This window comes from Eschscholzia californica, unplaced genomic scaffold (assembly GCF_041429995.1).
Source record: "Eschscholzia californica isolate CP2 unplaced genomic scaffold, dmEscCali1.0.p SCAF_5, whole genome shotgun sequence".
Classification (NCBI taxonomy): domain Eukaryota; kingdom Viridiplantae; phylum Streptophyta; class Magnoliopsida; order Ranunculales; family Papaveraceae; genus Eschscholzia; species Eschscholzia californica.
In genome coordinates, this window is record NW_028238472.1 from 42,984,262 (window position 1) to 43,054,587 (window position 70,326).

Consider the following 70,326-nt stretch of genomic DNA (forward strand, 5'->3'; position numbering starts at 1 on the left):
ACTTATGAGGACTAAAACGATAAGTTAGTCACAAATTGGGGGCCCAAAATGAATTACCCCTAATAATAATAATGATAATAATAATATCCACTGCACATTTTGTCTATGTACTTAATATCTTGAAATATCCACAAGACATTTTGTCTATGGACCAAATGTCTTGAAATATCTACAAAAATTTTTGTTTATAAATCAAATGTCTTGAAATGTCTCTAAATGTCTACACATTCGATGTCTTTGAATGTATATAAGGACATTTTGTCTAATGAATAAATGTTCAAAATAGTCTTGAAATCTAAAAGATAATTTTTTTGTGAAAGTCATTCCTATTCCCTATCAACCATCACCCCCTTGATTGGAACTTAGTAACCTTCATATTTGAAGTCTTAATATGTGCATACAAATCTTATTTTGTTAACAGAGAGAAAATGAAAGAGTTAGACAATAGCCAAAATTTCTCTCAAAGCTGGCCTGTGGTTATTTCTCATTGCATTAAAACGAAAATAATTGAGGAACAATAATAATAATAATGATAATAATAATAATAATAATAAAAGAGCCGATTCTGGAAATATAATGATATTCATAAATTTTCCTTTATTGACGGACTTTGTGAGAAAATTAGTTGGCTAATAATTCGTTCCAATGGATTTTATTTTTCTTTCTTCGTTGTTTACCAAATCTTTAATGAAATGATGACGCACCTCAATGTGCATCTTTCTTGCATGAAAAATTAGATTTGTTGTCATGACAATTACTGACATTTTATCACAATAAATGAGTGTTGGTTGTTCTTGAGTTTGATGTAAATCAGTGAGAATTCTTCTCAACTAAACTCCTTTACATGTTGTTTCAGTAGTAACAAGATATTCAGCTTCAACAGAAGATAATGTCACGGTCTTACTCCAATAATATTTGTTCCAAGACAAAATATGTAACCTCATGTGCTCTTTCGATCCTCCAAAGATGCATCCCAATCGTTACCAGTGTAGCCAACTAACTTGTTTCTTTTTTTTTTGAATTATTCAGCGTGTGGCTCGAACCCCTGACCTCTAAGGTGGAAGATTATACCTCTTACCACTCCAACTAAGAGTTGTTGGCAACCAACTAACTTGTTATCTTCTTCTTTCTTATACAAGATGCATTGTTACCTTGTACTTTGAAGATAGCGTAGTATCCTATTTGCTGCTGCTCAATGAAGTATACTTGGTGTTGGAAAATATTGCTATTAATTTGAAATGAAAAATCAGAGAATGATGTTCTTATACACGACTCAATTAATATAAATTCTTTTAGATAGTAATTCGTCTCCTTTTGGTATAAACCACGAGTACACAATGAATCAGGAATTATGCCTTGTTAGCAACTATCTCGGTTCAAAGTATGTATATCTCGACTAAGATTGAGAACACTTCCAAATATAATTAAATGAGAAAAGTTCCGCCAAAGAAAACAAAGTGATGAGAATCAGTTTATAGAAATCAATAAGATACATTTGTTTTCAACAAAAAAAAAAAAAATAAGATACATTTGTATCCCATCACATGGATGCAATCTCATCACTTTTCAAATGAATGGACAGCCCTTCACTCTTCACTGCAAGGGCAATGAGAGGTTGTCTCCTTCCATTCCTATTAATTAGCCACCTCCCTCCAAAACTCTCATCAATTAATTGAAAGTTCTTTTTTTCCGTCACATGATACAGAGTGAATTCAGATTTTAAAAAAATGCCTAAGAAACATCTTGTCCTTAAGAAGCAATATAATAACAAGTTGATTAATCACCAAAATAATGATATAGGTTTGCTATAAGCCTATAAATAGTCCCACTCTTATCTACAATCTCCTCAAGCCATAGTGATCACCTAAATAATCACATAAAAATGGCAAAAAATTCAATTTTGTTTGCTGCCTTCATCTTTGTTTTGATTCTCACGTCTGCTCCAAGTAAGTAACAAATGTTTAAGCATTTGGTATTTTTCTTTTTCCTATTGATTTGGACTAGGTATTAAGCATTTTAACAATCCATTTTTTTTATCTAAATTTTCATTCGTTAACATAAATAGGTTATTACGGGTAAGTTTGAAATTCAATCTTTTCTTTCTAGTGTCAAAATTAAATCTTCTCACACTCATGAAAATGTCGTATCCATTTGATCTAACTATTCTATAAAACATCAAAAGCATTACAAAATTAAAAGTTTAGAATAGAATAAATTATATGATGATTTATGTGGTTAGACGAAGACGTCCTACACAAAAAGGGATGCCCTTACATCATAAATTTTAGTAAGTGTACCACATAAAACAACCAAGTTGAAGTAATTTCCCATTATTATTTTGGAGTAATGTTAGAAGAGGCTACAAGTCCAAGCTTACCACTATACTTAAATGAATTCAATGGTCTCTATTTTCGAGTCAACTCCTTATTTCTCTTGATGGGTTTTTCATTCTCGACGGATGGTTAATTTCTCTTTAGGTCTAGGGTATATCTACTTTTGTAGCCGCTTATATCATTTTTCCTTATTTTGATGTTTGTTTTGTTACGATTATGAAATAATGTTTTATGCAGAGATGGCATTGGCAGAAAATCCCTTATGTGGTATGCTTGATGCAATTCCTGTAGTTGGAGATGTTATCAAAGGGATTATCAATTGTAAAGTTTCAGACGATAAAGACATACCTGATCCTAGTGATGATTCAGGTGATGGAAACTGAGTTACATCTGGTTGGAGTCGAGTTGCTAATTAACTTTTCTTTTTTTTAAATATTAGGGTTATTAAGAGTAGGGTTATTTCCCTAATGGCCCCCAACTTTGTGACCAGCTTCCCGCCTGACCCCCTACTTTACGAAAAATACCCATATGGCCCCCTTCCGCTATAACACCGTTACTCTCTCTCCTCTATCTCATTTTCTCTCTCTGCCACATCATCTCACCTCGCCCCGTCATCATCTTCTCCGGCAGGGTCGCCGGCCGGCCAAATTTCCGGCCGGCGACCTTCAAATAAAAAAAAAAACTCTCTCTAGAATTTTTTTTTTTAAAAATTTCCTCACCTCTCTCTCTAAAACTCCGGCGAAGGGAAGCTAGGTCTGTTCGTTGAACCCCCTTCGCCGGAGTTTTAGAGAGAGAGAGAGGTGAGGAAATTTAAAAGAAATATTCTAGAGAGAGAGAGGAGAGAGAATTTTTTATTTTTTTATTTATTTGAAGTTCGCCGGCCGGAAATTTTGCCGGCCGGCGACCCTGCCGGAGAAGATGATGACGGGGCGAGGTGAGATAATGTGGCAGAGAGAGAAAATGAGATAGAGGAGAGAGAGTAAATTTTTCGTAAAGTAGGGGGCCAGGCGGGAAACTGGTCACAAAGTTGGGGGCCATTAAAGAAATAACCCTTAAGAGTACCATACAAAAATAACTTTTTTTTGCATAGATTGTTCTCGTCTATTGTTGGTTTTCTTCAATAAATTTTAGCTCATGACTAAGGGTTATCCCCATATGATGATGTGCATGTGGATACTAACATGTAACATTTTGTTATTTTCAGGACCTATTGACAAACCACCCAGCAGATAAGGATGATTTAAACCTCTTTTATTTCCAATAATAGTAGCAACTATGGGCCTTGACCACCAGCCAAGCAATCTAGACTTAATTTATTTTCAAGTTAAAGTTCATGTTCGAGTAGTGGTTGTTTTGAATTAATTCATTGTGTTATTTTTTTTTGTTGAAATTAATTCATTGTGTTATTTAATAATAGTGAAAATCAAAATCAGATAGCTTCAGGTATTTGACCTGATTTTTTTTTTTGCATGTGCCTACTCTTTTTTTTTTATTGCATGTGCCTACTCAGTACCATGATGCTATATATCAGTAGTTTTCTTAGGGAATTTCAACAAAAAAAAAATAGTTTTCTTAGGGAAGTGAGTTTTTTTCTTTTTTTTTGATGAAGTTAGGGAAGTGAGTTGGATATCAACCCGTCAACAAACAGTGGTGAGGCCAAAAATGATTTTCTACGGGGGCATATTTCAAAACTAATAGACAAATAAAAAAATTAGCAACAAAAAGCATTACTTAGTTTGATTCAAAATACCATTGGTATATATATATAAATATATATATATATGTTCTTGTCTTTGACAAAATTAGTATTTTAAGTGGGAATAAATCGTTAAGAAATTTTATCGGATCTTCAAAGTTTTTAAGAATTTTGGGGTTTAGCATTATTCGTTCGGAAGTTATTTTAAGAACTTCGAAGTTCCGTATTATTCAAAATTTTAATTAATAATTTTAAAGCTTAACGTTATTGGCTCGACCTTTTTTCTAAGAACTTTGAAGTTTGGTGCTATTGGTTTACAATATTTTCTAAGAATTTTGAAATTGTGTGTCATTCGTTTTTTTATGAAATATCAAGAACTTTTAACCCAAAATCTTTAAATCCTTCTTCGTGTTCTTCGTAGTATCATTTTTTTTCTTTCTTGAGTTGAGGACCACCATCGATGAAGGGCCTTGAGTGAATCACATATTTGAGTTATAACGTTTATCAAATTCCTTAAACTTAAATCACTTCAATGTGAGAAGAGAAATGACAGAAGATATAAATAAGGAGAGAGGTGAAGAAGGATTTGAAGAGAGAGAGAGAGAGAGAGAGAGAGAGAAGTACCAATTCTGGTTAAGTGCATTAGGTTCAAATTAATTTTGGGTGTTTGGTAAGGGGAGCTGGGTATTGTAGTTGGGGAGCTATCAGTGGCGAAGCCAGAAATTTTTATGAATAGGGCACCTTTTTTGTTATGGCTAACGAAAGAATTTCATAGTACGCGATTAAGCTAGAACCGGAAAGCAAATTTAACAAAATTTTATTTGTAGTTTAGATATTCTATAGCTATTTTGTTGCATAACGAGCAATCTCAAAATTTCGCATCAATACGGTTCAATGATCTTCCCCAACTGAATTCCCAAAAGATATTGAAATAAAAACAAAGGAGGGGATGAGATATTGGTGAAGATTAAGAAGAAACGATGGTAGATGATGAAGAGGAAGTGATCGTAAGGAAGAAAACATGAAGATAAAGTTTTCTTTCTATTAACATATTTACTATGACAAAAAAATGTAAAAAAGACAATTTTGAAGTCCAAAATACAAATCACGGAAAAATCACACAAAATCAAAATTAAAGAGGTTGTCTAAATTACTCATCATCTCTTGGATGCCATTTTATTTAGTTGGTGACTTTGAGTAGGTCAAAATTGAGTTATCTCAATTAATATGAACCAATTTTAAGCCGAACATACCCTTCATAATATATTTTTAATAAACAATTTCAACTAACTTAAGTAGTAGACCTTCGAGAAAAATGTGTTGGTAGGAATTCTAGAAAAAAATGTGTTTTGCATGGTTCTCAATCCCTAGCCCTTTGTGATGTAACTCCACTGTTTCACCACCTAAGCTAAGAAAGGATGGTATTTAAAAACTGAAATACATATATATAATATAGTAGCACATGAAGTATAACATAAGAGAGTCACATTAGGGTCGTGGGTTATGCGCCCCCATGGGCCCCTGTGTAGGCCCGCCCCTGGGAGCTATAGTACAAAATCAATTTTTCTTACTTTGGTTTCTTATACCAAATAGGTATAAGAGCTATTTTTCTGGATTTGAAATTAAATAGTGATATATAAAAGGATTAGAAAAAACAATCGCACAGTTTAAAATCTATATTGTATAAGGTCTTTAAAATAACTCAAAAAAGAAAGATAGCTTAGTTGATAAACATCTTGCGAGACATTAAATTCCTTCAAAAAATTTTGCAGTTTGCTCGATGGTGGCACCCCCTCAAAACCATTAGACCGTTGATTGTACCGTGAAGTTTGTATCTTGTTCAAGGCGAGTTGATGCCCTTTGATAGACTACTTTGGTCGACTGTTGATAGACTGTGATGATGAGGCGGTTGAGATCCACCGTCTAGGATTAAGATTACTATTTCATAGTTAGGAGATTCAGTTCTCTTTGGAGTTACCTTGTATCTCGGATATTTAGGAGTTCATCTGTTTTAGGATCCTCGATAGATATCTTTTTGAATTGGTAGATCTTGTACGTAGGAGGTGTTTCCTCCTTCGAGACTCTTGAAGCCCAAGTTAGGTAAATACTCAAGATCTTCACCGACTGAGATCTTTGATAAGATTCGGGATTAAGTCGGTAAGCGTGAGGCACGTTTCTATCTTCCCATATTTAGGGCTCAAGGTATCAACCTTGCTTACGTGGACCCCCTATCCTTCTCGCAAATCCCAAGGCAGACTAGATTGTATTTGAGTCAGGACAGGGCTTAAGGCGCCTAGGACAATCATGTCGATCCCCCAGTTCTGGGCGTGGGTGATAGACCTCCTTCAGATTCACCTCCATGTTGACTTGACGCGTCCTAACCCGCTGGCCTTTTAGTCTTCTTTTGACTCATTGACCGTAGTCAACCGATGACAATTTTCTAGATCATCATTCATCACCATCATCAAGAAGTCTATAATTTGGTGATTTCTTTTTTTACTTTCCTTTTGATCTTAATTCTTATAATGAAATTTTTTGTTGAATTCGATGATCATGATTAACTAAATATCTCTATCTAGGATTTTGATGAAATCTTAACATAATTTTGGTGATGTCCCCTTTTCATGCTTTAATATCTTGAAATATTTTGATTATTGTAGAGAATTCTTGGTTTTGATGTAACAAGATTCATTCGTTAGCTATGCTTTTAGTTTGATGATTCATGTTTAGAATAACATCTTTAATGAGTCATGCTTATAGATTGATAGTTAATAGTTGCGACTTCGATGTATCGATTGTTGGATTTAAACTTTGATTGTATTCGGCTTTATCTAGACTATTTTCCGGAGTTTGGTATGATAGTTTATCAAAACTCGAGTGATAAGAAAAGATATGCATGTTTAGGTCATCACTAATAACTGTTAAGATGGATTCTAAAATCCTAGACTTTCTCCCCCATTGAGTTCATTTTATCGTTATTGTTTGTTTTCTTTAAATATTTTGTTGTTTCGTTTCATCAACCCATTTAAAAAATCGTGCTAATTCTATGTTAAGAACGAGTTTGACTAAGTATCCGTAGATTGATCTCGGTCTTACCGAGATATTACTTAACGTCCGTATACTTGCGGGTGGAGACCTTTTATGGACCATCACCACCACAATAGTTCCACCACCACCATACTTCCACCACTACCACCACTACCACCACCACTACCACCACCACCATACTTCCATCACCACCACCACCACCACCACCACCACCACCACCACCACCACCATACTTCCACCACCACCACCACCATATGAACACCACTACCACCATATTTCCACCTCCACCGCCACAACACCCAACCATCACCATTCTATCTCCATCACCAACACAACCACATCTCAACCACCACCATTTCTCCGAAGGACACCACTACTACTTCTATCATTATGGCCACCACATCCCCCGTAACCACCACTAACTACCACCATCACCTCCACCACCATGGAATCGTATGAATTAACTTAAAACGAATTATCAATGAGAATTTTTTTTTTTATAAAAGTAAATTATGTTGTCAAACTAACTTTTTGACTTTTCTATTTATAAGTGACTATTTTGCCATATATACTTTTGATATTTTATACTTTATTAAAGCAAAAGTAAAAGTACGTTTACTTTTGTTTGCCAAACGACACCTTAGTGATTTTAAAAGTAACTAATTTGTTTTAGCTTATTTGTAGAGTATTTTGACTCGAACACTTATTTTCTAAAGATTATATGTTTTTTTTTTGATGAAGTTCTAAAGATTATATGTTGATATGTAACTAAAAAGAATTGAATTTAAAAAAAAAACTACATCATCTTCAAGGGGGGAAATCCAATATCCATTGGACGACTCTCGCCACTCTGACAAAGATAGAAGAAATACAGAGAACATTCCACAGAATGGGCTTCTCATATTGCAATCGAAGAAATAACATGTTAGCTCATAATATAGCAAACAGTGTTGTGGCTGGTAATTTTTGGGCCTGTGACAAATGTAAAACGTGACATTTTCATACAGAAACAAGAGAACTAAATGAACGTTTTTACGCGCAAAATAATAAGAAAGGTTAATAATAGATGGATCCATACTTTTTTTTTTGTTGAAGAAGATGGATCCATACTTAATGATGTGGTTGCAAAATATTAGACCTAACATTTTCCAACAAAATACTCTTGTTTGCAAAGAGTATTTTGCAAAATCGTTTATTGTCACAAAATTTATTTTGGAAATTAGGAAAATAATAAAGTTTGAAAAAAGAAACATAGACCAAGCATTCACAATGAGTATAAACTCTTTAAAAGGATTACTGAAAATTACTACTTGTTGAGCTCAACCCTGTGACCTTTATAGCAAGAAGTAACCCTCACACTAGTGGAGCTACCGCAACATCAATATTTAGTTCATACACTTGTTTTTATAAATTACTAAATGAGCTCTGAAAAGTAGAAAAGGGGCCCTGGGGGTGGGGTGCCTGGTACGGGTGTACGCCCCCTTGTACACGACCCTAATAGCAAAACTGTGCAAAACAAATCTTTATGTTACGACTTACTCCAAAATAACCGTTAGGTTCTTTTGTGTAATATTTAAAAAGATGGACTAATATCTACGTTGGTCATTACTAATGACTTGTGATAAACACGATAATCACCTATCTTAAACCACAAATCAAAGAGCCTAAAGGCCAACAAACTTATTGATTTATACTTTTAATAACGCAAATTCATAACCATGCATTTCAATTCCTTTTGGAACCGAACATGGGACCTCCAGGGCAACCAAATGTTGCCGGTTATTTTGTCTGTTATATTTGACTTTCTAGCTTTAAAAAAAATCTAATACCAAATATGTAGCAATTTAGGAGGTAAACGAGGACTAATTTGAGACAGATGGCTCTTTCTCCGTCGTCGTCCGTTGCGTTAACAAACGGGAAGTCCGACACTTGATTGCCCAAGTGGTTGAAAGTGAGAGGTCCCAAGTTCGATCCCCACAGGAGGTGGAATTTATGGTTATTAAACTTTATAAATAATAAGTTTGTTGAGATTTCACCACGTTAACAGGGCAGCCAACTCCCATGCAGACTCACTGGCAAAATGGTCAAGAAAGTATAGCCGTACTAAAATTTGGCACAATATCCCTTATTTTCTCGTTCAGATGTATTGTAAGAACTCCTTAATTCATTAATGCAATGGATTTTCAACAAAAGAAAAAAAAAAAAAAAGTTTGTTGGGCTTTAGACCTCTTTATTATTATGTTGTTGGACTCTTAAACAAAAAAAAAAAAACAAACGGGCGGGGAAAAACCCAACCCGGTGACCGGTCGGGCCTGCATTTTGTTGAAACAAACGTCAAACTAATACGAAGAAGAAGAAGAGAGAAAGTAAAGAGAAGTTGGTTTTCCGGTGAAACCCGATCGGAAAGTAAAAAAAATGATGTCGAGTGGCTACACTAGTATCGACAAGCAAAACGTCTCCGGATCTGTTCCTGTAAATCTCTCTCACATTTTCTCTCAATCTTTCTCTCTCTCTAGATCTCTTCAAATAATGTGTTTCTTTCATTTCTCAGGCAGTTCCATCAGATCCAGCTCACGCTAAGGTTAAATTTGCAGGTTTTAACCTCAATTCTCATCCAATTGATCTGCGTTTTAGTTTTAGTTTTAATTTTGATTCGTTTTCTAATAAAATTTGTAATTTGTAGAGTCGAATCTTCAGACATTTCCACCATCAGAAACTCAAGGGAAAATTTCAGGTGGTTATCGTCCTCCTCGTGATGCTGATGGTATGTGTGCAAATTTTCAATTCATTATGAGCATTTTTAGGTTATATCCAATTCGTCTTCACATTGCTTCTGATTCTAGTTATTAGTTAGAGATCTTCATCTAAAGATGTTAAACTAAAGCTTACTCCTTCAGAAAATAACTTGGATAAGATCAGTAGGTTGAATTGGATAAGTACTAGATGGTTATTTGAATGTTTGTGGTTCTTATCCTGTTTGTATTGGAATAGTTTATTTGTATGAATTACAAAGATATATACAAGCTCACATGGACCTAAGGCACACAAAAAGTGCTAAACCCGTTGCTCGAAAGTCGAAACTAAGCTCACACCTCACTACTTTAGCCACGTTCCTAACTAGGTGGTGGTGCCATTTATAATGAAATTTGGATGATGGACCTCTTTTTTAGCAAGCTTGCAACAATTGTGGATTCAGAGTATCAGTATTAGTTGTAAACTCGAGTTTTTAATATGAATTCAACTGAAATTGAGTTAGGTTCTTGGCCTAGCCCATATGTCTGTTTTGTAAATGTTAAAAGACTACGGTACCTTATAGGCTTATACAAAAGGCTTAACAAAGTTGGGCGAAGTTGCATCTGTATGGGTACCCAATTTTGCAGTTCGAGAGGTTCACACTCAGGGACGGATCTACATGCAGGCCAAAGGGGGCCATGGCCCCCCTTGACTTGCCGTAAATTGTTTTAGAAATGCTGCTTGCTTTCTGATTTATCGCATAAACAAAGTTCGAGTCATACATACAACATATATTTAGCGTGGGTGAGATGGTAGAGGTCCGAGTTTTGGACGTGAGAGACCTGGGTTCGAGCACATAGACTTAGATTTTTCACTTTTTTTTTTGGTTCGGCCCCCCTTGACTACTACTCCTAGTTCCGTCCCTGTTCACACTGGACATTTGAGAACGAAAGGTACTGGGCATGCAATAGAGCCTCTTAGAGCAGCGACTGAGTCTCATATCTACTTTGCAAGAGAGCTCATGCTCTAGTAGAAAACTTCAGTTTTATCAAAAACTATCATGTAATATTTCTCCGAAAGAAAACCCATAAAAGAATACTCGTAGGTTATAGGTACCCAATCTGGTCCTTTCTCTTTACGCTATGCCGCTTTAAGTGTTGATATTTGTTAGAAAGCAAAGCAGTATCTACCAGTTATCTGTTATCAACTTATCATAACATTTCAGATTTTAGTCATGTTGTTTCTAACTTGTACTTGATATCGTCGGGTACATTGCAACTGTGCAATTCTGCTAGATTTTTTGAGTTGTAATGTTTGTAACACCACTTTAACCTTAGTTACTATTAATATATCATTTTTGCCTTGTTAAAAAAAAATGATTTTTGAGTTGTAATGCAAGTTGAACATTGTATTATTGTTTAGATTCATTTTCGAAGCCAGCTTCTGGTGCTAGTTCGGATGAACCTCAGTCAAGTGGCTGGATGCGGTCGTTCTCAGTTGCAGCTTACAAGCCATATTTCGATGTAGACACATCAGATGTCTTAGAAAGGATCAAGGAATCATTGATTCCATTTAGAGGAAGTTTTAATGAAAAGACCAGCAGCAACCCAGACTTGTAAGTTGTACTTATGTAATCAGTTGTATCTTGTTGCACTTGGATATCCGAATCATGTGAAATCTTCACGTTAACGTAACAAACTTCTTACTAAAAATGTATCAGGCTACTAGAGTACTAGTGGTAGTAAGTAGTTTCTAGTAAGAATGTTAAAGATTTTTGTATCCCTAGACTTTGGAGATAGAATTGTTTGGGCACAAGTCAGTCTACATGATAGTGTCTATGAGAAGAGTTCAAAACATACTGCGACTCAAACTAAGTGTACCCGTGAACGTAGTAGCATACCCGTGCCATGTACCTAAGCGATCTGGTTTCAGGTATTATAGGACAGGACTACCGGATAATACATTTATACTTCAATTTTATCATTGTTGATCCTTTTAGTGGTGGTATTGAAACTGTCTGTATCTATGACTAAGAAGGTGCATGATGCAACTACATGTTCAATTTTTTTAGTTGTTTGCATGGTTGTATAATGTATATGTGCGTGATTCATCAGTCACACCCGTCAGTTGGTTTCTTTTATTTCATATTACAATTACCTTAATAATTAATTGTACTTGATGTTTGCTGAGTGGATCTAGTCGATTTTCATCTTGTCTCTTCTTGAAGGTGGTCATCCTAGGACTTTTATTTGCTTTAACCGTTCAGTCTACTTTCTTACCATATATATATATATACATGATTGTCATGATTCTATTATTGCCGAATCAAAATTTAACTATGAAAACTTGGTTGGTGTATAGTGTAGTTGATGTTATACAGTACGGAGTTGGGGCTGTCCGACTCTGACCCACATGTTGCATCCTTCCAAATTTTGTCAGTAAATTGTAACTTCTCCAAATTTCTGAAGTTTCTTACGTTGTCGGAGGGGCGTGAATTTTTGAAATGGCCTATTTTATCTTTTGGAATCACAACCACTTTCATTTACCAGCTTTGAGTGACCATGTACACTTGGTGTTGTGGGCATTCAAATGACTACTTTATTATGTGTGCTATGAACACAAAGTCTGAGGCTAGTAAAGTGGACTAGGGAAGGATTAGAGTTGGTGTGCTCGTGTTAAGACCATTTAAAACCCATTAACAGGGATACTCGCTTTTAGTGTTTTCTTTGCCAGATCAGACCTTGGACACTGGTTTTTGAGATCTAGTGTACTCCTGCTCCTGCATTCAATTTATTACTTTATATTGCCATTATTCTTTAACTAGAAAATTTTGCAGGTATGGGCCATTTTGGATATGCACAACCTTGATATTTGTGGCAGCAGCCATTGGCACTTTCGTGACCTATGTTGCACACAAACTGCAGAAGAAAGACTGGGATTACGACATAAACATGGTCACTTGGTCGGCTGGCTTATTTTACGGTTACGCCATCTTCGTTCCTCTTGTCTTGTATATCTTCCTCAAATACTTCTCTGCACCATCCGGTCTTATCCAGCTGTGGTGTTTATACGGATATTCCCTTTTCGTATTCATTCCTGCCTCGGTGAGCTCTCCATAGTTCAAATTTCTTTTATTTCATGAAGATAAATAATTCTCTCACTAGAATTTATCTTTGAACTCTAGTTAACTTTAGTGACTAAACTATATCAATTTAAGGTACATAATTTGCAATAGCACGCTATAAACAATTCCATTTTTAAGAGTCCAGAGTCCCGAACCTACCACATCTCATAAAACTTGACATGTAGGATATTTAGTAACCTTAAGTTCTTTGTAATTATAATTAAAAAAAAATTAAGCAATTTATTAACTAACAACCATCCAACAGCTATTTGGAATACCCATAGACATAATTAACTCTAAATCTGATCTAAAAGAAATAGGGACCTCTAAATTCCAAATCAAGGTTACCAGATTCGCGGTACGTTCCGATACGCGGTACGAAAACGGGTACGCGGTACGCCTATTAGAGTGTATCTGGTACGTGGGGGGTGTACCACTCTGGTACGCTAATTTGGTACATAATTCGCTTAATATAAAATTTTGGTTCATTACTAAATATTCCAAAATTATTTCTTAATTATAGACATAATTATTTCAAAACTCATAAAGGATGAAACAGCTAATTACTCAAAGTCTAATATCATAATAGTACTTAAAACATGAAGATAAAATCATAAAATAGCAATTACTTGAAATTTCAAAACCTAAAACTCAAATCTAAGGTATGTCTTTGCTTCACTCTACTGTTCTTCATGAGAAGCAGTTCGCTAGATCTGGCGATCTGGTTCGCGAACGTACCCTAAAAGGGTTTGCGCGAACCAGATCGCGATTCGCAGGGGGGTGCAACGAATCTGGTAACCTTGTTCCTAATCCTAACGAGAATCTCGATAAGTAATAAATCTGAACTATTATTATTTCCTAAATCTGAGAAATAGATAATCACTGAAATAATCTAAGTAAAAGAAAAAGTACACAAGCATCGGAGAACTTCGGGCTTCTTAGAGAAAGTCAATTTGTACAGCCAAATCGCAACTCTTTGAGTTTCAAGCGAACGAATTGTACAATTTTGGTTGTATATATAGCACTTCCTGACCTTCCTTCCTTCCTTCCTTGTAGACTCTGACATCGGGCCCAGACATGTCATTTTATGCCTAAAATTTCAGGGGTTCTTGGTGCCCAAACCAAAGGACCATATTTCTTACTTCTTTTGCGAGCTAATCAGCTAATGTGTTATGCCAAGTACTGTTAATTAGCGGCCAACCTCAACCCTATTGTAGTAGTGTTCGAACTCTGTACATTGTAGACCCTATGTGGATCATCGAAATCAGTACAGATTTATATCATTTGTTTATTCAAACTAAATTAAATATTCATGGTATTAATGAATATGCTCTGAAATTCTCAAATTTATTTATTACAGTGCCTATCAGTTGTTCCATTTGAAGCAGTTAGATGGGCAGTTGTAGGTGTTGCAGGATTCATGTCAGCCACCTTTGTTGCTCTAAATCTTCGAGCTCATATCGTGTCAGCTGGAGAAAGATGGTTCTTGATTGTAGCCGGAATCTTTCTATTGCAGCTGGGTTTGGCTGTGGTACTGAAACTATACTTATTCACTGTTACTGTATAAGAATAGATCAAATTCATTGCCTGCACGAAAGACTGAGAGCTTTCTTATCTCCGGCTCATTCACTGTATTTTGATCTTGTTTGACCTTATAATAGAGAATGCCCTTCTTTACCTCTTAATTCATTTTCCTACATGTATATTGCATGACTGAAAAACGTCTTACTGCCCTTTTACGGGTATTTTTTGCTAAAATATGGTGGCAGTTTTTGTGGGCTGTCTTTGTTATTACTGTTTTGATCTTACAGTTTTCAGCTTTATTCACTATTTCGTTTGCCATCTCTTCTTCTTCCTCATGGTATTCTGCTATAGCGGCAATTTTGTTTTTCTCTTTTCAAGTCGAATTTGAAGTCTAACCAGGGTCGTTCAGGCTTCGTGATTTTAAAATATTTATTTTTGTTTGACTCGTGATATCTGACACTTCTTACTTTTGATATTGAGTTGATTTTGGATCTACTTGACGCAACCAAGTCTAATACAAATAATGAGGAAAAAACACCACCAAGCAAATGAGGTAAGAGAGAGCTTCTAACTTCTTGCTCTGAGACAACTTCTTTCTAGTGGCTTAAAACGGTTACCAGTAAAAGCTGCATGAAAATTGGTTCAATATACAGTACAGCATCTGCAGATATTTTCATCTTGATAAGAGTGTTCTCTATGCAACACAATCTTGGAAACTTGGGTCCCATGTAATAGAGTTTTAATTTTTTGGCCAGGGTTTTGGAAAAACTAAGGAATTTTGGAGTACAAAATTTTAAAGAGAAATAGTGAATTTTGTCGAGCTTTTCGGGGTAACAAAATCTTCTTCCTCATTTGCTCCGAACTCCGACCACCACTAACTTTCACCACCTCCATGGTCTCTCTCTCTCTTTCAAACAAGAACACAATCTGTTAGAGGGATGCTCTCTGAACAAACTTGTTGTTCCCTCAACCAACTACATATAATAATTATAGCAATTGAGTTCTTGTGTGTCCTTCCCTCAAACAACTACATAGGATAATGTCATAGCAACCCTCAAACAACTACATAGGATAATGTTATAGCAATTGAGTTCAATCGGATGATCCTACATCCTAACAATTCTTAAGGGTCCCTAATTTACAAACCCTAAATTTGGGGTAATAGGAAACTAGCCCAGTCTTGAATATTATTTGGAGAAAAATCATTTCATAAAAGTACAATTTTACTCCCGAAATGAAATTTGCGGTTGAAGTCGTCCCTACTACAATTCCCGCCCATATCAACGTGAAAAACATTTTTGAAAATTTTAGAACAAATTTTCTTTTGCTCTCAATAATTTTGTACACTTCTGAACAAATTCGTTTTTTGCTCAAAAATTGTTTTGCATAAAATATTTTGTATTTTATCTTTTGCATTTGACAAACACATTGACATACACTAACATTTTGGATAAATCATTTTTCGATTTGTCTTGTGGAGTAATAAATGATTTCCGCATTTTTTGTTTTGCTTTCGACGGAAACATTTCGACTAATGCATTTTTTTTATTGCTCTTTAGCATAAACTAATTTGTTATGCATATTACCCATTGTATTTCACATTAACGGACAAATAATATTTTGGCTAATGCATTTTATAATTTTGTTTTGGGGAGAAAGAAATGTGCTCTACATTTTTTCTTTTATTAGTCAAAACTTGGTTGTCCAAGTGGTTGAGAGTGTTGACATAAAATCCAAAATCCTGGAGGTCTCAAGTTTGATTCCTAGAGGAATTAGAATATGTGGTTATTGAACTTTAGTTACTAAAGGTATAAATAATAAATTTGTTGAGCTTTAGGCTCTTTACTATGTTGGGCTTTAGGCCCCTTTCGTTAGAAGTTTTAACTTCAGTGTTATCGTCTTTATCACACAGATACACATTGATGATGTATCAATGTCATGTAATGACTAACGTAGAACGTAGTCTATTTTGAAAAGAAAAAAAAAATATTGTAATTTTTTTTTTCTTCAATAAAAATAGTTAAAATAGTCGGTTTTGTTAACAACATAATTATATATTAACAGTTTATAACAAACCACAAAATTAAAAGGGATAAAGGATACTATGGAAAAATAAGAGTCGAGATGGAAAAACAGTACAGATTCGTGTTTGGACTTGATTTGATTTACTACTTGAGCTCGTTATTTTTGCTTTCCATAAAAAAATGCAGCTCTTAATTGGAATTCAGTAGAAACACGAGAATAATAAGTGATCTCAAAAAAAAAAAAAAAAGACGATAATAAGTGTATAGTAAGTCCATTTGGCATGTTAGAACACGTACATTCACAAGTCACAGACACCGAAATTATGTGGCCGCCTCCTGATGAAGACAACTACCTGTGATATTATCAACACTCAAACTACATAAACGGATAACGTATCACTTAGCCCGAGATTGTAGGAATTGCACAAAAACTTTAAATTCTTATGGGTTATATTTTTTCTATGTTGGAGCGCTTGCACCCATAGACCTCGAAGTTATGTGGCCCTCTGATAGAGACAAGTCTTACCAACACCCAATAAATTACACAAATGGATAAGATGTCACTTAGCCCAAGAACCCAATTTTAAAAAAGGAATTGCAAAACTCATATGGGGTTATATTTTTGTAAGTAAATAAACCTCCTTAAACATAAAGAAAGAGAGTCATATTCAAAGTTGAGTTCACCATGATATTTCACGTGGGACGGCACATGAAAACGTGCAAATTTAAATACCTAGAGGCTGCTAACCTCACTCACTCTTGAATGTCACCATTGCATTTTTTTGTTATGTGATATCACCATTACATTAGGCCGCGGCTTTGGGGAATAAAGAAAATTCTCCGGGGAATAAAGATTTTTCTTAAAACTAGTCAAATAAGATTGACTTTTTATTTTTCTTTTTATTGCTAAGGGGCTTCTAATTTTAGAAGATGCTATAAAAAAGGCTCCTCCATCTCATCACCTCTCACTGCCACCTAACATTCTCGCCACCTCATCATCATCTTCTCCGGGAAGGTCGCCGGCCGGCCAATTTTCCGGCCGGCGACCTTCAAACATAAAAAAAAAAAAAAAATTTCCTCTCTCCTCTTTCTCTCTCTAAATTTTTTTTTTATCACTCTTCTCTCTCTCTCTAGATCTGGTGAACCAGATCTGGTTCACCAGATCTAGATGGTCTGTGAACAGACCTCGTTGAAGGTCTGTTCACAGACCATTAAAGGTAAAATTCCTCACTATAAATAAACCTGCAAAATTCCAAAACCTCTCTTTCAGGATTCTTGTTAGTATGTAGTATTACTTTTTCTTGTTCTTAATCAGATTACCATATAAGAATCTACAAAATGTCATGGTTGATCTCTATCATCTTGCTCTTGTTGTGGTTATCTTTCCAACCCATAGCTTTCTGATTTCATATCTTCATCTTCAATACTGATACCTCCCATCGTCGTCCTCGTTGTCGACGAAATTCCACCTCCAGTTCCTCCTAATTGAAAGGGTCCTTGCAGAGAACGAGAATCTGAATTACTACTCGATTTCGAAGTTTCATACAGCTGATTCTGACCAACCCATTCAACAACTGAGTTATGCTCTGGTTTTGAAGTAATGGGTACTCTTTGAATATGAAGCCTGTATTTCTGAACAACAACAACAACAATGGATTACAAAATAGAGTAGATGGTAGTGATAAGATATTCAAGATCAAGATACCCACTTACTTGTAAATGGCTTTTAACTTCATCATTTGTTAACCCATCAACCTTCATCAGTTCTCTAATTTGTTTTGGAGTAGCCACTATATTATTACATATAAAACAGAGAAAAATGTAAGTAGTAAAATTATTAGAACATCAAAAAAGTTGATGCCTTTAATGGTCTGTGAACAGACCTTCAACGAGGTCTGTTCACAGACCATCTAGATCTGGTGAACCAGATCTGGTTCACCAGATCTAGAGAGAGAGAGAAGAGTGATAAAAAAAAAATTTAGAGAGAGAAAGAGGAGAGAGGAAATTTTTTTTTTTTTTTTTTTATGTTTGAAGGTCGCCGGCCGGAAAATTGGCCGGCCGGCGACCTTCCCGGAGAAGATGATGATGAGGTGGCGAGAAGGTTAGGTGGCAGAGAGAGGTGATGAGATAGAGGAGAACTTTCAAAAAAAATGTTTTTTGTATTCCCCATAAAAATTTATTCCCCGGAGAATTTTAAAAAGAATCTGGATTCCCTCGAGAATTTATTCCCCGGAGAATTTTCTTTATTCCCCAAAGTCGCGGCCTTACATTACTGCAAGGGACAACCGACAAGTTACAAAAATACAGGCCTTTTGTCAGATTTCATCAAATAGAGAGTGTTAACTGAAAATGCTACTAAATGGTTAACTCCGGTTGACCATTAATGTTAACAGTAAGTTATAAAAACCTAAAAAAGATGGTGGGATTTTCGAATTAGAACCTAAAAACTACTCCTACAAAATAACTAGCTTTTGTAGTTGGTTAAGCTAAACGGGTACTGAAGCAAACACATTTTTGTTTTTTTTTAGAATAATACAAAAATAAAACATTCTAAATTTTGACTTTGAGTCAATTCAGTGATCTAAAATGGGAGTTGTGATCTAATTTTTATTTTTTTTGTTGTTGAGAATTGTTGTGATCTAACTTGAAGAAAAAGAACAAACCCTACCCAAGTGGAAATTCATCAATTTTAAAAAGGATTACAAAAGTTAGTGGTGTGGTGTGGTGTGGTGTGGTGTGGTATGGGTAGGGCTTCAGAATGAAAATGTGTTTCTTTCAATATAATGATTAATGAAACTCCTACTTTTAATTATGAATATTATTGATCCTTTTATTCGGCCCAAATTTACTGGTTGTTGAACGTTTGACATTGTGGTGGTGGGGGTGGGTGGGTACGCATTCATGGATAAAATATCTTGTGAATTCAAGACGTATAGAACAAATATTTTATAGATAGTTCAACAAAAAAATATATTTTATAGACATTAAATTCGTAGAAATAAAATGTTTCATGAATGTAAACAAAATGTGTAGTAGACATATTATTATTATTATTATTACAAATTCTTAATCAAAATAGACATTATAGATTACGAGTTATTTCCTTTTTGGCCCCCTATTTTGTGGTCAGCTCTTTTTTGGTCCCTTATTTTGTGACCAGTTTTCTTTTTGGGCCCCTACGTTTCCTAAATTCAAAATTGGCCTCCTTTTGTTAACAGCGCCAGTTAACTTTAAAAGTTAAATTTTTTTTGTTTCCATAATTGCCTTCTTATAAAAGTGATTTTTTTTAATTCAAAATTGTCCTCCTTTTGGTATGGATCATTTCTCAAATAAATCCAACCATTGTAGACCAAATTAGGGGGGCTAAAGTGGAATTCACTTTAAAAACACTAAAGACACCTCATCTCTCCCTCTCTCTCTCATCCATTTCACCACCTCTCTTCTCCACATCATCTCCATGCCACCTCATCTCTCCCTCTCTCTCATCCATTTCAGCACCTTTCTCCTCCACATCATCTCCCTGCCACCTCATCATCTTCTAAAAGTCGAAGGTTGCCGGTCAGCCAAATTTTCCGACGACCTTCAAATTTATTTTTGTTTTTTCTTTCTCTCTCTCTTCCTTCTTATCACTTTCTACTCTCTCTCTCTATAACTCCGGCGAAGGGGAGGACCCCTTCGCCGCAACACTGGTTTCCAGACGAAATCGGTCTGATTTCATCGGGTCTTGAAACCAGACGAGATCTGGTCTCGTCTGGACCAGATCTTGTCTGGTTACAAGTCCAGACGAGACCTGACCTCGTCTGGTTTCAAGACCTAACCTCGTCTGGTTTTCAAGACCTGACCTCGTCTGATTTCAAGACCAGACGAGATCTCGCCTCGTCTGGTCTGGTTTCTAGACGAAATCAGACCGGTTTCGTCTGAAAACCAGTGCTCCGGCGAAGGGGTCATCTCCTTCCCCAGAGTTTTAAAGAGGGAGAGAAAGAAGAATAAGAAATAAAAAATTTGAAGGTTGGCAAAAAATTTGATCGAGCAACGACCTTTGACGTAGATGATGAGGTGGCAGGGAGATGATGTGGAGGAGAGATGTGCTTAAATGGATGAGAGAGAGGGAGAGATGAGGTGTCTTTAGTGTTCTTAAAGTGAATTCTATTTGGCCTCCTAGTATGGTCTAAAATGGTTGGATTTTTTTTGGGAATTGATCCATATCAAAAGGGGGTCAATTTTGAATTAAAAAACCAATTTTATCAGAAGGACAATTATGGAAACAAAAAAAAATTAACCTCTAAAATTAACTGACGGTGGGAACAAAAGGGATTAATTTTGAATTTATGAAAAATAAGAGACCAAAAAGGAAGTTAATCACAAAGTAGGAGACCAAAAAGAAAATAACTCATTGATTATTTATCTTATCATATGAAATATATAACATTTCAAATGTTTATTTTTAGAGTTTTGTAGACATCTAGGTATATGTAGAAATTTCTTTCAACAAAAAAAAAGGTATAGGTAGAAATTGATGAACATGTATAAATCATAAACAAATACATTAGTTGATTGAGCTCTATAACTACCATCATCATAGACATCTTGGACCGTAAAACCATATAAAGACCCTTAAGATTATCTTAGAGACATGAAACTCCATTCCTACTTTTGTTTTATTTATATTTTTTCACTATTTAATAAATATATATTTCACCTCCATCGTGAATTGAATCTATGACTTCCAAATTTTTGGAGTAGATGCACAACCAACCAACCAACCAACCAAGCAGTTGTTGGCAAAAAGAAATATATATATTTACAACCAAACAAAATATAACTTGCATTTCTTGTAAAAATAAAGGTCGCGAGTTTGGAGAATAAAGAAAAATCTCCAGGGCATAAAGACTTAGTCATTAAACATTGATTTAGGGATATATTCTTTTTTAGTTCAAAAATTTAATACCCAATCAAGAAAGAATGGTCCCAATTGAACCTAAAGTGTACTTTTTTTTTGTTTTTTGTTGAAAGAACCTAAAGTGTACCTAGAAGAATAATAGTGTAACAAGTAAAGTCATAATAATTCAAATCCTCCTTACATAATATCATCTCCCCCTTCCAAGCTGCCTATATCCCTGGTAGACAAATCACAGACAACGTCATCATGGGTCAGGAAATTATTCACTCTCTCAAAACTATGAAAGGAGCCACTGGCTATTTTGGACTCAAGCTTGACATGTCCAAAGCTTTTGATAGGATAGAGTGGAAATTCCTGACGGATATCATGTCTAAGCTGGGATACTCGGATCACTGGATCAAAATGATCTCTCACTGCATTTCTACCTCCTCTATGGCAGTTTTGGTCAATGGGCGTCCGGGACCCACTTTCTACCCCTCTAGAGGTATCAGGCAAGGAGACCCGCTTTCTCCCTTCTTGTTTACTATCGTAATGGAAGGCCTTAGTCGGCTACTTCAAGCGGAGCAAGAAAGGGATAACTTCGAGGGATTCCCTACTAATAACCCCAATCTCACTATTTCTCATCTACTATTCGCGGATGACTGCATTATATTTGGTCGCAACTCTCTGGACAATATCCACACCCTCAAAACTATTCTTAATAATTTTTGTAACGCATCCGGGCAGATGATTAACTACTCCAAATCTAATATTTTCTACTCTAAAAATTCCCACCCGAAATTCAAACGATTAATTATGCGTTCCCTCAAAGTCAAATATGCTACCACTTCGAAAAAAAATATCTTGGAGCTCAATTATTTTTTGGTGCTCATAAAAAGAAGATTTTTAACGATATTCTTCAAAAAATTAAAATTAAATTAGAGAAATGGAATCACAATTTCCTTTCTCAAGCTGGCCGCACTATAGTCATTTCGGCCATAGCTGCGGCCGTACCCCGATACCAAATGCAATGTTTTGCCCTTCCCAAAGGCATTTGCAAAAGCATTTCGATTATGCAAAAGTCGTTCTGCTGGGGTAAGTCTAAAGACATATGTACCAAATCTTGGTCCACTATTTGCCTTCCTAAATATCTAGGTGGTCTTGGTATCCACTCCCCGGAGTTGGATAACCAAGCAATGTTGAGTAAGTTAGCTTGGAGGATTAAATCGGAACCTGAAGCTATGTGGGTCCAGCTCTTAAAAGCTAAGTATTTCAAAAATTCCGATAATCCTGGCCCAGCAAAATCTCACCACTCCTGGATATGGAAAAACATTAGCAAATATCTTAATAACATTGAGAATAATACCATGTGGGAGGTACATAACGGAGAACAAATTAATATATGGAAAGATAACTGGATTCCCACACTTCCTATCCTCCCAACCAATAACCAGAATTCTAATCTTATTAAGGTGTCCCAACTGATCGACCAAGATAAATGGAATGAGACTCTCCTTCATAATGAGTTCGATGCCGCCACAAAAAATTTGATCTTATCGATCCCAATATCGAGAGAAAGTGACGACCAACGAAAATGGACCCTTACCAAGTCAAGAAAATTTACAGTTAAATCCATGTATCAACATCTCTGTATCAGTATGAACTCGCCGAAACCACTATCACCTAATTGGAACTTCATCTGGTCTATGCCGGTAGTCCCCAGAGTAAAAATGTTTTTATGGAAGATTTGCGTCAAGGCTCTTCCAGTTAAGGAAAGAATAGGTAAATATATTGACAATAACCTGAACTGTCCTAACTGTAATGAGATTGAATCCATTGAACATGCACTGCTTCATTGTCCGCTGGCAAAAAATATATGGTCTACTTTAATATTTTATCTGATAAAATCACCTCGGTGAGAGAATGGATTTTTTCTTGGGAGCAAAAATCACAAAACGCGTATACTACGAACAACATCCATTATGCTATTATCCTTTGGAATATATGGAAAACGCTTTGTGACCATTGCTTTCAGCATGAAATTAACTCGATATACAAAATCATTTCAATGATCACAACATTCCCACAAAACCAGATAATCAATAATATAAAAAATCAGATAGAACAAGGAAAATGGAACCCCCCTGAATCGACGTTTCTGAAAATCAATGTGGATGCTTCATTCATTGACATTCAAAATGTTACTGGAATCAGTTTAATTATCCATGACAAAGAAGCGAAGTTCATAGAAGCTCTAGCCACTACAACTAGGAGCAGAAACTCGGAGGAAGCCGAAGCCATTGCAATTCTCAAGGGAATGCAATGGGCAGAATCTCATAAATATAAAAGAATCATCATAGAAAGTGATAATATTAATATTATAAAAAACCTACAGAACGGTAAACATGAAACTCAATGGCAATCGAAAATTCATATTAAAAGAATACAAGAAATAAAGAGAAGGCTGGATATAGTTAAATTCTCGTATACTAGTAGGAACTTCAATGAAGCAGCAGACAAGTTGGCTAAATGAGCAAGGAAGAAAAACAGAACAAAGGCTTGGAAGAATGTTCCTTATTTTCTTTTTAAGTTGTATTGTAATAGAACTCTTATTTCTAGTTAATTAATATATAGCTCTTTCAAAAAAAAAAAAAAAGTAAAGTCAGAATAAGATAGGTTTACATGAAGTTTAGACAACAAGCATCTTTCTTTCTATCAATTTAATACGGAACTCCCACTTCTTCTTTCTCATTTTAAGCCTACTCTAAATCTAACAACACACCTACCAATTCCACCACTACATGATTTACTACTGATATAAATCTAACAACCTACCTATCGATTGGCATCACGTCATGATTTACACTTTCTATAGTACGGTGATAGATAAATAGGGTGGAAGTACACGCATAGTTCTTACTATATTTATACATTTCATCACTGTTACAGAAGTAATTGAGAGATATATAGAACTTACCTTTGACTGAGAAAGCAAGAGAGAATCGGGAACGATAGAGAGACAACCGAGAGAGATAGAGACAACCGAGAGATAAATAACTTCTGTGGTGGAAACTCTATTTTAGTTGTTGAGTTTATATTTAACACAAATTTAAATTAGGTATTTTTTATTTTATTAAGGATATTTTTGTCCATAAATATTGACAAATATGATTCACGGGAAGAGGAATCACAAACCCACTGGGTTTGCTATTACACCTTTTAGGAGGATTTCTATTTTCACGGAATGGATTCTCACGCTATTCCCGCGCGTCAAACAATAGTCTGGATTGTGATTTTCGGGAATCACAATCCATTCCCATGCTATTCCCGCGCGACAAACATGACTTCAAGGTCTTATTGAATTTGAGTTATTAAAAATATAAACAAAGTAGCTTATTTTGACTTTAGGCCTGTAGTTCAGTTGGCTTTAGGCCATGTTCTATAAGAATTTAAATTTGATAGTTACCGTACTTATTATATGGTATTAATGTGTAGTTATTATATGGCATTGATGTATCAATGCCGTTGTATTGATTATGGTAGTCACTTTAACAAAAGTGGGTGAAATAAAATTAATACTTGAGCTTAATTTGAGTTCTTTTTTGTGGCTAATATATGGATCACCAATTTTCTTATATGGACAATTATTTTAGGTGGACAACTAGAAAAATTAAAAATGTCATATGGACACCACTGTTTAAAGGGGCATCACTCTATTATTTTTCATTCATGTCCTCTAAGAATAAAATGTTTTATTTTTAGTCCTCCCTCGTTTCTTCCATAAACCTTAGACTTTATAATTCTACGATAATTTCGCTTGGAAAAACTTCTTTAAGTGGAGATTGAGGGATTTTATATTCCTCGTCTATCTAAGGTTCGAGTAATAAGATAGTGAAGTGGTAGAAGTTGTAGTTTACTTGTAATAGTCGTAAAAGAATAAGAATAAGACTAACAAGAATAAGAAGATGAAGATTAAGAAGAAGAAGAAGAAGAAGAAGAAGAAGAATGACAGTTCTATTTTAATCTATTATATTTATTTTTAATCCTTAAATCAAATTGTATTTTAATAATTAAGGTCTTATAGAGTTGTCTCCTTATTAAATCAAAGTCAATAAAGTCAAACATAATTGACTTGCATCGTATTCGAAAATAGTTGTCCACATAAAGTAATTGGTCCTCCTTAACAAAAAAAAAAAATGCAAATTTTTTTTTTTGTGATGAAATACTTTGCAAGAAGCTTTGGGTGATCATGGATTCTCTTTGGGTCGTCTAAGAATATGCCTTTTAAGGTAAGGAGTAAGATACACAACAATCTTGGTTTGACCACGTTAGATCCTAAAAACCTAATAGATCTTGCCTCTTCAATTCTGATAGCAACCAATCCTCTGCCGTACAATTAAGAACAATCGTTTCTTTTAGTGGGTCCCAATCATCAACAATGATTTGGTGTTTGGTGATGAACAAAAAATTCAAATCCATCCACACATTTCTAGATCCAACGGTCTCCTTCCCTCTGCTTCTTATGTTCACCCGTCCCAAATTCAATCTTTCTCTCTCTAAAATTCTCTCTCTTTCTTCCCTATAAGAAGTCATGGTGTTTGATACCCTCCGACTGTGTCCTCCTCCTCCTCCACCTCCACCATCTGGGTACCTTTGATCTCAATCTTCCTCTTCTTCTTCTTCTCCCCTAGTTTGGGTATTCATTTTTTCTTTGGTTATTTAGATCTGTACTACCAATCTCGTTCTCTGTTACTTTTCCCTATTTGGGTACCTTTGATTCCCAATCTAATCACTATTTCTTGTCTGGGTTTTAATTGGTTAAGGAATCAAGGGTCTGGTGCCATTCTATTTGTTCTGACGATATTCCTGTATTTTGTTTGTCAGCAGTGTATAAGTTTCTTCATTGAAAATTTTTAAGAAGTGGGTTTTGATTTTGGGGAGTTTTGATTAACTGGGTTTGTGTTTATTGTGCTGTTTTATTGGGTGATTTTTTTTTTTGTGTGTGGGGAAGGGGGATTTGAGTTATTCTGTCAATGGGAGCTTTAGATGAGGGACATTTTAATGGAGAACTTGAGAATGGAGTGAAACTAGAGAAGTGTTTTGAGGAAGAAGAAGATGAAGTTTCAGAGAAAACATCAGCCATGAAAGATGCTGTTAAAGTTCTTTTGGAGGGTTTGGGGGAGGATTCCAATAGGGAAGGTCTTAAAAAGACTCCACTTCGTGTTGCTAAAGCCTTCTTAGAGGGAACCAGAGGTGACAATCTCTCTCTCTCTCTCTCTCTTATATATATATATAAAGCACAAAGTTTCTATTTTCCATTTATGTGCTTTGTGGTTAGAGTATCTCAATTCACATATCTTTGTTAACTCTTTGGTTTATGATTGAAAAGAGTAGTTCTTTGTGGTTAGAGTATCTCAATTCACATTTCGGTCGTAAAACCTACTAGACCACAAACAATAGCACAATGATTTTACTCTAAATGAAGAACAAGGTTACAAAGATTTCTCGAGTTTGTGAATACATATGCAACTAGCCCTGGCACTCAGTCCCTCCTTTGTCTCTAATGGTTTTTCGGGTTTGAGTCGACCCATTTTCAAGGCACTTCTCAACACCATCTCTTTTTCTTTGGAGTTAAGAACTTTTTTTTTCGCAAGGGGAAGATTGAAATAATTCGTCCATTTTATATGATTTGGAAGCATTTTGACTTTGGAGAAGACCTCCATTGAAAATGGAACTATGTGAACACATTTAAGAGTTCTCAAATCGAAATTAGTGAACCATGGAAGAGTTAGGTGAAATACCTTAGAAATCTCATCAAATTCCTAGTTGATCAACTCGGACAATTTCTCTCAAACGAAAGCTTAGTTGGTATTCTTGACTATATATCTTTCGAAAAACTGTTTCTTTACGAAGTATGGAATCTGATAAAAGATTGAAATAATTTACTTGTGGTTTAAGTGTGGGAAATCATTGTAACATAGTTACTATAAATTTTTGTTTTTGGGGGATTCATATCTTATGCTTTTCTTGATTTCAAGAATTTGTTGGATTTTATCTTTTTTTCAGGTTACAAACAAAAGGTGAAGGATATTGTTCAAGGTGCATTGTTCCCAGAAGCTGGTTTAGATAGTTCAATCGGACTTGCAGGAGGAGTCGGTGGGCTTGTTGTTGTTCGAGATCTTAACCTATTCTCGATCTGTGAATCTTGTTTGCTCCCTTTTCAGGTTCAATGCCATGTTGGTTATGTCCCATCAGAAGAACGAGTCGTGGGTTTAAGCAAACTCTCTAGGGTTTCCGATGTTTTTGCTAAACGGCTTCAAAATCCGCAACGTCTAGCAGATGAAATCTGTACGGGCTTGCATAACGGAATCAAACCAGCCGGTGTCTCAGTTGTCCTCCAGTGTTGGCACATGCATTCAACGGAATTTGAATTCAATTCTGCAAGTTGCCACCCCTCTAAAGCTGAAATGCAAGGATGGACGAAAATCTTGGTTAGTTCTGCTACGGGAGTTCTTGGAAACGAAAATGGAGACTTTTGGGGTGATTTTGTTGCTCTTTTGCAGTTCCGAGGCATAGATGTCGAAAAAGCCCAAACTCAACTCTCAATCAGCCCGCATTGGTGTCCCTCTAGGCCTGTAGATGCAATATGCAACGGGAATTCGAGCCTAAGAAACCCTTCAATCTATAAAGCTTCAGCTATAATGGAACCTGCATTTCCAACGATGATAAAAGCGGTATCTTCAATGCTTCATGCTCTCGGTGAAGACCCATCGAGGAAAGAGCTCGTAGGAACCCCTCATCGATTTGTGCAGTGGTTAATGAACTATAAGAAATGTAATTTCGAAATGAATTTGCATCTAAATGGTTTAGGTTCTTGTTCTGGTTCCGATAGAAGCTTCAAGCTGGACACTAATGGTGGGAACATCATTCACTACCAAGACGATATTCAATCCGAGCTGAACTTTCCTGTGTGGTCTTTATGTGAACACCATCTCTTACCATTTCATGGCGTGGTTCATATCGGATACTTCAACCCCAAAGGGCCGAAGAAATCCGTTAAGAGATCAATGTTGCAATCTATAGTACATTTCCATGGCTCCAAGCTTCAAGTACAAGAAAGATTATCAAGACAGATAGCAGAAACAGTTTCTTTAGTTTTAGGTGACGACGTTATGGTAGTTGCAGAAGCTAATCATATCTGTATGATTTCTCGAGGGATCGAAAAAGTTGGAAGTAGTACAGCAACAATCGCTGCACTCGGCCGATTTTCAACAGACTCAAAAGCAAAAGCTGAATTCCTGAGTTCTATTTCAAATACTACTGCTTCTGGGGGAAGATGAGTTTATTATTATCATCTCCATATTTTTATTTCAACTTTCATTATCAATTTGTCTTCTTTTACAGTTTTTAGTGTCTGCAATTTCGAAATACGGCAGACTGGAATAACGAAGAAATGAAACGATAATCTTGGGTTTTGCTCCAAATCTAAAAAATAGCAGATGAATCAACAAGAAGGTATAAGATTTAAATTGTGTTTGTTGTAATTCTTTTTCAGCTTCTGCTGTAGAAGTTATTAAAAGATTGTAATGATGAATTATGAATTCAGAGAGTTTTTGAAGCTCCATTTTTGCAACTTGTGTTTCTTTGTTCGGTTATTACTTTCTGTAACATCTGTTGGAGTACGTTTCGAGCTTAACAACTAACCTCAGTGGTGTCAATCAAGCTGGCGCAAGCCAGCCCCGCCCGCTTTGGGCAAGAAAGAGGCAGGTCTCGGATGTCTTGGTCAGGCGAATAAACAGGTTGGGCCAGACTGGCCCAGAGGCACCACTAACTGTCCTACCCAAGAGAAAATACAAAACATTGTGCGAGAACCCGGGCGGAGAAGTTGAATCTTTAGGGAAATTACCAAATTTTTAGGGTCTTTTTCATAAATTTTAAAAATCCATGGTGTTTTCATCTTTTTTGTAATTTGACTTTTTTTGTACAATACTGTGGGTAAGCTTCCTATGTTTATTTTCTTCTATTAATGGTGGTGGTGTGGTGTGGGGGATGGGACAAACTTTAAAAATTCCAAAGATTGAGTGGGCACACAAAATTTGACCTAAAAGGTTTCAAATCTTCTAAAGAAGAAGAGAATCCATGCATTGCCAAGATCTTTTCATTACTTGGCTGTCTTTTTGAGGATCCTAGCCAGAGCCAATGGATTTAGTATATGATAAATAAATGATAACACACATGATACTTTTAACAATTCAAAGTTTACTTACTTTTTTGGCTGTATAAGTTAGTTAATTTTGTTTTGTCTAGTTCGTGATCGTTGATATTGTTTTGGTCTGTTATTACGTCAACAACTTCAAACCCAAGTTTTCGTCTTTCTAAACTACCCCTCTGACCAAATCACCCCGTACTCGCCCCAAATCCAGAACTGTCAAATCTCAGGAATAATTAGACCCAAAATCTTTAATAGAGTTTTATACATCTTTTACTTCTTCGTACTTTCCTAAGCATCTTCTTCTCCATGAGTATTAAGTCCTTCATTAAAGTTTCATCAGAAAAAATCGGATGCGTGATGAAGCATTTATAACCCATTTCAGTTTATCTCCATTAACGCTTCCTCCACCACTAAAAAGTCCAAAAGAGGTCAGTTAATCGTCCTAGAGGTAAGCTCTTATCATTTGGTTGAGCTTTCGCAATCCTGAATGCTGACTGACACAATTCTGTAACACGTTATCCAAATGTCGAAGGAGTTCTGAAGGTTCTAATTTTCAATCAATTTGGTGTCATTTTGTTGGAGAACTACGACAAGAAGCCAAAATTTAAATTCTCGCATGATTGGATTTTCGTGTTCCAGGAGCTTCTTTTAAGAAATCTATGGAGTTGATCAATCCATTCCATATGATACATAAACCAAACTAAACACTGTGAGAATAGTCCCACATGGGAGAATGAGAAACTAGCAACCAAGAATATAAAGTATAAGTCCTCTCCACTCATTGCCAATTGGTTTTGAGTTGGATGGCCACAAACTTAACATGGTATCAGAGCTAGGCCCACACGTGATAGGCTTAAAAAACACACGTGCTGCACGTCACTCGTAAAGAAAAAAACACGTGTTAGGCTCAAAGAACCCCACGTGATAGGCTTAAAAGCCACACGTGCTCCACGTCACCCGTAAAGAAAAAAAAACACACGTGTTAGGCTCAAAGAATGCCACACGTGAGGGGGCGTGTGAGAATAGTCCCACATGGGAGAATGAGAAACTAGTAACCAAGAATATAAAGTATAGGTCCTCTCCACTCATTACCAATTGGTTTTGAGTTGGATGGCCACAAACTTAACGAACACAACGATATATACACAAAGTTTCCAACAATATAGCAGTTCACAGCTTGTCCCTTAATCATGGTTTCCGACATGTTCAGTTTCTATATATATATATATATATATATATATATATATATATATATACATGAACATTCTTTGGACAGAGTGTATTTATGAACATGAAAAGCTCAGAAGACTAAATTCTGCGAAAGAGACAATTCAACATATATTAAACTAGATTGGCAGAGATGGATCTCAGACCTACCACAAATGTCGAATTTTATGCCAGTTTATGTGGGCTTCTGATCTAAGCTTCTCCTGCTGGATCTTGTCCTTGTAGATATCGATAAATCTCCAAATGATGAACAAAAATGCAAAAACAAGATGGATCATCGTTGTCGTTTTCATAACCTGCACATAATCGACTTTAGATATTAGCAATACAAACATGGGCACATGATGATACCGAGGTCGTGTTTTGTTTTTTCTTCTAAGTCAGCTCATTGACTCTAGTCAGATATCAGAATGCTTGTTTTTGTTTGACTCGTGAATCGTGATGTCTAGATCATCTAAGTGGCTGATTTGGGTCCATTTGAGTCAGATAATTCAGGCGAGTCAGCTCATGTCAGATTCAAACATTGAGGAAAAAAACAAACACCACCACGTTAAGAAAGTGTTAAATATTAATCAACAGTAGCTTAGGAAAAAGGAATAAGAGCATAATAGAAATATAACTCATGAGTTAACAACTAAACAAATACCCTAAAAACGGATTGATCATATCATTCGCACATGACAAATAGTGCGAAGAAGACATGATAGAGGTGATGAATCCAAAGTACTTGACCAAGACCTTTACGAAAAATTTTATGCATTTAACTCGTCGGGGTCGAGTTTTCTCAAGCCCGGGAGAATCGATAGAGATGAAGGCAGCAACTGTTTAAGGCATATGGGGATCGTCAAAAGAAGGATTACAAAGCCCAAATTCTAATTTGGCGTGTCTTACATGAATGACCCACTTAGAACCTTGAATAAAATGGGCCTGGTCCACATGTGTTTGTGGAAATTCTACTAGTTTCTAAGTATTAATTAGGATGGTTAAGTGTCTTTAATGTATTTTAGTGTCTCTTTATTGTCTTTAATGTCTTATAGTGTCTCTTTAATGTCTTAAATGTCCTTTATAATGTATTTAGTGTCCTAGGAGTTTAGAAGTTCAATAGCCTAGAAGTAAAGATGACAAAGGGGGGTTTTATGCCTAAAGGCCTGTGTTCATGTTGTTTGATGACAGACAGAGAGTATTCCGGCAGCTACTTAAGCTTTATGTATTTGTATAATGCAAATACCCCAAAGGTGTGATGCCTAAGGCTCTAGGAGTGATTCCTAGTCTGTACTGGTGTGATGCTAGCGTCTATCTATAATATAATCAAGTTATTTTCTTCCTTAATTCCAGTTTCCCATTTCTGTCCTACATCAGTTTGGTATCAGAGCGAGGTTCAGTAATGGCAACTAGATCCGGACTTAGGAGAAGATTAACTGAGAATGAACGAGACGATATCATTTTTGAAATTACAGAACGACTCAAAGACGTGCAAACCAGACTAGCTAAGATTGAAACTCGAACACACCATCTTGCTAAACATCCTGAAACTGCAAAAGGAGATAAACAAGCCGGAAGTAATGAAGAGAAAGCTCTAGAAAATGAAACTTTATTTGATTATGGAATCTATGAGTATAATGACCTAGAGGAGGAAGAAAATAGTTCCCATGTATCTGTTGTTGGACTCGTTACCACATCTCTAACAGTGGAAAACGGAAAGACTAAAGACATTGTTGATCATCAAAGTGCCTATTGAGGTGGATTGCCATCAAGGATATTGGATTAAATGGATGGGACACCCACTTACTGATTATACATGGATTATGGATGATGAGTTCAAAGTACTCAACAAAGACCTTAATTCGAAAATTTATGCATTTAACTCGTTGGAGTCGAGTTTTCTCAAGCCCCAGAGAATTGATAGAGATGATGAGTTCAAAGTACTGGACAAAGACCTTTATGAGAAAATTTATGCATTTAACTCGTTGGAGTCGAGTTTTCTCAGGCCCCAGAGAATTGATAGAGATGATGAGTCCAAAGTACTTGACCAGGACCTTGATGAGAAATTTTATGCATTTAACTCGTCGGGGTCGAGTTTTCACAAGCCCGGGAGAATTGATAGAGATGAATGGCAACAACTGTTTAAGGCTTATGGGAGACGTCAAAAGAAGGATTGCCAGACCCAAATTCTGATTTGGCGTGTCTTGCATGAATGGCCCACTTAGAACCTTGAATAATGCGGGCCTGATGCACATGTCTTTGTGAAGATTCTACTAGCTTCTAATTATTAGGATGGTTAAGTGTCTTTAATGTCTTTTAGTGTCTCTTTATTGTCTTTAATGTCTTATAGTGTCTCTTTAATGTCTTAAATGTCCTTTATAATGTATTTTAGTGTCCGAGGAGTTTAGAAGTTCAATAGCCTAGAAATAAAGATGACAAAGGGGGGTTTTATCATTTTATGCCTATATAAAGCTTGTATTCTGCTGTTTGAGGACAGACAGAGAGAGTTCCAGCAGCTACTTAAGCTTTATGTGTTTGTGTGATGCAAATACCCCAATGGTGTGATGCCTAAGGACCCTAGGAGTGATTCCTAGTTTGTACTAATGTGATGCTAGTGTCTCTCTATAATATAATCAAGTTATTTTCTTCCTTAATTCCAGTTTCCCATTTCTGTCCTACATCAGTTTGGTATCAGAGCGAGGTTCAGTAATGGCAACTACTTAAGCTTTATGTATTTGTGTGAGCAAATACCCCAAAGGTGTGATGCCTAAGGGCTCTAGGAGTGATTCCTAGTCTGTACTAGTGTGATGCTAGTGTCTATCTATAATATAATCAAGTTATTTTCTTCCTTAATTCCAGTTTCCCATTTCTGTCCTACATCAAGACACTGTAGGTTCTCTTATAATGTGATTTTCTAGAACGGCGAGCATCCGTAAGAAGGGGTTCTAACCCAACACCTTTGGAGGTTTGGGAAGACTTCCTCTTTTCAGAAGAATCCTAGATGACAGAATAATAACAGCTTTAAGAAAGAGTTCATACCTTTTTCAGACACCCCTCTTTAAGAGGAAGATTTCTATCAGCATGCTCTAAGGAATATCGTAGCATGTCCATTACTGCCAACTCAGTTTCCACCCCACATTTGTCTGCAATCAAAAAGTAACGAAGATATGTTCATATTTATAAGACGGTGGTTGCTACTAGATTCGGTTTTTGGTGAACCAGTGGATTGGTACCAGGTGGTCCAAACCTTACTCCTAGGTTTAGTAGGCATGAGGTCCAAGGACTGAAACTTTTGAACCCACCGTTTTAGAGCCCTTAGCGTTGCTTGGGGCTGTGGTCAGCCTTCGCCGGATCAATGTCTTAGATCGAATACATATTGCTCATTCAATCCCTTCTTGGCATTGGTTCCCAACCCCATTTTTTATTTGTCATGAAAATCGGTTATTGGAGAAAGATAACTTGATAATACCTGGAATGTCAAATATTTGTGTATCCGGTGGAATACCAAGTAATTCCCCCAAATGAATACGAACACTAGCATGGTCAGAATATGAAAGTAAGTCACCATGTGTGATCACAACTAGAGGTTTATCATCTGCAATATGAAACAAATAAAAGAATCAAACAAGATGACGACAATATTTTCTTTATATTACATACATAGTTAGGAATGCAGAGTATTTCATTCTTCTGTATTAATATCCATGAAATGAATGCCACTCGTTAACAATATCATATGGAAGTATAAAAAGAAGAGTGAAATGAACCATTCAATCCAGTTTCCATATGATTATAGGAATACAATTTTCAGATTTATGAACAACTATATATGGCATACTAATAACATTCAAAATTTACTCGTTTTCAGGTGACCGCGACATATGCAGATTATCCTCACAGAAGGCAACGACTGTTCGCATTCATGAAATCATTAAAACCATGTCTGAACTTTCAGGCCACAATCTTAGTGTTAATGGATGATAGTTTAGTCGAATATGGTCAAAGGTTCCTAGATTCCATTTGGATGGTATCATGTCAAGAATCGCTTTAAAAATGTCATCCTAATTACACAACTAAGTAATATTTGCAAGTAAAGAGAAACTGCACTGATAAGGAAGAAGCAAAACCTTTAAACGACAAATAAGGGCAGCTGAAAGTGTCGCGAACCAAGTCCATATACTGAGCATCAACTTTATTATCCATAGATTTTAGAACTGAAAGTCCATTGACAACAAAAATCACAAAATTAACCATCCTCTTTTCTTTCGAACAATATCCTCCAGCCCTTGCCTTCCGTTTCCTGTTCTTCCTCATAGTAGAATCATCGGAACCCCTATTCATAAGTCATAAGTATATAATAAAAAAACGAATCCTTAACCTCAAAGGTCGCCTTTTTGAAGGAAAAACCCTCAAAGATCTAACATTATAAGTAAGTTCAGAAAAATGACCTGATAACTGGTTGTCCATGGCATACACCATGTAACATCCATCTCTTGAGTGTTTTAAAATTTTCAGAAGCTTTTACTGATAAACTTCGTGTATCGCACAGACAGAAAGAAGTTGAACGTCTTGGAACCATATATTGGTGAAGAAAGTAGGTCCCATCTCCAGCAAATGAATTATCTGCTCATGCAGGAACATATAATCCATCGAATGTCTTTATAATAATGGAAAGAAATTGTATTCTACATTTTTACTCGCAATTCTCAGGATGATGATTACAGACTATGCAAATACTGAATAATGTGAGAAAAGAGAAATTACATGATACTTGAGCGCTATCTGGTACGAACTTGTCTTCCTCAAAGGCTCTCAAGATTTTATTGACAAGGCTACTTTTTCCAGATCCTCTTGGGCCAACCAACAGGAGAGTCACTTTCTTTGGTATGTCGTAATGACTCAAGTTCGTACCACCGACCTCTTCAATCCAAGCTCCGGGCTTGTAACTGCACATATAGAATTTATAGAAGTACCGAAACACAATATATCAATTATTGAATATATTCCAAGGAATGTGGCCAATAAATATTCCAATTCCTTAATGGCATATCGTGCCTCAATAACCAGCTGTATGTTGTATCCAGGTTTCTGGGTTGACAGATGCCTCATTTAGCTTAAGTAATCGATATGAATCTTTTTCTTATAGGTCAACATGCGATACACCATACACTGGTGCTATTTTGGCAAGTGTCGATATATTATACATATATATATATATATATATATATATATATATATATATATATATATATATATTGCATATCCAAGAAAAGGAAAAAAACTATAATCAGGGATATCCTGATATGTCATTGATATCTCAAAAATCAACTTCATATGCCGTATCGTTATGACAAGAGACAAGTTTCTTAGGAGTGATACGCTCATACGCATAGGGAAAGTGCAAACTGGGTAAAACATAAATGGCGTACAAAAAGTATACAATAACCCACCAACAGCGACAACTTGCTATTTTCCGGTGAAAATGGGTAACGACAATAGGGATTTCCCTTTAAGGACATCATTTAGTATTTTAGTTTAGTTTAAACATAATCACCAAATTCAACTCCAAAATGCCATTCTAAATGAATAATCATCCCTCAAAGGCATCTCAAGTCTCACCACAATAATTTACAACTTCCAATTATCCTAATTGAAAAAATACCTAAAAAGTTATCAAATCAATAATTAAAACAAACCAGAATTTCATCACAAGCACATGACAGAAGATAAATACAATACCTGATTATTTTAACTTTGGCTTCTTTCAGACCACCAATTCTCGTCTCTAGATTATTGTAATTCTTCATAATTTCTTGGTAAACTTTGAGTCTCTTCCTTTGAAGAATTTCTAATTCAGAAGAAGTCAGAGAACCAGAAATACCCAGACCATCAAAATCAGTGAATTTCTTCAGCTCATCATCATCCACTTTGTTTACACTCAGATCATCCCTAAATCATTCAAAATTACAATAAACTTCAAAAATCATTAAAGGGTAACTGAGAATATGAAAGGGGAGTTTATATAATCATCAATTTCTTACCTTTGGGTATCATTGTCTTGTGATGATAATTCAGATAGGTTTTTGAACCTATGATCCAGGTGGGGAAGATTGAGAGAAGTAGCAGCTTCACTACCACCACCACCCATGTCTTTACTCAATGGAGGAAGAAACTAAAAGAATTTAACAAGTGTTTGGATGTTTACACGGGTATGGGTTGAATCTTTCATGGGTAAATTCCGATTATACTGTTGAGTACTAGAAGTCTCTGTTAGATTTGAAATTCTGTTTTGAATAATCCCTATTGACTAGGGACTAGTTAGTTGTTTTGACTCTTTCTTTGTTAGTTTCAGTCTTTGCTTTTATTCAGGAGTTGTAAGGCTATATAATAGCCAGAGTCCACTGAAATAAATCGTATTCTTCTTCTCCCAACTTAAGTGAACTGTTTGATTTTGTTCTGTGTCACAACATTTGGCATCAGAGCCACTTAAGATCTGTTGAGAGATTTGCAAACAGAGAAAGAGAGACGGTATGACGAGTGAAGGGAACTTTGTGCAGCCATCAATTCCTCGCTTTGATGGTCATTACGACCACTGGAGCATGTTAATGGAAAACTTCTTGAGGTCCAAGGAGTATTGGCACTTGGTAGAGACTGGTTACACAGAAATAGGAGCAGAAGCAGTTGTAACCGATGCACAACAAAAGAAACTCGATGAGTTTAAGTTGAAGGATATGAAAGTGAAGAATTACTTGTTCCAGGCTATTGATCGGACCATCTTGGAGACTATACTTCAGAAGGATACCTCAAAGCAAATATGGGACTCGATGAGAAAGAAATATCAAGGAAACGTAAGGGTGAAGCGGTCGATTCTACAAGCTCTTCGTAAAGAGTTTGAAACCTTAGAAATGAAAAAAGGTGAGAAAGTTTGTGATTATTTTTCTCGTGTTATGACTGTTGCAAACAAGATGAGGGTGTATGGTGAATGCATGGTAGACGTTACAATAGTGGAGAAGATACTTCGTTCTTTAACAGAAAAATTTAATTATATAGTATGCTCTATTGAGGAGTCGAAAGACATTGATCAGTTATCGATTGATGAACTACAAAGCTCGTTGATTGTTCATGAACAAAAATTTCATAAGCATGATGGGGAAGAACATGCCTTGAAGATAACTTATGAAGATAGGTCAGGAGGAAGAGGACGTGGTCGAGGCTCACTTAGAGGAAGAGGTAGAGGTAGAGGGCGCCAAACGTTCGACAAATCCTTTGTTGAGTGTTACAATTGCCACAAGCTTGGACACTTCCAAAGTGAGTGTCCAAGTTGGGGAAAAGAAGCCAATTTTGCTGAACTTGCTGAAAGGGAAGAAATGCTACTAATGTCATATGTGGAGCTAGATGAAGAAAAAGGTGAAGAAATCTGGTTTCTGGACTCGGGGTGCAGCAATCATATGAGTGGAAATAAATCTTGGTTCACCGATTTCAATGGCAGCTTTAGACAGAAGGTTAAACTTGGAGACAACTCAAAAATATCAGTTATGGGAAAAGGCAGTGTGAGGATGCAAGTGAATGGACTGTTACATACAGTTACGGAGGTCTTTTATGTGCCCGAATTAAAAAACAATTTGTTGAGCATAGGGCAGTTGCAGGAGAGAGGATTAGCAATCCTCATTCAACATAACAAATGTCGGATTCATCACCCAGAGAAGGGGTTCATTTTTCAAGCAGAAATGTCAACAAATCGGATGTTTTATTTGTTAGCTTTACCTCATCCAAGCAAGTCCGCTTGCTTCCATACAACCACTCAAGATACGTCTCAATTGTGGCACCGAAGATATGGCCATTTAAATTATAAAGGCCTAAGAACACTCAAGTTTTGGATTGCCACAACTAGTTGCTCCCACAATAGTGTGTAAGGACTGCATGGTAGGAAAACAACATCGTGATTCGTTTCCAAAGAAAAGCACTTGGAGAGCATCACAAAAGCTCCAACTGATCCATGCTGATTTATGTGGCCCAATCACGCCTATTTCCAACAGCAGCAAGAGGTACGTAATCTGTTTTATTGATGACTTCAGTCGGAAAACATGGGTCTATTTCTTATGTGAGAAATCAGAAGCATTTGTTATGTTTAAGTATTTTAAAGTTCTTGTGGAGAAAGAAACAAACACTTACATTAAGTGCCTACGAACTGATCGTGGAGGAGAGTTTACCTCGCAAGAATTTAATCAATTCTGCAGAGAAAATGGCATCAAACGACAGTTGACGGCTGCATACACTCCACAACAAAACGGAGTGGCAGAAAGGAAGAACAAGACTATCATGAACATGGTCCGATGTATGTTGTCTGAAATGAAGATTCCAAAAGCTTCTGGCCGGAAGCAGTAAATTGGACGATACATGTTCTAAATCGAAGTCCAACATCAATTATGAGGAATATGACGCCAAAAGAAGCTTGGAGTGGAATCAAGCCTTCAGTCGAACACTTTCGAGTGTTTGGATGCATCTCACATGTGCACATTTCAGATGTCAAACGAACCAAGCTAGAAGATAAAAGCTTCATCGGCGTACTTTTAGGGATTAGTTAGGAGTCCAAAGCATATAGAATTTATAATCCAGTGACAAAAAGGATTGTGGTCAGCAGAGATGTCAAATTTGAAGAAGACAAGTGTTGGGAATGGGATAAAAATTATGAAGAACTAGTTGCAGCTGATTTAGAGTGGTGTGACAATGAAGAAGATGCTATTTTAAATGATGAGAATGAACAAGATAGTGAAAGAGAAGTTAATACCAGAGAAATGGGGTCTGACTCTTCAAGTAATGAGAATGAAGGGAGCTTGTCTAGCTCTAGTGAAGAAAGGATTAGAAATAAACCAGTCTGGATGAATGATTACGAGAGCGGTGAAGGCCTATCCGAAGATGAAGATGTGACTAATTTGGTATTCTTTGCTGATATTGACCCTATACATTTCGAAGAAGCGGTAAAACATGAAAAGTGGAGAGCAGCTATGAACACTGAGATGAAGGCCATTGAGAAAAATGAAACTTGGGTATTGACTGATTTGCCAACTCATGCCAAAAAGATCGGTGTTAAGTGGGTTTACAAGACGAAACTTAATGAAAATGGGGAAGTAGACAAACACAAAGCACGCCTAATGGCTAAAGGATATGCTCAACAATATGGGGTCGACTATACCGAGGTATTTGCTCCTGTAGCGAGGATGGATACAGTACGTATGATCATTGCCCTTGCTCCACAAAAGGGGTGGATATTGTACCAATTAGACGTAAAATCTGCATTTCTTCACGGTGAGTTGAATGAAGATGTGTTTGTGGAACAACCGAGGGGTTTTGAAATAAGAGAAAGCCCAAACAAAGTATATAAATTAAAGAAATCTCTTTACGGGCTAAAGCAAGCTCCACGAGCATGGTTCAGCCGAATAAAAGCTTATTTTTTAAAGGAGGGGTTTGAAAAGTGTCACAATGAGCATACCCTGTTTGTCAAGGTAAGTAAAGAAGGTAAAATTTTAATTGTCAGCATTTACGTTGATGATCTTATTTTTACCAGGGGATGAGGATTCAATGATCTAAGATTTTAAAATTTCGATGATGCGGGAATTTGATATGTCTGATCTGGGAAGGATGAAATACTTTCTCGGTATTGAGGTACTACAAAGGGATGATGGGATCTTTATCTGTCAAAAGAAGTATGCCATGGAGGTGCTGAAAAGATTTGGTATGGAAGAAAGCAATTCGGTGCTCAATCCAATAGTTCCAGGGTTCAAAGTCTCTAAGGATGCGGATGGAATTAAGGTGGATCTGACTTTCTTCAAACAAGTGATAGGTAGTCTGATGTATTTGACGGCTACTAGACCTGATTTGATGTTTGCGGTCAGTCTTATTAGTCGATACATGGGGCAGCCAACTGAATTGCATTTGCAAGCATCAAAGAGGGCTTTGCGATATTTGAAAGGAACAACCAATTTTGGTATATTCTACAAAAGGGGAGGAAGTAAAGAATTGGTGGCTTATACCGATAGTGACTACGCTGGTGATCTAGAAGACAGGAAAAGTACTTCAGGTTACCTCTTCTTGCTGAGCTCAGGAGCAGTTTCGTGGTCATCCAAAAAGCAGCCTATAGTTACTCTCTCAACAACCGAAGCTGAGTTTGTGGCTGCTGCTTATTGTGCTAGTCAAGTAATTTGGATGAGAAGGATTTTGGAGAAACTTGGTCACTTACAACGCAGCAGTACTACTATGTTTTGTGACAATAATTCAACGATCAAACTTTCAAAGAATCCTGTGTTACATGGACGTTGTAAGCATATCGATGTTCGTTTCCACTTCTTACGTGATCTTACAAAGGAAGAAGTTGTGAAGTTAGTTCATTGTGGAACTCAAGAACAACTCGCTGATGTGATGACCAAGCCCTTAAAAGTAGATGCATTTCAAAAACTTAGACAACTCATGGGAGTATGTCAAATACCTGAAGTAAACTAATTCTTGGCAATTAGTTTAAGGGAGGAAATGTTGAGTACTAGAAGTCTCTGTTAGATTTGAAATTCTGTTTTGAATAATCCCTATTGACTAGGGACTAGTTAGTTGTTTTGACTCTTTCTTTGTTAGTTTCAGTCTTTGCTTTTATTCAGGAGTTGTAAGGCTATATAATAGCCAGAGTCCACTGAAATAAAGCGTATTCTTCTTCTCCCAACTTAAGTGAACTGTTTGATTTTGTTCTGTGTCACAACATATACATGAAAGCTTTTCAATTCAAAGAATGGTTTCATAGGGTTTTCAATGGGATACTGGAAATTTCTTCAGAAAGAAAAGATCGTGTATTTGTGTAAGTCAGCATTTACAGTTATTAAGGGTTATTTGTCAAATGGCCCTTAATTTATGACTAGCTTCCTGCTTAGCCTCCTTTCTATTTTTCAAAAATATCCAGATAGTTTCTTTTTTATTTTTCAATCCATTGTCCGTTAACTATTTTTTTGAACTTTTCACAAGGGAGCTATTTGGATATTTTCGATAAATTAGAGGGTTGCGCGGGAAGTTGATCATAAACTAGAGAGTCATTTAGAAAATAATCCTTGTGTAAAAAAAGGAACAAAAACATAAGTACCACGTGGCCAACGACTGCTAGCTTGGTTAGCAAGCAGAGCTTAAAAACTTAGAGTTCCAGCATTCCGTTGAAACTTGAAAGTAGAGGTAGAATTCATGACTGTATAACTTTTAGCTCAGTTGGTAGTGTTACATACGCCGAAGTTTTAAAAGTGTGAGGTTTGATTTCCAGAGGACGTGAATCTATAGTTACTGAATTTAGTTTATTAAAAATATAAATAAAATAAGTTAGTCGGATTGTCGTGTTTATCACATATTGACGATGTGTCTATGCATGTAATGATTATCGTAATCCATCTCCAAAAACATAATTAATGGTTGTTATGAACACATTACCTAGGAGATGTATCAAAAGCCAATGAATGTAATCATATTGTTGTTTGTACATGTTGATTAGGTTAGGGCCTTTAGGCCTTAAAAATTAAAACTTTAGAGTCCGGGACATGAACTAACTTTATCACCAGAAAAGCCACCTCTAACCGTCCTTAACATTAGTAAACTCTTTGGACATTCCCAGACGGGAAGGAAGATACCCAAAACTACTTCTCTTTTGAATTTTTTGATGAAAGGCCCAAATTTTGGGCTCAAATACAAAAAAAAAACCCAATAGGGATTATTAACCCACCCAAAACCCAAAAATCAACTAATATCTCAAATCAAACCCAAATACACATCCCTATGCTCAATCCGGACCCAACTCGTATCTCTAAGACCTAATATTTTCGTCTAATCCCTCTTTTGCCCTCCTATATATATCCAACAACTCTCCCCCTTTATAAGAAATCATATCTTTCTCTCTCCAAAATATCTCTCTTCCAGAAATCAAATATCTTTCTCTCTCCATAATCTGTTTTCACTTTCTCTCTCTACCATATTAAAACCGAACCTCACCGACCATCATCTTCTTCAATCATCATCTTCATCTTTCTATAGTTATCATCTTCTTCAATCATCATCTTCATCTCTCTACAGTTATCATTCTTCAACCCTCTTCATTACCTCTTTCTCTCTCTAAATTTTTTTTCCAGATTTCTCTCTCTACAATAACTTAAACCCTCTTCAAGAACATTCATTATCTTCCTTTATTTTCAATCATCTTCAATCATCATCTTTTTCGTTTGAGCGACCTTCATCATCTTCTTCGTTTGAGCAACCTTCATCATCTTTTATCTTCAATCATCATCTTCTTTAATGAAGGTTAAAAAAAACTTCAAATCTGGTTTTAGAGAGATGTTTTCATGGTGTTTTCATAGTTTTGTAGAGAGTTAAATATATAGATTTGTAGATCTACTTATTTGAAGCTCCATTGGTGAGGTTGTTCTTGGTTTTAGGGTATTTTCATGGTGTTTTCATTGTTGTTCCGTACAGATTTGTTAATATTAGCAACCACTTCTCGTTTTGTAAGCAACACTTTACAGTTTGTCTAAACATTTTACGGGATGTGTTAACACTATTCCGTACAGTTATGTTAACAGTAGCAACTGGTTCTCGTTTTATTAAAAACACTTTACAATTTGTATTAACATTTTAAAGGATGTGTGAACATTTTGAAAAATGTTCACCACAATTTTGTATTAAAGATGTTCAGATCAGTCTAACGTTTTCTAAGCATTTTAAGCAGTGTCCAAACATTTGTTAAATTGCAAAGCAGAATTCAATTTAAAATACCTACACTTCTTCGCTGATAAGAGAACTTTTGATTTTGAAACGGACATACTCCGTCGTTGTGTAACATTTCCGAATATATTCTGAAATGGATGAAGATTAGGTAACTTGCATGCTACATTATACATAATGCTCGAGGAACAATTTCTGCAATTATCGAGATCATTGTTTTCACATTATTTACAATGCTAGAACACTGTCAACAATGCGAGATCATTTTACAAATTGTCGGGACACTACCAATAATGCGAAAACATTATACTTAATGCTAGACCACAATCAATAATGAGAGTACATTTCAAAAATCTGATGCCACTGTTTTCCCCAAATTTTATCTTTTTTCACAGAACCTTATGTCATTTCGTATGCATTCTTAAACATTATGCAAAATGTTTAGGAATGCATCTTGCCTTGGTCTGTGATTCAGTCACCTTTAATATTTTTTTTCCTTTTTTTACTAGGCCCTGCAGTTGTTGTCTCTTCACTAGCCCTCTTTCTAGAGCTAGCTCTTTGTACAGCCTATTGTCTTGCTGCCGCTGCTTCTCTTTTTTAAATGTTTTGCACAAAATGTTACTACACAACCCAAAATGTCAAAAACATATCAACTTTTACTCATTAATAACCACAAAATCCATCAACACCCCACCAAATGTTAAAACATAAACTAAATTGTCTGCCACATTGACCAATAACATCACTGTAATAATCAAGTAAAATTCCCAAAAATCATAAACAAAGTACTAAATGTCTCAATATAACCCCAATTTCTTGAACACAACCCAAATTGTTAAAACAACCCATTCATTTCATCAACATTCTAGAGAACAAAAACTGGACTACAAATGCTTCCAAATTGTCCCTTGCTACCTTGTGAACTGCAATTTTTCTTCTTTTGCTCCCTTGACTCTATACGTTGAGCCTCCACCATCTGCTCTTTCGATTTGGATGTCGCAGATCGATGCTTCAAACACACAGTAATAGATATGTTAGATCATTCAGCAAAATGTTCCAACACGACTATAAATGCTACAACACTGTAAGCTGATGCCAATGGTTTTCAGAACTTTTCACAAAACCCTAGGAATAAGAGTAGGAATAAGTGAAGCAACATTTTACAGAATGACAACACACAAGCAATTATGCCAAAACAGTATACGAAATGCGAGACCACAAACAATACTGAGCGGACAAACTCCAAAATGTCTCAAAATTATGTAAAATGCTTAAAAATGGTTTGAAATATTTATAGAATATTTAAAGTAGTTTTCTTCTTAAAACAAAGAAGAAATTGAAAAGAATTTGGGGCAAAAATAGTTTTCTTCTTCTGCTCCCTAGCCTCTGTTGGTTGAGCCTCCACCATTGGCTCTCTCGTTTTCGATGTATACGATCGATGCTTCACACAAACAGTAACAGATATGTCAGGGCATTCAACAAAATGTTCAACACTACACTGAATACTACATCACTATAAGTAATGGCAAATCATTTTGGAATGTGTCTACACAATAAGCCTAGGCCAATGGTCTACACAATAATGACAGTTCACTAATTGAAGCAACATTTTACAGAATGACAACACACAAACAAATATGCCAAACCATTCTAAGAAATGTGAGAGCACAAACATTAATTACAGGACATTGTCAAAGATGTGTATACAATAACATACCTTAGCCTGTTTAGGACTAGCAACTTTCTTGCCTTTTTTGCTAGGCCCAGCAGATGATGGCTCTTCACTAGCCCTCTTTCTAGGGCTAGCCCTCACTGGAGTCTGTTGTCTTTTTTCAGGACCATCTCCTTTCTTTGTTGCAGCTTTAACCATCTTTGTAATCTGCAAAATTTGTTATGTTTTGTATTAGACACCCACATATTTCAAACAAACACAAAATGTATGTACACAACCAAAATGTCTAAACATATACTAATTTCTTTTACACAACCATGAATGTTAAAACAAACCATTCATTTCATCAACAAAGACGAACCCCATAAATCCAAAACAAATGACTAAATTCCTCCACAGAAACCTAACTTTCGTATCATACACAACCAAAATGTCTAAACACATACTAATTTCTTTTACACAACCATGAATGTTAAAACAAACCATTCATTTCATCAACAAAGACAAACCCCCATAAATCCAAAACAAATGACTAAATTCCTCCACAGAAACCTAACTTTCGTATCACACCCCTAAATGTTAAAACAAACCTAACCTAGAAACTTGATGAAGATTTATAAACATCCAAATGACCTTTCTGTGAAGATGCATGCTTCCGAAATCACAAACAACTATCAAAATGTCTAAACATAATCCTACATTTCTTTAACACAACCCAGAATGATAAAACAAATCATTCACTTCATCAACAAAGACAGACCCCCAAAAATCGAAGACAAAGTACTAAATGTCTCCACAGAAACCTAACTTTCGGATCACAACCCTAAATGTTAAAACAAACCTAACCTAGAAGCTTGATGAAGAACCATAAACACCCAAATGCTTCCGAAATCACAAAACAACAACCAAAATGTTTTATCACAAACTCAAGATCAGAGTACTGAACTTGAAATAATAAACCCTAATTGTTTGAAAACACCCCCAAATTTTCGAACACCCCTAAAACTGTACCAACAACCCTAAAATATTACCAACAAACAAAGATCTGAAACAAGAAACCCCAAAAATGTTCTAACAATCCAAATAATTTACCAACAACAGAGAGAGGATCAAGAGTTAGAGGAAGAACAGAGACGTACCTGTGTTTGAAAGAGAGCGAAATAGAGACAGAAGCACAAGATTCGTTGAAAGAGAGCGAAATAGAGAGAGAAATGAGTAGATCAAGTTGCTTAAATAGCTTTGATATAGAGAGAGAATCGCCGGTAACGTTTCGATTCTAGGGGTTAATGGCCGAAATCGTTTCGCTTGAAAAAGAGATAGAGAGAGAGACGGAGAGGCAGCGTTTGAATGAATGAAGAGAGATAGAGTTTGATCGAGATAGAGAGGAGAGATAGAGAGGAATCGTTTGAATGAAGAGAGAGAGAGATGGAGAGGGTTTGTGTCTAATCAAGAGAGGGTTTGAATGAGGAGAGAGAGCGCGGAGACCGAGAGAGAAAGAGAAAGGTTGGCATGGGTTATGTCTTATCAAGTCAGGGAGGGAAAGGAGAGAGGCTGATTGGCATTTTTTGGGCGGGAAATGAGTGAGGGACATGAGAGGGAACTATTTCTTTTGAGGGGATAGGAAGGTAATCTAACATTTTGGGTTTTTTTTGAGATATAATTCCCTATTGGGTTGGATTTCCTATTTGGGCTCCTTTTTTGGGTCTTAGATTTATCCTCTCTTTTCTTTTTCACTTTTGATATCCAAACATAATTTTTTGTAATTGAGATGCCCCTATCACTAAATGTGTAACTTTTTCATAAATATCCAAGAAAAACTTATTTACCTCCATAAGACATATTGGTAGAAATAGTTTGTTAATGGATAGTCAAATTTTTGTGTTCGATCCACATTTGGATATTTTCGAATATGGTAAACACAATTTTAGTATCGGAAAGATATTTGTATCAAAAAATATCTTAATGTAGATTGGATCCAAATATTCATCTAAGAGTACGTTAGGGGTTCAGATGGATGCTTAAAGGAACGAGTACTGCATTATCTGAATTCATTTTGGATATCCAAAACTAATTCCAAATTCGATTGGATACCACATTAGCTATTAATGTCTGCATCCGAAAGTTTTCAGAAATATCTGAAAACTATCCGAACGAGTAAGATTAATATGAAATTCTTATTTTCTAAAAAGAAACACCAAACTTTTGTACTCTTATTCTCAAAGATTTGATGAGTTTTTGGTTGTATGAAGTAAAATATAATATTTATATACTTTCTCATATATATGACATGTATTTATAATTATATATTCAATATAGAGAGATTTTGTAGGCAATAGCCAAGGTTGTTAAAGGCAATCTCCCTAAAAGTAATTCCAAGTTTGGTTCAAGGCAATGTCAGTTTAGGAGGCAATACCTCAATCAAAATTTGACCTAACGACACAATTGACGTTGGTAGGTCAATGGTTAAGTAAAATATTTTGACGTAACAGTCCGACAAGGAAAAACTCTTTCTCCTCTACGCAAGTGTCACCTTTCTTCAAAAAAATTCTTCAAATCTCTCTCCCTCTTTGTTCAAATTCTTGAATAAGCTACCATACTTATTCTCCTCTCCATCTCTCTCATCTGTAGTGTCTTTGTACATCTAGATTGTCAATAAAACTAAAAAACATTGGAATTTGGAGGATCAATTTTTATTCAAAAACTCGATTGCAAAAGTTAATTTCTCTGTGTTCGTATTGCTTGGAGCGTCAATTAAAGCCTTTCTACCTACCATTTTAGTCCGGAGTTCAGCCAATCTCAATAAGTAAGAAAATCCTCAATTTAAGGTAAACCCAAAATTCACTAATTTTTTTTTTTTTTTGCTTATTTGATCGTGAAAGTTATATGTTTATAGAGTAAGAAGATGTTTTTCGGTTTGTTTGATTGTTGAAAAATTGATATTTGAATGGGCTTCGTGTAATTTTTATTTTTTTACACATCACATCGGTTGAACCAGATCGATTTCATTGGTGTAAATTGACGTGATCAAACCGATTTGGACTCACCAAACTACTAGAGTCAAAATGGACAACTTCGAGTCGAACTACCTTGAATGGAACCGACTCACAAGCTATCGGTGGCTTAAGATTAGTGTACTATGATAAAATTTAATATGAAACCGCTAATATGGGTTTGGTGACCTCGTATCGGTTCTCTTCAAAGAGTTCGACTTCAGCCCACCAATTTGGACTCTAGTAGCTTGGATAAGCTAGTGGAGTTGTTATCGGTGGCTTCGTAACGAATCCCTTCAATGGTCAACTTTTTTTAATCGTTTTCAAAGTATACTCCATTAAACATGAATTAAAGTGTTAGGAAATGCTCATATACCTCTTCAGAAATGGAATCTTAAAGACAACGTATCGTGGGTGGAATATAGATACCTCAAAAGGATACTCTATTTCTAGAGTGTCCTCTTGAGATATCTCTAATTACCAACACTCCAACTCTCAATATTTGAATTTTGAACCAATAAATATTAAGTCTTCAAATATTTTCAAAGTCACTAATTATTTCTTTACAAAAACAACCATGCCACAAATGTGAACAAGATAAGTTTAGAGTTTTGCGTTGGAGACACAAAAAAATGAGAAACTCTATCTTCGCCAACTAGGAATAGAATCTCAATCGGAACTTGAGACATAAGATGAATAAAGATTTTTTTCAGTTTTCTATTGGAGATGTCTTATAGAGATCCTCATTTGTCAAGTTCCAATTAAGATTCTCATTCTCAGGTGGCAAAAATAGAGATCCCCTTTTCTCTATTTTTTTTAACTTATGGGACATGGTCTTTTTGTAAATAGATAAGCGTTAGTTAAGCATCGACCCCATTCATTTAACGATATTAGGACTATACCCCTCAAATGAAAATGTGTATAGGTTGACCCTGTTCTTGAATTTTCTATTAAATATCAGTTAAGTAGTTCACGTGCAAACCACATGTGTGACCTATGACAAAAATAACCTTCACGAAATGTTTTTTATATTATAAGTAACAACTCTAAAACTAAGGACTAGACTTTGTACCTAACGATTATACATCTGAGACCTTCTCGCCTCTCTGCCAAACCAGACCTATTGGACAGCCAAATATTGGGATATGTTTTTATTTAGCCTATCAAATATATATAGCCAAGCGGGTCGAACCCGTCTTTGATTCCGGGTAGACCATTTTCCTTATATTTCCGGCTTATTGAAATTTAGTTCTCTAACTAACTTCAAATTCATGGATCAATCACTTTCTGTAGATTATGCAATTTGATATCTTAAATTCTTATGTTGCCAGGTTATGACGAATTTTCCATCATAAAACTGTCTCTCGTAACATATAAAAATAAAAAATAAGAGAAACACAACACTACATGTGAACTACTTGATTGGTATTTGAAGAAAAAACCAAGAATGAGAAACAATCTTAAACATAATTTTGTTATGGGATGTATTCCTAGTATCAGTAAATAGTTGGCACGTGAACCACTTTTTTTTTTGATGAATGGATGTGAACGTCATACGTATTATCATTTCTCGACTATAATCCTAATATCGCTAAATAACTAAGAGTCAATGTCTAAATATACAGTGGCTTTAATTTCGATTAGTTCAACTCGAATATTGATGAATTGGACAATTAGAGATATCTCAAGATGACACTACTTTTAGAGTAACTTCTTGAGACATCTCTATCCCACCATCGACACATCGTAGCACTCGAAATTTCCAAGATTCCTTCAGCTGGTTAGCTCTCCCAAATGGGAAAGTTTGATCCGAACTCTCAAGATCAAACTTTCTTTTGTTGAAAAAGATCCATTATTTTCTTTTTTATTCGTCAGCTGGAGTCCATTGTAGGACTGTTGTATCAATAGAATCACCCATTTACACAAGACTTTGAACATGGTTTGCACATTAGAAGAGTTTGTACAGGTATACCCACAAGTCTGCCCCAGGAACCAAACCTTTGAAAATATTTGCATGACAACAGAGAAATTGGGCTGAAGATAATTTCTTGTTTATATATATACAGGCATACAGCTCAATCCCAGACAAGATGTTGAAAATGGAAACAATGACAGGAGTGTGAAGTCACAAAAGTGTATACAAAAGTATAATAAATTTTCATTAACTTTTTTTTCCTTCTATGACAATTACGAACTCCACTTTAGTTCTATCTAGTAAATCTCATCAAATATACAACAAATAAATAAACAATATACATGCCCTAAAACTCTAAACACTAGATACTCTAATTCCAGAGACTATGAGCAGAGAAGATAAATAAGCCATGATAATTACTACAAGTAACAAGAAAAATTGATTAATTTGCAGGAACGGGATGACGGTAAAATGAATTAGACTGCCTCTTCATATTTCTTTTTTTCGCTCTATTGTACATATCTGTGAATAAAATTTTAATATTATACAAATCAAAATTGTGTGTTGGTGGGGAAATGGGTGAATCACAAAAGAAAAGCCATTACTCGTAAGCTCTTCTTCCTCTCCATTTGTCACTTAGAACCAGATATCAATCTTAAGCTTTAACATAGTACAAGACATGATATTTTTCACAAGCTTTAAGCAAACTTCGCTTTCTAAGTCGGTTTCTGTTTCTTTCAATTAGTTAGGGACTAGATTTGCTGCAGTATGCTCAAGCGTGGGTTCGCATTTACTAATAGATCGGAAGCGGGATTCCTCTCTAATTAGGTCAACCTACTGGATCAAGCATTTGTTTATGTGACAGATATGATGATTCCATATAAAGCAATTTCATGAACAGGGTCTCACAAAGCATTACTTACTCCTACAGAGATCAACGGAATTCATACCTGAAACAACTAGTAGTATGACAAGAGAATGCAGTACCGATAACCCATCAGAAGCTTTTCTTCAAAGGTCGGGCTTTACTTCGAAAGTCGGGGTTTCCTTCGACGGTCAAGCTTTCCTTCGACGGTCAAGCTCTCCTTCGACGGTCGAGCTCCCGTCCATGTGTAGGAGGGAGTAAGAATGTCCTTTGATAGTCTGATCGTCTATCAGTATGGAATGACATACGGCAAAGCATATATATCAGCAGAATTGATCTGTACAGCTTTTGCCCACACATGCGGTCTCGTGTCGGGATCAGCAGATTTCTTCTCGGGCTTATTTGATTGTGCATCATCGTTTCTGAACAGCCAATCCTGGTCATCAACATGAAACAGTTCCTCCACTGTGGGAATCGAAAGTATATGGTTTAGATACTTGGTGTCTGGATGCGGCGGTTTTTTAAATTTGGCTTCACCATTCTCACTAATAGGTAAACTGGCAATGGAAGACTTCGTGGGATTCTCTGTAAAAACTTGAGCTTCTATTACACCGTTTACCTTGTGATCCTTATAATCTGCTTTAATATTATAGGTTGGCTTCCCATCAGAAACACATAAAGTAGCACTTTGGCCCGCCTCTAGTTTCTTTCCGTTCACCGCGAATGGATGAGAAGAAAAAGCAGATTTCAGCAACTTATTGGGCCGAATCTCATTTTCTACTACACCGTTTACCTTGTGTTCCTTATAATCTGCTTTAATGTTATTGTTTGGCTTCCCTTCAGAAACACATAATGTAGCACTTTGGCACGCCTCTAGTTTCTTTCCGTTCACCGGGAAGGGATGAGAAGAAAATGCAGGTTTCAGCAACTTATTGGGCCGAATCTCATTTTCTATTACACCGTTTACCTTGTGTCCCTTATAATCTGCTTTAATGTTATTGTTTGGCTTCCCATCAGAAACACATAATGTAGCACTTTGGCACGCCTCTAGTTTCTTTCCATTCACCGGGAAGGGATGAGAAGAAAATGCAGGTTTCAGCAACTTATTGGGCCGAATCTCATTTTCTATAAGAAATATCAAAAGAGACAACATGAGACTCTAATTAGCTAATATGAAGTTAAAACAGCATAACTAGAGATGAATGGACCTACTAAATTGTCGAAAGATGGGTTTAACCAATTAAAGCACATCGATACAGATGGATTTTAGATATTGAAACTATTCACCAAATGCTTAAGAGGAAAGACGCAGTATAGGATAGTGCACTATGGAAATACCAGAACGCTATTATTTTACCACCTTCACTCCTAAGTGTAGGAGAACTTCCATGGCACAGCAAAAGGGACTCACCGTGTAAGAATCCATTTGACTCATGTTCCTTCCTTTTCCTGACATTCCCTTCTGTAGCGGCACCATTACTGCTGTTATTTGGAACTTGAAGGGGTTTTATGCTGAGAGTATCACTATGATCCTGGCCATTGTCTATACATTTATCCTGTTGGCTATTATTGGGGTCACCTATCGCCTTCAATTTCTCCTGCTTTTCTTCTTCTTTCTCTTTATCGACACCTTTATCCTTTCCTTTGCTTTTCTTCTCTCGTTTATTGTTTTTATCTCCATGTTTGTCATCAGAGGCCTTTCTTTTATTATTTTCTTTCCCGTTTTCTACATCCTTGTCTGCCAAAATTCCGTCAACTCTTTTATGATTAACTAAGGGGAAATTATGGACAATCGGATTCGCTATACCCCCCTCTGCTTGAACTTTTATTTGTCCACCTACCCTTCTATTACCATTATTGCTGTCCTTCTCAACGCTTTTTCGATCTGATTTGGTGATGTCTTCAACCATTGCTTTCCCCATAAATTCTTCCCGAACTCTTTTCCTTCGATCGTCAATCTCCTTATAGCCTTCATTCTTCCTGGCGAAATCCTTCTCCACCACTCTGTCCGTCCCCTCAAACTTCCATTTATTGGTACCAATAATGGTGTGAGCCGGTAGATGATTTCTCCTTTCTTCATCACCAGTCCCTCTGCCAGCACTTTCCACAGGATTTGAATCCTTGATCTCCGCAAGCCGCTGGCTGTTTTCATATGGCTTGCCTCCATTGTAACATTCCGGAATCCCTTCAAGTCTCTTCTCTACCAACTTCTTGCTTTTATCATCAGAATTATTATTTTTATCTTTGTGTCTATCCTTGTCCTTATTATCCTTATCCTTGTGCTTCTTTTCTTTATCTCGGTCTTTTTTTTCTTTCTTTTTCTCCTTGCTTCTCTCTTTGTCCTTCTTTTCTTTACCATCTCTTTTCTTCTCCTTCTTTTCCTTTTCCTTAGGCTTTTTATCTCTGTGTTTCTCCTGAAAATAATTGATCAGTTAGAGAACTGAAAAATGAAACTAACTATAAAAGCACAATATCCTTCAAGAAGATATAAGAACAATTGCACGTTAATTGAAATATGCACGTAATAGTCCAGTACTTTTTCAAGCTAAGACGGAACCTACTGCTACATGTATGCATGTATAATTGCCTACTCATACTTGAGCTTTGAAGGCGATGGAAATCGGTAGCATCTCAAATAAGAGCTAGATCATGTAAATTATATTCATATCAATATCAAACAAATTGAATTACCTAAATCCAATCTAGATAATATTTGTTAAATGTACCAAGTAATGTTCCATCGGAGACACTTATAACAAGACAAACTACAAAAGAGAGAAAAGATAAAAAAATAAATAAAAAGGAAAAGACGAAGGCAAAGGTAAGAACTGGCCTAGATTCTAGAAGAGAGGTCGATTATAATTGCATAATACAGGGCTCGTATATGCCTGCCAACCTGCCATATAATATAGAAGCACTAGAGTTGCGTCGAGAACTCGTATAATTGTAATTAAGTTGCGCAACTGGCATATGAAATCTCATATAAAAATCATCCAGAGGAAAGTACGTCTATCTAGAACTTCAGTACAACACCAATACGAAAAGAAGATGGTTGTAACACAGTAGCTGTACAAAAGTAGTACCTTTACTCATAGTGGTTAGCCTAATAAAACTAAGTGCTGCATATTATAGTTCATTGGGTATATTTTGCTCTTCTCTCCCTTCATCAGATACCGCCGAGAAACTTTAGGAGTCAAAACCAAAATTGGACAATTGGAGTCATGAAAGCGACCTTTATTATGTAAACAACACACATAACATACTCACAACTACCAAAGAGAACTGCAATTGACTAGCGTGTCGCATTACAAATGATTCATCAAAAACATCTTTAAATTTTCAATGTTCTCACTTCTCAGATTTGAAGTCAAAGATGAAAATGAAACATATACATCCTCAGTTAACTTCAGGATTCCCTCTAAGTGCTTAAGAAACTAACAGTCTTCACGAATGATCTAGATATATTGTCTCTATGATCATAAAAAGCACTCGCTATCTATGCTAAGCGTTAGAAAAATACGTGAAACTTATGAAATATGGAAATAGACCAGTGAAACTAATATGAGATAAGAGCTTTTTTGAACTTGAAGTTGAAAACTTAGTCATAGACCTAATTGTGAAGAAATTGTAAGGCAGTTATTCAAATAGAAGGAAGGCAAAATAAGTGAGTAGCTCTAAAAAAATCAAACACCGCCTAGTATGACTTTAACCTTTCAGGAAAAAATTGCTATAATTGTTAGACTAAATTAGGACTCAAAGCATTTGCCAGTTTTTGACGAACTTAGATGACAAATCATAAAGTTACAATTAACCAACCATTAGCACTGCATAATTTCTTTCACTCACCTCACCAAAGAATCAGATAGGATGTACTCTGAGCAGTTCTAGATGTTCTTGATCTAAGTGTTGCAAGCCTTCAACTTTGTTGTTACTTACTACTTGGGCTGCATTTAGAGGGCATGTCTACTATATTCTGACTTAAAAAGAGGGCATAGAACCTAACACATTTTCATATCACGTGCTCATCTAGTCTAGCACCTATTTGATTTATATATACTATTTTGACAAATGGTTTAAAGACTCCATAACTATAAGCATTCAATCAGAATCACTTACAAGTATCACAAGCAACATACATAAAGAAGCTACATAATAAAATAAGCAAATCTAAAACCATGTACAGCATATATGACACAATGAAAAGAGAGCACTACATAAGCAAATTATGAACACATGGTAAAGCATGTATGACAACATATCTAAAGAAAGCCCTAAGCAGCATATCTTAACCTAACACTATGAGTTCAAAGATTAGCTCAGAGTATCATCTAACATGGACAAAAGTCGGTATAGTTGTGTGTGGCATATATAATATGGAAATCAACCCTCTAAGCAATTTCTCCGCAAAAGATAAATGAAGCCTGTGCTGACTACTGCGACATAAGAATATCATGTTAAGTTATTAAATATAGATCATATACAGCAAACCACAAAGGAGTATTGTAGAATCAATACAAGAAACAGCTACAAATGAAATGGCATCAAAAAGTAGCAAAGACATCAAGGAAACAATAGTACACCTTTGTAATTAAGTCGACTTCATCGGTTCTGTTCTTCTTTTCATATCCTGGTGGGGGAAATGGAAAGCAGCGAGACATTGCACGCTATCCAGGAATTGGCACTTTGAGTTCCTTCGACAAACACAATATCTTTACTCAGTTCCGGAAAACGTTGTTCCAGTGAGATAAAGTACCACCAACATTGGTCCTGTCGATGCAACATGTCCCCGCACTCATTTCCAGCTTCAAGAACACCCACAGTTATCCAGAGACCGAATCATACATATACTTAGAAAATTCTAATTTCTTTTATGCAGAAATGAACACTTCAAGCAATCAACCTATTATAATCAATAACTGAACTAGGTAAACTGATCCAAGATGGGATTATGAATGATTAGGCAAGCTAGGTAGATTTGAATGGAGATGGGTTACTACAATATGATCTTATATCTTTTCTACAAGGATGATAGAGAGACATTAACACTATCATGGTCATTAGCAGAAGATCAACAGTAAACCTAAAATTCTCAATTTTCCACCAAAAAACCCAGAATTAGGTTACTACTACTCAAATTTTAAACTGCAATCTTCTTCCATGACCAAAGATACAGCATTGACCATCTCTCTCTCTCTCTCTCTCTCTCTCTCTCTCTCTCTCTCTCTCACCTCGAGATTCAAAGAGTAAAGCCGTTCAAAAATTCAATATCCGAATTCCTAAATCCACAACTTGAATAAAAATCCCAACTTTTTCTATAACAATTAAAGCCCAATCCCGATCTCGTTTAACACTCTGAAGAAGAGAAGTTCAAAAACAATCATCAAATCCACTTTTATAAATTGATCTTTAACCCTAATAGCTGAATACCTAAAGACGCTCCAACTGATGATCCAAAAACAAACCCTATAAAATTTAACCAAAACACAATCACCCAAAGCACACAAACCACTGTGACAAAAACCCTAATCTATATAACAAACGAAAAAACTAAAAAAAAATCGAAACTTTATAAATCAAAGTTAATGGAACCGATTGAAATCATTACTTATAAAAAAAAGTTGTTGTTTTTTTCGTTTGGGATTTTACCTTGTCCGCTACAAACAACAAGGCATTGTAGATGGACAAGATCTCCAAAAACATAAACAATTATAACTTTCTATCTCTAAAATTCTCTCTCTCTCTCTCTTTTTCTCTATCTAACTTTGTGATTTTTCTTTCTGGTTTAGTGTTATTCAGAACTGGGATTTAGGTTTTGTTCTGAAGTTATTCGCGCTGCTGCCCTCTCTCTGTCAAAGACCCTGATGGAAGGGAAGAGAAGTCCACAATAGCGTGGCTAATCAATATTTATAGATGACTAGATGAGAGACTTTAGAGAGAGAAAGAAGAGAGAGTGTGCGTTAGTTAGAAAATAAAAACGTGTTTCGAGCCGTTTTTAACTAAAAAACGGGTTCGCTCTCGTAACGGTTCTTTATCGGACATAAGGACGTATTCTCAGTTCTCACTAAAATGTTATAACTGGTTAAGTTTAGTCGAAAATAACTGATGGGGTCGTGAGTCGTGACTTAGTGTTACTTATGGGGTCAGACGGGCACTAACCAAAGGTGATTGGAGATAGTGTCTACAGGTTAAACAGGTGGGTCGAGCACAATTCATTAGACAACAAAAATTTAGAATGAGTGACTGAAGTCAATGTTCGCACTGTGATCCTATCAGGTAATCAGTCGTAGTTGTATATCGGCGTGTGTTTTAAGCATTGTAAGTGTTATTCGCACATAGAATGAATGTAGTTTCATCTTGTAAAAAAACAAATGAGTATGGGCATGTAAGTTTAATGGTTAGGCTTTATCCACATAAGATTTACATGTTTTCCCAGACTAAGGAAAAGCAAGTTATTTCAACAACAAAAAAAAAAAAAAGTTCAAACAGACAAGGTTGGATAAATTATGTCACTGGGTCGTGTCCGGACATTGTCAACATTGTGCAAACATAGCTCATGTAAATGTTACAGTTTTCAGTTGATACTTCACAAATATTGTTTACAAGTCCATACTTCACGAATATTGTTTACAATCGAAAAAGAAAAGTATTGTAGTCTTGAAAACCCAATCAATTATCATGAAAATAAATGTTATCAAACACTTTTGAAGTTGGAAGAATATTCCTTGTATGTTAGTTAATAAATATTGTAATAACGCTGTTATTTAATCTATAAGAACTAGTTCAACAAAAAAAAACACTTTTGAAGGTAAAAACACCTACTACAATAAGGTGTTGTGTGGCAACCAAAAGTATAAGTTCTTTTGTTTGTAGTAGAAATTCTTTTGCTTTTAAAAAATAAAAACTATCATAAGTATGTTGGGAAATTTAGCGATACCCTCTCATCCCTGATGTCTAATTAGCGAACCCCTCTTTTTTAATCGGATATTAGTAAAATCTCTTTTTCTGCACTTAGAAGTAAAAAAATACCCTTATCCTTATTGTTTTGTCTATCTTTTTTCTTCGATCTCTTATACCTCTTCGATGTTATGCTTACCAGCGTATTTTCATTTCTCACACCTTTTTTTTCCTCTTATCCATCTTTTTCTAATTTACCAACATTATTTGTCGAAATTTAAAATTAATAAATCACAACAATTCGAAATAAAAATCGTCTAAGAAAAAAATTTAACTTCTCATTTGCTTTACGTTAAAATTGATGTTTCCAAGTGTAACCAATTTGATAGTGACATCTTGATATTTGTTGTTCTTTCTATTAATTATAACTTGTATACATTCAAACAATACAAATGAAAGTTGAAATTATGAATTGTATGAAAAATTAAAAAGTTAAAATGAAATACTAATTGAACTTGCAAATGAGATGGAAAAACTTTTAGAAAGACCGAAATTAGAGTATTATGTCAGTCATGAACTTACAAACTAGATAGAAAAATTTGTGGGACGACCGAAGTTAGAGCGTTATGTCGGTCGTAGTAATATGAGAGTGAAAAATAGAAAATATTCTAAGTGTAGGGTTATTTCGTACTTTTAAGTGCAAAAAAGGGAGTTTCACTAATATCCAATTAAATGAGTATCGCTAATTAGACATTAGGGACGAGGGGGTATCGCTAAATTCCCCACGTAAGTTTGGCAAAAATGATACTTATAAGTAAACAAAATCGAAAAGATAGTTTGATAATGTAATTTACTTTTCTATTTTTTTTCTCATAAAGATACCTAATTTTAATTAAATTTTTTTATGATTTTCATGGTAACTCTTTGGGACGAGTGGTGGTGGTGGTGGTGGCGGTGGTGGTAGAGGTATGATGGTTGTGGTGGTAGAGGTATGAGATGGAGGTGATGGATGTACGGGGATGGTGTTGGTGAAGACACGACGGTAGTGAAGGTATGGAGGATGTGTGGTGGAGGTATGAGATAATGGTGGTTGTGGTGGTGGTGGTGGTGGTGGTGGTGGTGGTGGTGGTGGATGTATGATGGTGGTGGTGATGGAGGTATGGTGGTGGTGCAAGTACATTAGTGGCAGTGGTGGTTGAGATACAAATAGTGGTGGTGGTGGTTGAGATACAGTGGTGATTGTGGTGGTGGTGGTTGAGGTGTATAGTGGTGGTTGGTGGTGGTGGTACAACTGTGTGGTGGAAGTTTAATTGAAGTGGAGCAGAAATAAACAAAGGAAAAATTTGGTAAAGTAAAATTCGTGCATATGTTGAAGAAAAGTTGCTTAACTTTAAAACCCCCAATTTTATGACCAGCTTCCTGCCTAGCCCCCTACTTTATAAAAAATACCCAGGTGTCCCCCTTTTTTCAGTTACCGTTAAATGTCGGTTACTCTCTCTCCTCCATCTCATCACCTCTCTCTGCCACGTCATCTATCACGTCACATCATCATCTTCTTCGATAGGTCGCTGACCGGTCAAAAATACCGGCGACCTTCAAACATATAAAAAAATTTCTCTCATATCTCTCTCTAAACACTCCGGCGAAGGTTTTGCCTTCGCTGGAGTGTTTATAAGGGGAGAGAGATGAGAGAAGACAAAAAAACTTTTTTTCTAAAGAGAGAGGAAATATTTTTTTTAAGTTTGAAGGTTGTCGTCCGGAAAAATTGGTCGGCCGACGACCTTCGCCGGTGAAGACGATGAGGTGGCGAGAAGATAAGGTGGCAGAGAGAGGTGATGACTAGTTAACGGAGTTATAACGGTTATTGAAAAAGGGGGCTTGATATTTTTGATAAAGTAGGGGGCTAGGCAGGGAGCTGGTCACAAAGTTGGGGGCTATTTAGAAAATAATCCACAATTTAAAAGCTGCAAATATGAATTTTAAAAGAAAGTCAAATTTTCACTTCGGTTAAGTCGGAAATTTTCACGTTACCAGACTAACTTTTTTTACTTTTCTACTTAATTAAGCAAAAAAAAAAAAGTAACTTATTTCATCGTTACCAAACCACACCTAAGTCTGCTTGAAAAGGATTTTTCTTCAGACAAGCTAAAAGAGGAAATCGTAACCAAATTTTGGGGAGGGGGTGGGGCATCTGATTTTTTTTTCCAAACCCCTCACCCCTCACTATTCTTAACGTCGACGACTTAAAAAAAATTATGTTTGTCTTCTTCCCTTTCTCCTCCCACCACAACAACCACCTCGGACCACTACCACATACTCTCCCTTCTTCTCTCTCTCTCCCTCTCTCTCTATCTCCTCATCTATTTGCTCAATCTCTCATTCTCCTTCCATCTATTTCTTTCTATTTTGGGAAGGGGAGGAGGGTCGCCTTTACGAGGAACTTGAGTTTGGTTCGGCGAAGTTCCAAACTAAAATACAATATGATTTTAGATTTTCTACAAATTAAGTCGAAACATGATTGTCCGCCAAAGGGGCCCTTCCATTCACCAGAACAAAGAGAGATTGAGCAAATAGATGGGCGGAATAGACAATGAAAAAGCGAAGGAGATAAGGATGGAAAAATGTCGCAGACATGGCAATTTGTCATCGACCTTTGTCCGCATGAAGAAAAGAAGTTGTGGTGGATGTTTGGAGGAAATAAAAAAAATTCCACCCCCTTGTTGTTCATAACTTTTTTTGTTTCCGGCCATCTTTCTGCACATACCATTCTTATCCAAATCCATCCAAATTGTGGGCAAATTTATGCAAACCTTATATATTGAACTTGTTGGTACCTGTCAACAGTTGGTAGCCTAAGTGGTTCCAAGGTGTTGACATAAACTCCAGAAATCTCTGGAGGTCCCAGGCAGGGCCGTGTGGTGGGGGGTGCGAGCCGTGCGCCCGCACAGGGCCCCCCACCACAAAGGGCCCACTTTTTGGTTGGTCATTAGTGCCTGCTTCCCTAAATTTACATTAAACACACAGTCCTTAATCAATTGTTGTGTGTAGCTCAGTGGAAAAGTTAGTGAATGTCACTCAATTGGTCATGTGTTTGAACCCCATGGAAAGCAATTTCATATTTTTTTTTTTATAAAGGCCAACTCTCCGTGCGTCCTAAGGAATGTTTTAAATGTCTGTTCCACCTAATGTTACTGGTTTAATTCAAACTTGATTTTAATAGTCAAATAATTTCTTGTAATATAAAATGGCCGCGGCTTTGGGGAATAAAGAAAATTCTCCGGGGAATAAAGATTTTTCTTAAAACTAGTCAAATAAGTTTGACTTTTATGTTTTTTTTTATTGCTAAGGGACTTCTAATTTTTGGGAGTTCTCCTCCATCTCATCACCTCTCTCTACCACCTCATCTCCACGCCATGTCATCATCTTCTCCGGTGAAGGTCGCCGGCCGGCGACCTCCAAACATAAAAAAAAAAAATTAAATTTTTTTTTCTCTCTCTCAATTTTTTTTTTCTTCCTCTCTCTCTCTCTAAATCAGATCTAGAGAGAGAGTATCTTCACGAACAGACCTGGTCTGTTCGTGATCTTCACGAACAGATCTAGGTCTGTTCGTGAAGATACTCTCTCTAGATCTGATTTAGAGAGAGAGAGAGGAAGGACAAAAAAAAAAAAAATTGAGAGAGAGGAGAGAGAAAAGAAAATTTAAATTTTTTTTTTTTTTTTATGTTTGAAGGTCGCCGACCGGAAAATTGGCCGGCCGGCGACCTTTGTCGGAGAAGATGATGAGGTGGCGAGAAGATGAAGTGGCAGAGAGAATAGATGAGATGGAAGAGAACTTTTATAAAAAATGTATTTTGTATTCCCCATAAAAATTTATTCCCCGGAGAACTTTCAAAAAAATCTGGATTCCCTCGAGAATTTATTCCCCGGAGAATTTTCTTTATTCCCCAAAGCCGCGACCTATAAAATACACGAAGGTCTTTTTACTCTCTCAAATTCTCATATATTTCACACAAAACTCTATCTCGCAATCTTGTTTATTTTTATTTTCTATCTCTAACTCTATATACAATCTCTCTCATTTGTCTCTCTCTCCCTCTCCCTTGCGTTCTTAATTTCGAATAAAAACCTATACTAATCAAAGACAACTTTATTAGATAAAAAATGTTAGACAAATAATATAAAGTTGGTATTCATTGAGTTTAGATTCATCATAGTTTTAATAAGACAATTTACTGGTGAAATTTGTATCATCACTTCGCGTGTAAATTTTGTTTACCTCACATCTATACAAAGGGCCCTGGTTAAATTTCGCACCGGCCCCTTAAATTGTTAGGCACGGCCCTGGTCCCAGGTTCGAATCCCAGAGAAGGTGGAATCTTTGGTTATTTGAATTGGGGTTATTAGGGTGTAAATAATGTTGTTGGGCTTTAGACCATGTCTTGTTGGGCTATAGGCCCGCATCTGTTAGTGTTTGAGTGGGCAGTTATCGAGCTTATCACATCTATGATGTATCAAGTGCCAAATGTAACGACATATGTGCAAACCTTATATGTTTATTTTAAATAATTAAGGAGCAAAAATGTGATGGTACATTTCTATTTTTATTTAATTAATATCTTTTAACACAAGTCAGTAAATGGTAGATTCCACTTCTACTGTGAATCGAGCATATGAGTTCTTGATTTTTAGAGTAGATGCGGAACCAACTAGCCGAATAGTTGTTGGCATATTATATATCAAGATAAATTTTGAAATATCGAGATACTTTTGAACTATTAGTAGAAATATGTCATTTCAACTGATAATAATAATATAAATAATGATTATTATTATTAATTACCATTGTCGGTATTATATAAAAGTAGATTCCATCAAAATGTCCATAAAAGTTACTCATATTTGTTGATAAATTTGACTCCCTTTTACACTAGAATCCACCAAAATGTCAATGAAAGTTCAAATCACCAAAGTCTATGGATTTGCGAATGTCACTCACCTTCGCGAACTTTGAAATGTTTGTAATTGAACGCCTCCAACATAATCCCTGATTGAATGTCTCAGACAGCCGAAGACTTTAAAATGTCAGCGATCCCATGCCGCGAACAATCAAAAGACTTTGGAAGGTCATCCAAAGTCACAATTTCTTCTGTCCCAACAGCAGGTGTCTAATCTTCTGAAGTATTTTATTCACCCACGTCACAGTAAGTGATCAAGACGGAACTAAATAACCGCTCTAGAATCAAGTCAACATTGCGCCGGTCAGAGAGAGAGAGAGATAGAGAGGGCTTTAAAATTCCAAACTCACCCTTAAACCCTAGCAGGCTGAAACTCCGCCTACACACTCTTCACTCTCAAATCATTTCCTTCTTAAACCCTAAAACTCTTCTTTTCTCCATTCGAGCTCTCAAATTTAGTGGTAAGATCTTTCAGTCCCTTCAGTAAACCCTAGTATTTTTCTTGCTGTTTATCATTTATCTTTTTTCCACCATTCACATTAGATCTTTTATCTCTTTTTCTTTTCATCATCTTCATCTTTAATTTGTAATATTGTAGGTTCTTCATACTAGTTATCTTTTCTTCTATAAGAATTATTTTGTCTTGGGTAGGCATTAAAAATAAGCAATTATGTATATCAAATGATTTCTGACATGGGGTTTTATAATCACTGATTTATGTCTCCATACTTCAAAACTTTGTATTTGCTAAGTTTCTGAAAAATCTTTCTTAGATGTTTTATACTGTTGTTTTAGTAGAATCTTCATTCTTTATTTGATTTGGTGTATGGGTATTCTGATAGAGTTTGTATGGGTAGCTCTAGATGAGCAGTATTATCTTACTATGTATTCTTTTGATGGTTACTATCTGGTTTATCTATATGTGCTTTCGGTTTACTCATTTATGTTTTGAATCATTCAAAGTTTTTTATGGATTACTTAATTTGATGTTATGATCTAAAAATTGATTTATATGAGTCAATTAGTAATTGAAAGATAATGTTTTCACAAAAAGATAGCAGCGTTAGCTGTAATTACGAAGCCTTGCTCTGTCTTTTATTTTGTATGATTTCTCGATCGGTGTTTCTTGGTGGTTCATTGATATATACTTCCTTAAGTACTTTTAGTTAGTGATTAATGATAATGATTTTAATAAAATGAGTTAATGAAGCATATGATCGACTACTTGCCCTGTCTTCTACTTTTTCGTACTTTATGAATTCTAGGTTGTCCTCTTGTAGTGATGATCTTGTTCACCGTTGCGTACTTTGGTGTTATCTATTCTTGACTAAGTTTAATTTTGTTAATAGTTTTCCTCAAGGCAAGGCTGCAAGCAAAAATGTCCTGATTTCCTAGCGTGGTTGAAGTTAGAATATGTTACGTCTTATACGCGCTTGTTTGTTTCTTTCATGTTATAGATTCTTTGAAGTCGAGAAAATATCGGCTCGGGGTTCAATTGTTCTTGATTTCGAGATATACTAAGTGAAAGATTAACCTAGACGTTTTTCTTTTTCTTGGCAGTTTCTTGGTTGATTATAATACCCAAGAATATAACCAAGATGGCGTTTTCTGGAAGATTTGGAAGCCTTGTAAGGCAGAGCATGTCTCAAAGCATTGCACCAAGCACCCAAGGTTCCTTAGCGTCGATGTTCAATGCTATTCGGTGTATGTCAGGTTCAAAGCTTTTCATTGGAGGTATACTTTTCTTCATTCTCTTCAATTTTGATGGATTTTAATGTAAAACAACAAATTGCTGAATTTATTACTCGGACTAAATTAAAGTGAGCTCATTTTCTTCTCAGGTCTTTCATGGGGTACTGATGATCAATCGCTCAAAGATGCATTTTCTAGTTTTGGCGATGTTCAAGAAGGTACTTGAAATTGAGTAGAACTTGTCTATGTTCTTTAAATTAAGTTGTATGCGAGAGAAACTTCGGTTTTTTGTTCAGATTTTAGAAGAAACATAAACTATTAATAAATATGAAACTCATGAAAATGTACAAATGCAGCAAGAGTTATCACCGACAGAGACACCGGGAAGTCTAGAGGTTTTGGATTTGTGAGCTTTGACAGTGATGAATGTGCTAGCTCAGCAGTTGCTGCTATGGATGGCAAGGTAAGGACCTTGTTTCAAGTATTAGTTTATACCGAAATGTTTGTTTCAACCGCCCAAAATATTTATACAAAAATATATTTTTCTTTTTCAGGAACTTAATGGCAGGAGTATCCGTGTAAGCTACGCGACTGAGAAAACTGGTGGTGGTGGTGGCTTTGGAAGAGGGGGCGGTGGTGGTGGTTACGGAGGTGGTGGTTACGGAGGTGGTGGTTACGGAGGCGGCGGTGGTGGTGGTTATGGAGGTGGAAGAGGAGGAAGAGATGATGACTTCTAATCAACTTGGCAGTCGTAATTAGTATGCATTTTAGCTTTGTTAGGTGGATTCGAGGTAGTAGGGTTATTATATCTCAAGTACTTATATAAATCTCTCTCAATTGTATGTGGATTTGATAGACTAAACCTAGATTTTGCATGGTGTTTGAATGCAAATATCTGTTTGCTTTTTCAATATAAACTAGCCATTGCTGAGTTTAAACTGAATATTCATCACAGAAGTTTATAAATCTCCGGTTTCGATGCTTTAAAGTTCCTACTATCTCATTTTAGGTCATCTTTTTTCTCTTCAGGGGTTCATAATGAATGTATTCATTGTTTTAGGGACTTCATCACAGAAGTTTATAAATTGCTCTCTTGGATACTTCGAAGTTCAGATTATCTCCTAGTTCGTTGTGCAAAACTTTTGAAGATGTTTAAACATTGAAAATTGCTTATACATTTTGTAAATAAAAGATCAAATTTCGTAAATTAGTAATGATAGAGAAGTAATAGCCCATCGACAGAAACAATAAAATGTATAACTATCAACCTAGAGAACATATCTTTCAACACAAAAGAAGTTATTGGTCGATTGATCAACTACGCAATTTATAAACTATGTGGTTGGTCTCGGCCGAGACGCCCAAGAATATCGGGTCTCGTCTCGGTCTCGGCACTCTCCCGAGACGAGACTCGGCCGAGACCCCAAGTTAGGGTTTGACCGAGATTCTCGGCGAAACTTGGCCGAGACAACCCGAGACCGAGACATAATTTCTAAATATTTGGAACTTTTTTTTTGGAAAACTCTTAGACCTAATTGTGTACTACTATTTGATATCTTCTTAAATCTTAACTACTAATTGTATTCCTAATGAATCTAATATAAATAACAATAATACTAGTATATAGAATTTTTAGGTTTTATGCCTTGTAGAAACTTCGAAAATTCTTCATAAACTTTCAAAATTTTAGTAGATTAGGATTTATTTATACAATTAAGTTAGAATAAGTCGTAAAAACTAGAATTAAGAACTAATAAAGAAGTAAAGAACACAAGAACCTAATTTTAGTAGATTAGGATTTATTTTATGCCTTAGTAGTAGGCCATCAGCTAATAGCTACATTTGCTGTCTCGGCTGAGAATGTCGGTCTCGTCTCGGTCTCGGCCGGACCGGGACCAAATACATTGTTTATAAATAAGACTAATAGTGTTAAATTAATTGAGACGGTGTCAAATATAACCAAGTCAAATTAGTATTTTGATTAACTTGTGAGCTCAAAATTTGTTGAAGTTTGGTACATTCACAACCCTAGAACATATTTGATTGAAATACTAAGTATGTATTACATTTTTTCTCCGAGGCAACTTAGCTCCAAAAACTGGGAGTAAACACTCAGTCTGGTTTTCACAAATACAACCCCCTTGATGAGGAAGCACCTTTCTCCGAAGATATTTGTTTCTTTTCGCAAGTTTTTCAACCGTTATCTTGCTCCCTTATCGATTCTTTACTTACCACCGTTCGGGGCTCGGATGCCCTTTCAGTGATGACTGAAACTTCTCCTGGGAGCCAAAGTTGTTTGTACTCAAACATTTGCCTTGAGGTATTTCTTTACTCTCTATTACCCTGAAAAAGCGAAGTCACCATATGTTCCTCCAACTCATCACTATGGAGATTCTTACTGCTTACAGATCAAGGTGAACAGAAACATCTGAGTTTGAGAATCTCACCTCTTTACATGAACTTCCAATGTTGCTCTAGCAGGATTCACTAGCCGGAAAGATTTTTTTTAAATGCCTCGAACCGATCTCCCTAGGAACCTCAAATCTTAAGTGCGCTGCAAAGAATATTTCATGACAGGTTAAGGGTACCTCAAATCGATAAGAAAAGGAAACATAAAGGAAGGTAAACAAGGCCAAATTGAAGATCATATTTAGTTGTATCAGCGTCTATAATGAATTTCTTTTGTTTACACAAAACTCTAAAGCCTATATAGAAGGATAATTTGATTCTACAGCTATTATCTTAGATCCATTAACCATCAAGCATTCTGTGTTGTGGATTGGAGGCAACAATTTGAGTCTGTGGAGGCTTAAAGCCTGGTGAGAGGTAATACCCGCCCGACCCGCTAAAATTATCTGGCCAGACTCGGCAGAAAAGCTAACCGACATTCCTCCCGAGCCTACTAGGGCATGCCCATTTGCCCGCCATATATAATATAAAATTGATAGTTTAGGAATAAAGAATATGCTAGTCTCTCTAAGAAATCATGTAGGTACAAGAAAAGTGTGATTACTTACAAGTATTCAGGACTCTTCATTTGGTTTGCTCAGCACGTCAAAAATGCCATCCATTAGAACGCCAAAATCTCCGTGCATTTTCCCTGATACGGGCATCCTTAACCTTCAAAAAAAGCTTATATCCCTTATCTACTTTATGTGCATTCAATAGTTTGTTACTCAACTTACTATAGATAATCTTGCTAGGGCAAAATCCTTTACTCAATGACTCTTCCATAACCATTACAGCATTATCAAGCTGTCCATTATTACAAAGTCCATTAATAATATACTCGTATACCTCCATATCAGAAGCATAACCACACTCCTGCATCTCTTCCCAAACTTTCAAAACCATTCCACATTTACCGAACCTTGATAGTCTCATAAGTAAGAGTTTATAAGCTTTCAACGATATCACACAACCTTCTTTTCTTGCTTTCTTGTATATCATCATAGCGGCATGAGGTGGACCGAAGCTACATAAAGGTTCAAGAAAAGATGTAATCATGCCTGTAGTAGGAATGATCCCTCTCACAAACATTTCATCGAACATTTCTAGCGCATCGGCGACTCTCCGAGCCCTTAAAAAACTATTAATCAATATAGTGAAAGTATCTATATTCGGTGAACATTTCTTCCCTAACAACTCTTTGTAATATTCCATGCATTCATCTAAATCATCTACTGAAGCAAAATTACGTAAAATCGCATTATAAACAAAAGTATCCGGTAAACATTCTTCCTCTTCCATCTTACCTAGGATTTTAGTAGCATCACCAACTCGACCGCCTCTACCTAAACCCTCAATAAGGAAACCATAAGTAACACTATCGGGATTCAACCCATCGACTAACATGGCCTTCAAATTCGCCTCAACTTCACAAATTCTACCCAATTTTGCCCACCCACCAATAATGATATTATATGTACTACTACAAAAGTTCATCTTTTCCTTCATTGAATTAAACAACGAATTCGCAATTCCAACATGAGATCGCTTACATAAACACTCTATAAGGACATTAAAAGAATCCTTATCAGTTTCCAACCCAAATTCTTTTAATCTACCAAAGAATTGGGTTGCTTTCGACACTTTATGAGCCCTAACATAGCTATCAATTACGATTGACAAAGTTTCGTAATTAGGGTTTATACCTTGTTTGATAATTCCATTCAAGACTTCTTCCATGAAACCGAAAAACTTTCTTCTTCCTAATGCTTTAAGAATTATATTATAGCTCTTAAGATCAGTAGGAATAGTTGGTTGTTTGATTGCCCAATTAAAAAAGGTAACCATTGCTTCTCCACCTAAATTCCCTTTATTCACTACTTCTGAAATTACATCCATTGTTAGTTCCACACCAGTAGCTGCTAGGGCAGATTCAATTGCAGCTTTACCTTTTAATTTCTGAATGAAAGTACCTCTTAATTTATCTGCTGGTGATAAAAATTGATCTAAATGTATGGTTTTCATGTGTGTTTTAGGACAAGATTCTATAAAAGGTTGGTAATTTATGGGTTTTTGGGGATTAAGTGATAGCAAATCAGAGAGTTCATCTAATACGAAATGTTCATTTAGGTAATTAGATTGATTTTTCAAATGGGTATCTAATAATTTGCAATTTGAAAGTGTGGGTTGTGGTGATTCTAGAGTTGAAAATAGAGAGGGAAAGAATTTGGTGTACCTTGTATTGTTGAAGACAGTGAGAAACCCTAGGAATCTTCGATTATGAAGTGCCATTACAAGTTATCTCAAATCCCTAGTTTGAAGATGAATTATATACTAACTTTTGATTCAAAATGCAGAAGAGGCCGGTATTTGGCTTAAGAATTATATGAAATTAATTAATTAATTAAAAATTTTTTTCTTTTTGAAAATTAAAAGTATAATTAATTTTTTTTCTTTTTTAAATTAAAAGTATTGCGAGAGTTACTAGAAGACATTGATACATCACCAACAGATAACACCAAGATAAGTCCAATATTCATTAACTGAATAAGCACTATAGCGCTTAATTTTTAATTCATTCGCCATATTTATCAACCCTTAAAGGTCATTCTAAGGGGCATAAAGCTCGTGTAATCTAGATTTACTATAGTTATACCCAAGTTTAATAAATACGAGATAAAACATGATATTATGTTCGGTCCGTCTCCCAAGTGAATTCCGGACAAGTGATGTAGCCGGACGAGATTTAGAGAGAAAGTATTTCACTTTCTCTAAACATACCAAACAAACAAACAAACGAACCCATCATATACTAATTAAAAGAGTGTGTATCTAAACTTTCTTGAAACCGCACTACAACGAAATTCTAAACAGATTATATTTGGATCCAAACACAAACTTTGGTATGTATACTGCATTATTGATAGTTCTTATCGGTGGTGGTAACATTCAAGGCTCCACGATAACCTTCCCAGTGGCGTGACCTTCAACACTCTTCGCCCAAGCATCTTTAGCATTGCTCAATGGATATTTTGAGTCTATCACAGTTTTAAGCTTTCCTTCCTTTACCAACCCAACCAAATACTCCAAGTTCTCACTCTTTGGAATCAGAAGTACTGGCACAAGTTGTTTCTTTGAGAACGTCAACTTCTTTAAAGCGAATGTCCAGAAAGCACTAGGCCCAGGAGTGATGTCTATCACTTTGCCGTTATCGCTCAAATTAGGTTCGAAAGTAGACCAAGGAATAGGAGTTGCACAGTGGATTACTGCGTCGTATTTACGGCCCGATGGGCTTTTAAGGGACGCCCCTTCCGGAGATTTATAGTCGAGAACCTCATCGGCTCCAAGGCTCTTGACGAATTCAATATTACGGGCACC

General features: G+C 36.0%; 7 protein-coding genes and 1 long non-coding RNA gene across 13 annotated transcripts in view; 4 read left to right on the plus strand and 4 right to left on the minus strand.

Moving 5' to 3' along the window:
* Positions 1-1,850: 1,850 nt before the first annotated feature.
* Positions 1,851-3,799, plus strand: LOC147539411 (uncharacterized). Its single transcript, XR_015226240.1, has 3 exons — positions 1,851-1,946; positions 2,571-2,702; positions 3,538-3,799. It is a non-coding gene; the product is annotated as an uncharacterized LOC147539411 (long non-coding RNA).
* Positions 3,800-9,311: 5,512 nt separating this feature from the next.
* Positions 9,312-14,725, plus strand: LOC147539412 (uncharacterized). Its single transcript, XM_086641464.1, has 6 exons — positions 9,312-9,549; positions 9,629-9,671; positions 9,761-9,841; positions 11,233-11,425; positions 12,647-12,914; positions 14,295-14,725. The coding sequence occupies exons 1-6, from the start codon at positions 9,493-9,495 to the stop codon at positions 14,499-14,501; spliced, it is 849 nt and encodes a 282-aa protein (XP_086497590.1). The 5' UTR covers positions 9,312-9,492; the 3' UTR covers positions 14,502-14,725.
* Positions 14,726-25,584: 10,859 nt separating this feature from the next.
* Positions 25,585-28,994, plus strand: LOC147539413 (GTP cyclohydrolase 1-like). 2 transcript variants are annotated; one of them, XM_086641108.1, is made up of 3 exons: positions 25,585-26,178; positions 26,257-26,614; positions 27,428-28,994. In XM_086641108.1, exons 2-3 carry the CDS (start codon positions 26,395-26,397, stop codon positions 28,699-28,701), a joined length of 1,494 nt encoding a protein of 497 aa, XP_086497234.1. In that variant the 5' UTR covers positions 25,585-26,178; positions 26,257-26,394; the 3' UTR covers positions 28,702-28,994. The 2 variants fall into 2 exon arrangements, with proteins under 2 accessions (XP_086497234.1, XP_086497233.1); XM_086641107.1 differs by having other exon boundaries at positions 25,585-26,614.
* A 1,701-nt stretch (positions 28,995-30,695) lies between these two features.
* On the minus strand, positions 30,696-37,289 carry LOC147539414 (uncharacterized). Its single transcript, XM_086641109.1, has 8 exons — positions 36,824-37,289; positions 36,522-36,731; positions 35,547-35,728; positions 35,231-35,405; positions 34,910-35,115; positions 34,252-34,377; positions 33,822-33,925; positions 30,696-31,096 (listed from the first exon to the last, which is right to left on the minus strand). Exons 1-8 carry the CDS (start codon positions 36,928-36,930, stop codon positions 30,947-30,949), a joined length of 1,260 nt encoding a protein of 419 aa, XP_086497235.1. The 5' UTR covers positions 36,931-37,289; the 3' UTR covers positions 30,696-30,946.
* A 13,028-nt stretch (positions 37,290-50,317) lies between these two features.
* On the minus strand, positions 50,318-56,858 carry LOC147539415 (uncharacterized). Of its 3 annotated transcripts, none has more exons than XR_015225826.1 (4): positions 55,540-56,858; positions 52,371-53,373; positions 50,788-52,084; positions 50,318-50,729 (listed from the first exon to the last, which is right to left on the minus strand). XR_015225826.1 is itself a non-coding variant. In XM_086642506.1 (4 exons), exons 2-4 carry the CDS (start codon positions 55,615-55,617, stop codon positions 51,249-51,251), a joined length of 1,917 nt encoding a protein of 638 aa, XP_086498632.1. In that variant the 5' UTR covers positions 55,618-56,422; positions 56,606-56,742; the 3' UTR covers positions 50,318-51,248. The 3 variants fall into 3 exon arrangements, 1 of the variants encoding a protein (XP_086498632.1); XR_015225827.1 differs by having other exon boundaries at positions 50,318-50,616; positions 51,045-52,084; positions 55,540-56,844; XM_086642506.1 differs by having other exon boundaries at positions 50,318-52,084; positions 55,540-56,422; positions 56,606-56,742.
* A 6,103-nt stretch (positions 56,859-62,961) lies between these two features.
* LOC147539416 (glycine-rich RNA-binding protein 4, mitochondrial-like) lies at positions 62,962-65,488 on the plus strand. The gene is made up of 5 exons (XM_086641526.1): positions 62,962-63,269; positions 64,369-64,542; positions 64,650-64,718; positions 64,857-64,963; positions 65,055-65,488. Exons 2-5 carry the CDS (start codon positions 64,407-64,409, stop codon positions 65,235-65,237), a joined length of 495 nt encoding a protein of 164 aa, XP_086497652.1. The 5' UTR covers positions 62,962-63,269; positions 64,369-64,406; the 3' UTR covers positions 65,238-65,488.
* Positions 65,489-66,456: 968 nt separating this feature from the next.
* On the minus strand, positions 66,457-69,326 carry LOC147539417 (Pentatricopeptide repeat (PPR) superfamily protein). 3 transcript variants are annotated; one of them, XR_015225544.1, is made up of 3 exons: positions 67,518-69,296; positions 66,948-67,054; positions 66,457-66,843 (listed from the first exon to the last, which is right to left on the minus strand). XR_015225544.1 is itself a non-coding variant. In XM_086641525.1 (2 exons), the coding sequence occupies exon 1, from the start codon at positions 69,238-69,240 to the stop codon at positions 67,555-67,557; it is 1,686 nt and encodes a 561-aa protein (XP_086497651.1). In that variant the 5' UTR covers positions 69,241-69,326; the 3' UTR covers positions 66,457-67,054; positions 67,518-67,554. The 3 variants fall into 3 exon arrangements, 1 of the variants encoding a protein (XP_086497651.1); XR_015225543.1 differs by having other exon boundaries at positions 66,457-66,898; XM_086641525.1 differs by having other exon boundaries at positions 66,457-67,054; positions 67,518-69,326.
* A 413-nt stretch (positions 69,327-69,739) lies between these two features.
* The window catches only part of LOC147539418 (chloroplast envelope quinone oxidoreductase homolog), a 3,684-nt gene continuing 3,097 nt past the window's right edge, over positions 69,740-70,326 (minus strand). The window contains exon 4 of the mRNA XM_086642399.1: positions 69,740-70,326. This exon is cut by the window's right edge and continues 261 nt beyond it. Coding sequence (XP_086498525.1) covers positions 69,898-70,326 — 429 coding nt within the window. The 3' untranslated portion in view covers positions 69,740-69,897.

Bases quoted from the DNA above. Each gene is read 5' to 3' on its own strand.
- LOC147539412 (XM_086641464.1), top strand. From the start codon at position 9,493: ATGATGTCGAGTGGCTACACTAGTATCGACAAGCAAAACGTCTCCGGA. The intron at 9,842-11,232 runs GTATGTGTGCAA...ATTATTGTTTAG, and splicing joins TCCTCCTCGTGATGCTGATG to ATTCATTTTCGAAGCCAGCT. The intron at 12,915-14,294 runs GTGAGCTCTCCA...TATTTATTACAG, and splicing joins TCGTATTCATTCCTGCCTCG to TGCCTATCAGTTGTTCCATT.
- LOC147539413 (XM_086641107.1), top strand. From the start codon at position 26,395: ATGGGAGCTTTAGATGAGGGACATTTTAATGGAGAACTTGAGAATGGA. The intron at 26,615-27,427 runs GTGACAATCTCT...TCTTTTTTTCAG, and splicing joins CTTCTTAGAGGGAACCAGAG to GTTACAAACAAAAGGTGAAG.
- LOC147539414 (XM_086641109.1), bottom strand. From the start codon at position 36,930: ATGGGTGGTGGTGGTAGTGAAGCTGCTACTTCTCTCAATCTTCCCCAC. The intron at 35,729-36,521 runs GTATTGTATTTA...CTATATGTGCAG, and splicing joins GCCAAAGTTAAAATAATCAG to TTACAAGCCCGGAGCTTGGA. The intron at 31,097-33,821 runs GTATGAACTCTT...GATTATGTGCAG, and splicing joins AAGAGGGGTGTCTGAAAAAG to GTTATGAAAACGACAACGAT.
- LOC147539415 (XM_086642506.1), bottom strand. From the start codon at position 55,617: ATGTCTCGCTGCTTTCCATTTCCCCCACCAGGATATGAAAAGAAGAAC. The intron at 53,374-55,539 runs GTGTACTATTGT...AATTATTTTCAG, and splicing joins AAGTCGACTTAATTACAAAG to GAGAAACACAGAGATAAAAA. The intron at 52,085-52,370 runs GTGAGTCCCTTT...TATTTCTTATAG, and splicing joins GTCAAATGGATTCTTACACG to AAAATGAGATTCGGCCCAAT.
- LOC147539416 (XM_086641526.1), top strand. From the start codon at position 64,407: ATGGCGTTTTCTGGAAGATTTGGAAGCCTTGTAAGGCAGAGCATGTCT. The intron at 64,543-64,649 runs GTATACTTTTCT...TTTTCTTCTCAG, and splicing joins TTCAAAGCTTTTCATTGGAG to GTCTTTCATGGGGTACTGAT. The intron at 64,964-65,054 runs GTAAGGACCTTG...TTTCTTTTTCAG, and splicing joins TTGCTGCTATGGATGGCAAG to GAACTTAATGGCAGGAGTAT.
- LOC147539417 (XM_086641525.1), bottom strand. From the start codon at position 69,240: ATGGCACTTCATAATCGAAGATTCCTAGGGTTTCTCACTGTCTTCAAC.